Source organism: Gallinula chloropus, assembly GCF_964237585.1.
Source record: "Gallinula chloropus genome assembly, chromosome: 2".
NCBI classification, from domain to species: Eukaryota; Metazoa; Chordata; class Aves; order Gruiformes; family Rallidae; genus Gallinula; species Gallinula chloropus.
The window spans coordinates 26728466-26800554 of record NC_140086.1 but is presented as its reverse complement, the minus strand read 5'-3'; the positions used below and the strand labels follow the sequence as shown (position 1 = coordinate 26800554).

Sequence of the window (72089 nt, the reverse complement as noted above, 5' to 3'; positions counted from 1 at the left end):
TCCAAATTAAAACCATTCCCCCTCATCCTATTACTTCCAGCGCTTCTAAAAAGTCCCTCCCCAGCTTTCCTATAGGGCATCCTGCAGGTACTGGAAGGCCACTATAAGACTCCCTGGAGCCTTCTCTTCTCCAGCCTGAGCAACCTCAACTCTCTTGGCCTGATTTCACAGGAGAGATGCTCCAGTCCTCTAATCATCTTCGTGGCCCTTCTCTGGACCCATTCCAAGAGTACCATGTCCTTCTTATGTTGGGGACCCCAGACCCAAAGTGGCAATATCAATGGTCCCTATTCCAAGAAGCCACTCTGAAACAAAGCTGCTAATGGTCTTTCCAGATCTCTCTGAAGTGCAAGCCTGCTAAGCTGCTTCGGTTTAATTTTACTCCTTTGCCAGGAAGCTCCTGTTCCATCACCATCCTCCTCTTCCTTCAGAGCTAGAGGCAGGGTACCAGGTATAGCTTGGCTCTACCTCCTCTAGGACCCACTTCTATACCACTAGTGGTGAAAAAACAAGACTCAGTCACAACGATGCTGCACTACTTTAGGTAGATTGGTCTGATACGTATCAAGACCGAATCACTTGCTCCCTGCATCCCAGAGATCACTTCCACATCCCTGCTACAGAACACAGAAGTTAAATTGTCAGAGTGCTGCCATTTCTCAAGGTGTAGTTTGTAATCCCTAGTGCAGCAGGAACAGAGCTCATGCTCCTTGCACAACTTTAGGTGACCTGCAGAAAGGGATTGCACATCCCTCATGAACAGCTACAAGGGTTCATAGGCTTTGTGGTCTGAAATGGGTCAGATGTTCACACAGAACACTTCCAGAGGTCAGAGACAAGGGTGCCAAGTGTTCTCTTACACTGGTTATGTGCATTGGCTGGCCTTATATTAGATGTAACACCCACCTACAAATGTGATGTCTATCTACAAGAGGGGCTGCAAGGAGGATCCAGGTAACTACAGGCCTGTCAGGCTGACCTCAGTGCCAGGGAAAGATATGGAGTGGATCATCTCAAGTGACATCACAGGGCATGTACAGGACAAGCACATGATCAAGCCCTGTCAGCATGGGTTTATGAAAGCCAGGTCTTCCTTGATTAACCTGATCTTCTATGACAAGGTGGATAAAGGAAAGGCTGTGGATGTTACCTACACTTTAGTAAAGCCTTTGACACCATTTCCCACAGCATTCTCCTAGAGAAACCGTCTGCTCATGGCTGGGATGGGTGTATGCTGCCCTGTATAAAAAACTGACTGAATGGAGTTGAACCCAGTTGGTGGCGAGTCACAGGTGGTGTTGCCCAGGGCTCAGTACTGGAGCCAGTTGTCTTTCATATCTCCATCAATGATCTAGATAAGAAGATTGACTGCACTCTTAGTAAGTTTGCAAACAACAAATTTAGTGGAAATGTTATCTGCTTGAAGGTAGGAAGGCTCTACAGAAGCATCTGAACAGGATCAACAGGCCAAGTCCAATTGTATGAGGTTCAACAAGGCTTAGTGCTGGGTCCTGAACTTCAGTCAGAACAACCTCCCCCCCACCCCAGTGCTACAGGTTTCTGGAAGAGTGGCTGGAAAGCTATTTGGTGAAAAAGAACCTGGGGGTGTTAATCAACAGCCAGTAATGTGCCTAGGTGGCCAAGAAGGCCAATAGCATCCTGGCCTGTATGAGAAATTCTGTGGCCAGCAGGATCGAGGAAGTCATCATCCCTCTGTATGTGGCTCTGGTGAGGCCACACCTCAAGTACTATGCTCAGTTTTGGGCCCCTCACTACAAGAAGGACATTGAGATGTTGGAGTGTGTCCAAAGAAGGACAACAAAGCTGATGAAGATTCTAGAGCACAAGTTTTATGAGGAGCATCTGGGATTGTTTAGCCTTGAGGAAAGGAGGTTGAAGAGACACCTTATCTACCAAAAAAGGAGCTTGTAGCCAAGTGGAAGTTGGTCTCGTCTCCAAAGTAACAAGCAATAGGACAAGAGGAAATGGCCTCAAGTTGTGTCAGGATATAAGGAAAAATTTCTTCACCGAAAGGGTTGTCAAACACTGGAACAGGCTGTCCAGGGAAGTGGTTGAGTCACCATCCTGGGAGGTACTTAAAATCACAGCCATATAGATATGGTTATTAGGGATATGGTTTAGTGGTAGACTAGGCAGTTAACGGCTGGACCAGATGATCTTAATGGTCTTTTCCAACCTAAATGATTCTGTGACTCTAAGATTGTCTTTAAAAGGCATGTACAAAAACAGATCCCTTTGCCATCCTGCCTCGTTTGACAGCCTGTGGAGTGCAAGTTACTCTCCCTGATGTGGTTTATCGAGTGTTTCCTGCTCAAAACCAATAAGCTGTGAGAGTGTTATTTGTTCCCCCACCTCTCACTTTTTTAATTTTCACTGCAAACACAGCTTATTTACACTCTGTCTCTTTTAAAAATCAAGTGTCAACGGAGTGCTAAACTGCTGCTATTTGCCAATGTTTCATTAACACCTTATTAGCTTCCAACAGCTGAAGGTGACTGGACCCTCACCTCTGTTTATTTCCTCAAAGTAACAGTTAACTGAAGCATCAGGATAGAGGCACCCCTGTAAATATGACTGAAAACAAATACGCGTGCAGAATATAATCATGCACAACTTCAGCCAGATCTGCTAACAGACACATCTACTTAATTTTATGCACAGTCACATACTATCAAGTTTGGAGCTCAGATTCTTATTGGAGATGATAATAAAGATCTCTCTGAGGTTTTTCCCCCTTATTCATATCAGAAATTGGCTAACCTGGAAATACAAACCCTGTACAAATGATGCCGCTAGTAGTCTGCAATTTCAGTTTAAATTCCTGTTAGGAAGGTGTGATCCTCTTGGAGTACAGTTCCACTGATTCCCACAAAGCTAAACCACCACCATGTATGTACACATTCTTCTATACCGAATCCCAGTCCATATAACTGCAAAGGAAAGAAGGAATATCTCATCTAATTTGAAAGGAAAGGAACAGGACAGCTTAGATATAGATGTTTCCTATCCCTCTCTATTCCTCTGGTTTTCATTTTATGAAAAATTTTTCCTGACTTCTTGGGGGTTTTTCCCCACACTTCCAGATGAGCATTTCCACGCACCTGGAAAAAGGAGTCAGCTTGGTGGAAAGCAATTTATAATGGTTTCTGCTATCCTGTCCCAGTGGGTAGGGCATTTTGAACTACAGATTTTGCTAATACTAGAGGAGCTGGAACTGTTCTGGTTGTTATCCAGTTCATACTTCTATTTTCAGTGGCCTATCGGTTTCTACAATTGCATTGCACTTCTACTGGGAGCATGGTCATGAGTGACAGTTACCACTTTTCATCATCCAAATAGGAAGAATTCAGATGTTTCCAATGAGGTAAAAGAATGTCAAGCATAAGCCATGTCAAGAAGAACACAAACCAATCTTTTTTGTACTGATTTTGGTAATCACTGACGTATTAAGTATAAAATTTTCATAGTGTTCTTCATAGATATAACAAAAATAATGTTTGCTTTCTAACATATTCTCTGAAAAAATTGACAAACCACAAAGAATCTGAGGTGGAAAGAATGAAAAGAAAGGAATTGGTAGGTATTTGGGAATAGAAGTACAAAGAATCAAATGGGTTATTAAAAACCCCATGAATAAAGTAAATGGGATATTGGTAGCACTAACAAAAATAGTATACCCCAATCTTTTCAAGGCTGGAACCTTGAATTATTCTTCTAATCTCAAAATACTGTGTTAAACTAGAACATTTAAAAAATAATTGCTAACTTGTAAGTTGAGCACTCATGTAGCTTATCTGATATGATCGATATTTTTTTGTATCTACCCAGGAGCACTCCCAGGTTTGACTAGTTTTGGTATGGGTTAGTAAATAAAAGTAAATCTGTTATTCTGTTAGTGTCTACTCTGTTTATTCTTATTGTTGGACACAGACTTGTGTTGAATGATTTTTAAATGTCTGCAGGGCAGTATATTTTGCTCAAGGAATGGAGTGAATGCTTTACTCTCTGTTCTATCTCTGCAAGAACATTGGACCAGATTTTGGTCTCATTAGCACCAATATAAATCTGGAATAGTTCCACTAGTCTCTGTAATGTTACTCCCAATACATGCTGATTTAACTGAGATCACAAGCTGGTCCATTGACCTAAGTGGTGTCAGTGGGGAGGTACTGAGAAGAAAATTTGATCTACTAAATTCAAATCCTTGAGGTGTTGTTCTAGCAGCCAAGTTATTTAGAAAGAAAACACTGAACTTGAATGTTGACCCTCCATCCCAGCTGGATCTCCACGTAAAATGTGCTCCTGCTGTAGCCTTTTAAATAGATCAGCAATTTACATTTTAAATAGATCAGCAATTCAAATTAGTGAAATGCCAGAATGTAGGCAGCATGGAGTGGGCAGAACTTAGCACTACCTGAATTTTCATCAGCATTCAACAGTGTAACTCTCCTTATATTTTCTGAGAGCAGGGACTGGATGGGCTGTAAAGATTCAACTACTGCACAGCTATGCCCAGAGACAGCAGAAGGTAAGCTGTTAGGTAAAGGATGGACAGATATGGACATGAGAGCCCAGATCTTGACCAGACCTTGACTGACCAGAGCAGGTGGGCTTAGGCTGAATCTCACTGAGGAGAAACCTGACAAGGAAACAGTCCAGACAACCATGAGACTGTGTTCTGGTCTGGTGTGATTTGCTAGTACAGATGTGGTCCACAGGTCTCATCCAGAAAGTGGGATAACCAGGGCAGGAGCAAAGCATATGGAGCAGGGATGCAACAACCATGTTGCTGAGGCTGGACCCCGAGTCAACTCCCCAAGGCTCACAAGTCAGAGCACCCTACCATGCTTCAGTTGTCTCTTGGCTGTCACAGATGACAAGAATATGATGGCTTATGCTCCTATTCTTACTCCCTTTTACACCTAAAAGTTTCTGAGAATAGGAGGTGGTAGCTCTGGGTTCTAAACTGGATGTAGGCACCTTTAGGGTGAAGCTGTGATGGACTGTAGGTTTTTAAATCGCATTCTTGGATTTTTAGCACCAAAGTAGGTAGCCTGTATCTCACCAAAGATAAATCACTGGCAGCGAGAGCAATGCATGAACATAGGGAAATGTAAATGGGAAGGCTGGTGTAAAGCTGTACTTCTGTGTGGTATTTTCTTCTGAAGGCCCCGGCCTCAGTCAGTCTGCATTACAGTTCAGCTCATCAGCCCGCATCAGGCAGAGGTGTGTCCTTAATGTCTTCCTATGAAGCCACACACCACAGAACCACTTGCCCTTGAGGGCCCACCCTGTGCTCCTTAAGGCAGGTTTGCGGGATTGGATTACTTGGGAGCTGGGAGCAGCCAGCTCTGAACTAGTTGTGGGGAAACATATGACTGACAGTGAGATTTTAATGAGATATTTTGTTTGTTTGCTGCTTTTTGTTTTGTTTTCTCTTATAATTATGCCTCCCTTTGGGTATTTATTGCTGCTGGGCACTGAAAGGACCTCGAGTCACATAATTTGCACCTTTGACCTTCAGCGCTGATCCTCCTCTGAACTCACTGCTGCTGCTGCTCTCAGGGCAGGGATCATTTCCCTCTCAAGAAATGGTGAAGCCTCAGTGCTTATGTTTATCTACATCACTTGCTTCACACACACAAACAGCTTTTAATTGCTGCCGCCAATTAAAGGTGTGTAATGCAGGCATATGCACCTTGTCCCCACGGTACTGGGTCTGGCTTTCCTATTCCTGGCTGAAGGAATACCATTGCATTTTATCTGCCCGCTTCACACCCTGACACACAGCATACAACAGCGTCATGCGCTTCAGTGTCTGCCTTAAAAAGCATCTGCACCGATCACAACACAATTATTCTTAATCCCTCCAGCTCTGATATTTGTTCACCTCATGCCAGGAGGAAGAATAGGGGGCACTTGCTTCGGATAAACATGAACGACTGTGGGAGATCCCCTCAGGAGCAGCTCTGTCACCGAGGACGCTTGCCTCATTGACAGCCCTGCACAGCCTGTCGGCTTGGCTGCTGCTCTCCGTAAGAGAAATGGCAGCATTTCAGGCTGCTAAAGGTGTGATTGATGGGTGCTGTCTGTCCCTACCTGTCAGCCCATCGCATTGACAGGAGTGAGATCCCCCAAGGGAGACAGCCTTACACAATACAGCCCACCCACCCTCTTCAGCGAGACCCTAATATCCTGCTGCAGCGCTCCAGGCAGCTGGTGGTCTGCTCAGTGGGGCTGGGGAAGGGCAGGGGCAGTGACATCTCTCTCAGAAGTACCTGGAGATGCCGGGGCAGGCTTGTGAGCATAGCCGAGGCAGGCTGGCTACTGCAGAGGGCTGGTTCAGCCCGGGGTTAGGATTGATCCTGCTGCTGCAGCTGCAGCTGCCGGAGCCGTCAGTGGGAGAAACTTGTGGGATGCTGGCACGACTCCACGACTTTGCATGTGCAACATTAAACACGTGCAGAGGGTTTGCAGTATCTGCCCAAGGGATGACAGAGGCGATACAACCATTTACCCCTACTTGGAGGAATCCCCCACGGATGCGCACAGCGGTGCTGGCACAAGTAGGTGTGAATTCCTCACCCCACAGGAGTGAGGCTCTGCAGTCTCCTGACTGTTCCTCTGGTTTTGCATCAACCTAAATAACAGTATCTGGTCAGAATAACAAATCACCCTAGGAAACGGGGATGTTTTTTCTATTTTGTGTTTACTAACAGCAGATTTAGGGCTGTTTTTCAACACAGCACTTTAAAGAGGATCATTTCATCCAGGAGAGCATCTAAATCAAACCTGAAGCCATTCAGCCAGTGTTAACATGGGAAAGCAACCTCAAGAAAATCCAGTTGCCTCTCAGCAGCCCCTTCCCTTTCTCACTGTCCCCTTCTCCTCCCTACCTGCTGCCCCTCCAGACTGGCAGTGGTTAACCTTTGCACAGCTTGACCCTCCTCTCCCTGCACCTGGCTTGCCACAGCCCCAGGGCTCATGGGCCAGGAAAGCCCAGCAGGCCTATCCAAAGCTGACTGACGTCAGTGGAAAGTCTCCCACTGTCTTCAGGGGAGGCTACATCAGGCCCAAGTTGAAGCAGAGCCATCTTTCCTTCAAAACTTCTACTTGACAGTTCATAGGTTGGCGCGGGCTGTGCATGAAGACTTTTGGGGACTTGCTACAGTGCCTGCAAGACGCCACTGCTGGATCGCTCCTTTCATCTGATGCCTCAGATAAGAGTGCGTCTCACAGCTTCTCTTTCCCCTCCAAATCAAAGGCAGCGACTGCAGCTGCACAGACCGGCGAGTCTGTTTAGTTTCTGTGGGCCAACAGCCACCAGCTGTAGAGGCTGCTGTGCTTTTTTTGCTGGATGGGAGCTTTTAATTCCGATAGACAATGTGTACAAATATTTCCCATATCAAAATTGTTCCATATCTTCCTAAGTTAATTAAATGCTAATTTTCTAATGAGGTGACAACAATAGCAACAACCTGTTATCAGCATGCTAGCTAGTGCCCGTAACCAATGGGTGAACACAGAACCCTTGTGCTGTTATTAAAGCACATTCCTATATTAATTAATTACTTTTGCAGATGTATTATTCTGAGGCTGGACAGAAATGCGGATAGTAATTAAATGGAAAAAAAATTACATTATTTGGAGATTGCAGAGTTGCTTTGTGGTATTTATTATTTAATAACATTGTTACAGAAACTCCTCATGCGTTTTCATGCCCACTGCACGGTAGTTTAGCTAAAATTGGTGGAAAGAAAAGTCAGGATAAAAGGTGCTGTTCAATATACAGTGAGCATAAATTAAGGTATAAAAGTTTTCTGGGTTATGCAATAAGAATGAAAAAGCCACTCAGAGTCCAGACTGAAGGGTGGCCATACATCTGACACATCTTTTTACTTCAGAGAAGGACTTAGATGCTTAAAACCTGCAGAGGTGGAATTTATGTGCTTACATCCAAAACTGAGATTCTGCTGTCTACTCCAGGAAGTTTCCAAACTCTCCCTGACTTCGGCTGCCAGTACAAAATCTTCCCAGACATCATGAACTCTGGTGATATTCCAGAGCTGTTCAGTCTTAAAAAGCTCAAGTTGCCCAACATACAGTTCAGGTGCCAGTTTAGTTGGGAACCAAAAACTATGTTCCTCTGGTTATCTCCCCTCAGGGCCAATTTGAGCACTCTGAAAATTCCTACCAAACAGCTCTGAAATTCTGAAACTGCATTTTATATAAAAGACTTCAGCATCTATTAATTTCTCCTCTTTTCTAAACTACTGCAGTATTTGAACAGGATATGGAGATGCAGTTCAATGCCTCTACTCTGCCCAGTGAGAGCTCTCAGTGTGATATTTTTGCATACCTTCTCACAGAAAAGGAGTGGTAATTTCCATCAGGATCAGGAAACCTGCTTACTCAGGTTATGGAGAAGGCTGAGGTGCTCAGTGAAGTTTTTGACTCAATCTTCAACAGCAAGGCCTCTAGCCACACTGCCTACATCACAGAAGGCAAAGGCATAGACTCAGAGAATGAAGAACCACCCACTGTGGGAGAAGATCAGGTTTAAGACCATCTAAGGAACCTGAAGGTCCGTAAGTCCATGCAACTTGACAAGATGCATCCATGGGTCCTGAAGGAATTGGCAGATGGATTGGATAAGCCACTTCCCATCATATTTGAGAAGTTGTGTCAGTCTGGTGAAATTCCCACTGACTGGAAAAAGGGAAACATAACCCCCATTCTTAAAAAGAGGAAAAAGGAAGACCCAGTGAACTGCAAGATTGTCAGGCTTACCTTTGTGCCTCGCAAGATCACGGAACAGGCTTTCCTGAAAACTATGCTCAGGCACATGGAGAATAAGGCGGTGATCAATGACAGTCAATATTGGCTTCACTAAAGGCAAATTATGCTTACTCACTTGATGGCATTCTACAATGGCATTACAGTGCTAGTGAATGAGGGAAGAGTGACAGATGTCATCTACCTGGACTTGTACAAAGCATTTGACACTGCCCTGCATCACATCCTTGTCTCTAAATTGGAGAGACATGGATTCAATGGATGGATCGCTTGGTCAATAAGGAATTGTCTGGACAGTCACACTCAAAGAGTTGTGGTCAACAGCTCAGTGTTCACATGGACACCAGTGACATAAGGTGTTCTTCAGGGGTTGGGACTGGTACTGTTTAACATCTTCATCAGTGACGTGAATCATGGGACTGAGTGCACCCTTAGCAAGTTTGCCAATGACACCAAGCTGCGTGTTGCGGTTGACACACTGGAGGGGAGGGATACCATCCAGAGGTACCTTGGAAAGGTTGAGAGATGGACCTGCGTGAACCACATGAAATTCAACAAGGCCAAGTGCAAGGTCCTGCATATGGGTCAGGTTAATCCCAAGCACAACTACAGGCTGGCTGGAGAATGGATTGAGAGCAGTCCTAAGGAGAAGGACTCGGGTATTTTAGTGAATGGAAGCTCAACATCAGCAGGCTAGTGGCCCATAAAGCCAATTATATCCTTGGCTGCATCAAAAGCAGTGTGGTCAGCAGGGCAAGGGAGGTGATTCTGCCCCTCTACTCCAATTTCATGAGACACCCACCTGGCATACTGCATCCAGCTCTGGGGTCTTCAGTACGAGACAGACATGTACCTAGTGAGTGAGTCCAGAGGAGGGCATGAAGTTGATCAGAGGACTGGAACGCCTCTGCTATGAAGGCAGGCTGAGAGAGTTGGGCTTGTTCAGTCTGCAGAAGAAAAGGGTCTCTTGAGAAGAACTGATAGCAGCCTTCCAGTACCTAAAGGGTCCTATAGGAAAGCTGGAGGGGGACTGTTTGCAAGGGCATGTGGTGACAGGACATGGGGTAATGGCTGAAAGAGGGTAGATTTATACTAGATATAAGGAAGAAACTTTTCACTGCAGTGGTGGTGAGACAGTGTTGCAGGTTTCCCAGAGAAGCTGTGGCTGCCCCCTCCCTGGCAGTGTCCAAGGCCAGGCTGGATGGGGCTTTGGGCAACCTGGTCTAGTGGAGGGTGTCATTGCCCATGACAGGGGGTTGGAACCAGATTATCTTTGAGGTCCTTTCCAACCTAAATCATTCTGTGATTCTATGATTCTGTGACTGATTTAGAGGTGTGACAGCTGCTCCGCTTCTGACAGAGAGGGTTTAGGCATCTATCATTGAGACAATATTCAGGTGGTGGGAAAGTGAGAGCTCTTTTTGATGGCACAGAAATTCAAAAGCCTATTAAAAAGCCATTCAAAATTAGGAAAGGACAGGGCATTTCAGACAGCTTTCTTGCTTCCACATCTCTATGTCCTGTGATCAAGAATCAGCATGCTCTGCCCTCAGGCACCTCCATGTGCTGTTCACAGACCCTGGGCCCCTAACTGAGTATCAGGGTCTGAGAAACTCCATACTGTAATGGTAGACTCTTGTGAAAGGTAAGACCTTCATTGGTCTTGAATCCTCTTAACCCCTGGGGTTTGTATCTGAGATCCTCCAAATATTTTTCTGCCATCAGCCAGCATTTTTCTGACATACAAAGGACAGATTTTCCCACTGTTGGAGAACAGGCTATGTTAACAAAGCCTGATCCAGCTTTTACTAGGAATTAATTACATGCACTGTGTTTAGATAATAAAGTAGCAGATTTCCATACAGAATATTTTGCAGCCATTCTCTTAATGGTATGTATCTTGTCACAATGAGCAACAGGAGAGATGCACCTGTAAGCTCTTTCTCTGAGTACTTCACATAGAACGTGTAACAATGTCCTGCAATGGAATAATGGCTTCCAGGAAAATGAACAGGAATGGGAAATTCACGTTCAAAACTTTTACAGACCATTTGTTTACCGAATTCAGACAAACACCTTGCAACTGTTTTCATTACATATACTGATAGCTGAGTCAAGACAAGAAACACAAGGCTGGTAATAAACTCAGGGAAAAGTCCTTTCAGAGAAAGCAAGAGAGAGACAAACATCTTTGCTGCATTCCTCTGTGTGCTTCTTTTTACTCCAAATGTGGATAAATAAATTCTTATTATTAACTCCTAGTGGCTGACAATGGTGATAATGATAATAGTAAAATAATTTACATCTAAATCGAATATTTCCTCTCAAATCATTCTACAGACTTCGCAAAATGATGCAGTAGGACCACTTTACCCAGTTACTGAAACTCAGCCACCTTTGGAGCGAATTACAACATCTGCTTAAACATGGATAACATCACGCTGTGTGACAGATTAGGATCAGGAGAAGGGAGAAGTATTATAACTATGTCATAAAGAAAGGGAAATTGTTTGAGTCGAGGTTTGCAGGAAAACCACAGCTAAAACCCCTTAGCTTTAGAATTATTTAGTAATTATTAGGGTTTTGAGATTTCCTAACGGCAAAATCTTAAGCTGTAAAGCTGTCCCAACACCATGCTGGAGGAGGGAAAAAGCTGCTGGTGATGGACCAGCACTGCAGCTTCCCAGTGGCCGTGGGATGAAGCCTGCCGGCACCAGGCAATGAGCGCAGTGAACTGCTTTTTAAGATGCCTATACTCATCCCAACCTATCATTTTTATCTTAATGAATTTAGTGTTATTTGGTGTGGTGGATTTAATTGAAGTATTTTAGAGCACTTAAATTATTAATGACTTAATAATTAGAAATAAGTATTTTAACCCATGACTGAATAATGTATACAACCCTTCCGTTTATTTTTTGGAAATGGGGGTCTAGGTGTATTCTTTTTGTTTATTCTCTGCATTTTAAACTCAGAAAAGTTGTCACTCTGCCATACTGGCTTCCTGCAAAGTACAGTGAGTGCAAAACATCCTATTTAATGCAGCCCAAGAAAAAGCGTGTGTATGTGAGACAAAAAGTGATAGTCAGGATCCCAAATTCTGGTAAAATCTCAGTGGTGGTTAGAGATAGAGGGGTGTAAAAAACATCACAAAAAAACCCCAAGTCACACCTCATAAACAAAAAGGATGTCATTACACCAAAGCAAATTTAGAACCTTTACACCTAAAGTTAAATTACTTTGGATGTGCCCGAAGAGTCTCTCCTGATGCAATAGTCAAGCCTGTTTGTGCATATTCAGCTTTCATCCAGGTGACAAACATGGATGCAGCTGGGAAAAGCCCTTCAGCCGTCATGGGCCCCCAACCCGAGCTCACCCAGAAGTACATTTGAAGTTGCCATGACGTGAAGCAGGTCACAGTGTCAGCAGACAGATTGTTGTTAGAGTTACCTGTGGTCCTTTGTGGACAGGGAGCTGGCAGCCTTGGGGGCAGCAGCCCTCAGAGGCATGTTCATGCATCTACAACTCCAGAGTGGTTTCTGCTCCCCAGGGACTTCTGATGTGGACAGTTGCTGAGAAACAGCCCTACACCACCCCCCCCTCTAAATTCCCGTTATTTCTGACTGCAGTTGGATTTAGACACCACATAGGTTCTTGTGTCCCTTGAGGCTTCTGCTCATCCTCCCTCGTGCATTCCAGTCCTTGTTTTTTCCCTCCAGGGTATTGTTTACTCAGGTCTAATGCACAGATAAGACCTGTCAATACTTAAACTGCTCAGAGGGTGGATGAGGAACACGGCCAGCCATCCCAGCATTTTGGGGCTGAGGGCTCCCAGAGAAGTGTGTAACCTGAACAGAGTCCTGCCTTCTCCAGCACCAGCTGCCAGGCTGAAGGCGCTGCACCCATCTTTGTGAGCAGGGGCCATCTGTGCCAGCCACAGTGAATCGAGCCACTATCTGCGTGGGCTTTTACATTTTTTTTCTTTCTTGCAGCTGCCATATATCCAAAAAACAAGTCATTAGGAACATTACAGCATTAGTCAAATCAACTTTGTTTTTCTGAGGGATGAAAGCCAGTGAAATAATTCTCAAGTAGTGGGTGTTGGTGGGTGGTAGTATTACACAGAGGTTTTCAAGCTCTTTCTCCTGTGTGAGCAAATTTTCATTCTTGGAGAGAAATCCTGTGCAGTTGCTGTTGAAGGGTCACACAGAGTTTGTTTTTCCCAAGCTCCCAGGCAGAGTGATTTGACTGAAGACTTGGGCTTCAGTGCTGCTCCTCTGGGCCACTGCATCGCTGTAGATTTGAGGCTCTGGAAGAAGGGGCTGCTCTGCTTGCTGGTTGCTGCCCTCATTTCAGTACCATCTATTCAGCCTTCCACATCACTGATTATTCCTCCCCTGGGGCATAGACAGCCCAGAGCTTTTTATACTGGGCTTTCCAAAAAGGCAGCAGTGTCTTTCCTGGAATATCTTTTCCCAGTTTCACCTCCAAGGACAGCTGTAAGGTCTACCTCTAAATGATTAAAACTAGCATATAGCAGAGGTTTCACAGAATATCCTCTTTTTCCTCCTCATTAGGCAGCTAACTTCAGGTCTCAGCCCATGCTAAGGTCAAGGAACACCTTGTGAGAGGAGCAACATAAGACAAAATCTCTCAACGCATGTGACAGTCTCTGTATTCCTCAAGACTTCTGAGACAGGAGAACCCACTGCCTGAACATGGTGGTGGTGGATCTGTTTTTGATATTTGGCTGTGAGGCATGTAATAGTGAGGTACTATGTAAGTTATAATTTAATGAACTGAGAGCTTTATTTCTGTAGCTCTCTAAACTGGGGCAGTTAGGTAGCCTGGTGTTTTGTAATCCTGATTTACTTAATTAAAGTATTCCTGTTGGCTGGGTGGAAAGATGTGTTACCCTGTTACTAGCACATGATGAAAGGAGGCAGACATCATTAGTGTACATGACTCATTCCTCAGACCCCATCAGAGTTAGGGCCTCTGTAGTTTCTCTGGAATGGAATTAGCATATTTCTCATTGAATTTTTTTTCCTCCCCACATTCAGCTGCATAGATTTCCCTATTATTAAGTATTAAACTGCTTGGTTATCTGTAGTGTGCCTAGGATTTTGCCAAGGTTCATTTACAAATGAACCCCTGCTGTTAGGTTAAGGAAGGTTTATTTTAGCCCTCGCCACTCCTATAATCCTGAGCTGTTAATGAACTGACCAACTTTTCAGCATCCTTACCATGAGAGATACTTCTCATGATCGCGACTCTTATTCCTGAAGAGCAAGAGTGTACTGGGGTCCTCTCATAAGTTGTCTTGGGTTTGAAGAGGGCGTGCATAAGAAGCATCTGGCAGTACATCTGCATCCTGTCCCTGCTGACATCCTGAGATGTCTCCCAGGCTCACAGCCCCCTTTGTATGGAGCTGGACTTATCTGGTACCCCACTGCCAGACAACCTCAGCAAATACTTCTCTCTCCAAGGGCAGGAGAATCACTTTTTCAGTGTCTTCATCTTGTGTTATCTCATTGCTAATCTGACGGAAGAGTATGCAGTCTCTTTGCAAATTGCTCACGGCTTTCTGGAAGGAATCTGCCAAAGAGCCTTGATCTGAGGAAGCTTGACGGCCTGATCTAGGTACAAAGATCAAAGCCAGCCTCCTCCAGACCAATGAGCCTGAAGTTTAAATTCTCTATAAAGGGCACAAAAATTAAGACTGTAACTGAGATCAATGTTGATGAGTGGATGTGACAGATCTGTTCCTCAAGACTTTGCCAGGAAGCAGCAAGGAAGCACTGAAGTCCCCCAGGCCAGCTCCATGGTTATGATGGGTTGAAGTCAGTTATAATTTTTTTCTGTTATTCGGCATCACTTTGTGTTAATACATTATCATACATTCCCTCTGGTAGACCCTTTCAAAGCAACTGAATAACTCAATGCTTAATAATGATACTTTAATTTTCTTGTTTAAGTTCTGTGAAATACAAGATCACCTTTCATTCTGAGTTGGCAATGATGATCCCCAAAGTAGTGATGGAATAGAGGGAATTACAGCATTGTGGAAACGACCATAGACATCGGTGCTGTAAGGAACAATGAATGTGGCAGAATGAGGCACCTACTTTTATCCTTCATAAATGTGCACTGCTATGAAAATTTCCTTTCTGTATTTGAATTATCTTCCAAATTAAACATGTTTGATGCCTATGCACAACTCATATGCCACAGGAATGATTCTTGTTTCCAAATGCCCTTGCTAACAGGGAGCATTTTTTCTCTCTTATATCTGTATACTTTACAAGAAGACATACAGAACAGAACTTATCTTCTGTACGCAGCAGCTCATTCAGTAAGAGACATCTCTTCTGTGCGTATGAGCATAACGTAGTGTAGCAGAAACACTTGGCCCCGTGAGTTTGAAGGTGCAACAATCACAAGCAGATCGTCTCAGATGTTTTGCCTCTCCATCACCCCGTAGCACTGACACAGTCTAATCACAGCAGCATGTGTACGAGAGTGTGAATAATGTATGTGAAGAGTCTCTTAAGCATTTATTTTGTTCTTTTCAATCACCCTTCAGGCATTGCCCACTCCATCATGATATCAACTCGAAAATTTCCTTATTCAGAAGGTAAAGCTCATTGACAAGGAAAAATTTCAAACCCTTGTTAAAGTCAAAGGTCTCATATTTCTGTGGAGACATTATCAAATATTAACATCACAATCTTCGGAAAAAAGTCATATGTATTACAAGTAATTCCTATTTTGAGGTAACCCTTAACCAAAGGGAGGTAATTATTGTTCTGTAACATTTCAGGCAAATAGATACATTGGACAAAACTCTATCACCCACACACAAAGCCATTTTTCTATTAATTAAAACCACCTGATGACTGGTTTATGAGAAAAAAAATATTCTGATGTATGTGCATGAATAACATGGTTGTATTTATAACTTGTCTTATTTTAACGTGAACTCACAGGCCTTCATGCGGAAGGGCAAGCTCTATCAAATGCCATTCACAAGAACAGAGCAGATTTTAAAGGACTGCTCTTCAGAATAAAAACCTATGCAGCACACTGAGGAAAATTTCCCCCCACACATTGCCTAACTTTGAATGAGTTTCTGTCTTGGGTAATGATCTGAAAAAGCTGCTCTACTCTCTTCTCTGTTCTGCAGATTCTTAGAGCAGCAGAGACACGGTGGCACAAAGGTAAGTACTGCCTGTGAGGAGCAGCTCAGGAACAGCTACACTTAATGAACAGGTAAACACAAAAATGATTTTTAAGAGCCTTTTAAGAAGGAACAGTTCCGAGCTCACTGGGGCAATGAGAACCCATGATACCACTATTAAAACAGCCTTGCTTTAAGCAGACAACCATAGCACCTGAGCTCTTCTAAGTGAGAGGCTGAAGGAAGCCGTTGAAAGGGGAACAGGCAAAAACTGTGTCTGCAGGCTGCTCAGGCAGGAAAGGTTAAATAAAGCACAACTACAGGCTAGAAGAGGAGAATGGCTTGAGAGCAGTCCTGAGGAGAAGGATTTGGGGGTGTCTGTTGATGGGAAACTCAACATGAGCCAGCAATGAGCACTTGTGGCCCAAAATGCCAGCAGGATTCTGGGCTGCATTAAAAGAAGCATGACCAGCAGGTTGAGGGAGGTGATTCTGTCCCTCTACTCTGCTTTTGTGAGACCCCTCCTGGAATACTGCATCCAGATCTGGGGCACCCAGTAGAAAACAGACATGGAGCTATCAGAGCAGGTCCAGAGGAGGGCCACAAAGAGGATGAGAGGGCTGAAGCACCTCCCCTAAGAGGGCAGGTTGAAAGAGTTGGGCTTGTTCAGCCTAGAGAAGAGATGTCTCTGGGGTGACGTTATACTGGCCTTCCAATACATAAAGGGGCTACAGGAAAGCTGGGGAGGAACTTTTTAGAAGGGCATGTAGTGATAGGATGAGGGGGGATGGCTATAAACTGGGAAAGGGTATATTTAAACTAGATATTAGGAAGAAATTGTTTACTGTGAGGGTGGTGAGGCCCTGGCACAGGCTGCCCAGAGAAGCTGTGGCTGCCCCCTCCCTGGCAGTGTTCAAGGCCAGATTGGATGGGGCTTTGAGCAACCTGGTCTAGTGGAGGGTGACCCTGCCCATGGCAGGGGTTTGAAACCAAATGAGCTTTGACGTCCCTTCCAACCCAAACTGTTCTGTGATTCTGTGAGTCTGTGAAAGCTGCCCTGAGTTCAGAATTTACTATCCTTCCCAAACCAGAGCAAGTCATACTATACTACAGAGGAATAGCTACTTGAGGCCTCTTCAGCTTCAGCCAGGTGACAGCAGGGTGATGGCAGGTCATGCCCACAGCCCCTCCTTGCAAAAGGAAAATGTCTGCAGTTTTCTGACCAAAAGCAGTAGGCCTGAGCCTGGCATTCTTTAACAGGAAAGTAGTCCCACAGCCACTAAGGGAAACAACTCTGCCGACACTGGTTTCTAAAGGACAACAAAAGACAAATTTTCTGGCACCTCCCTGAGAACCTAATAAAGTAAAAAGCCTGACCATCTCAGCTTCTATTTATTTGTGATAACAAATCAGGCACCAGTGATGGTAGGAGACTCACCCTGCGGGTTAAGCTTTGCTCTATTCTTTTTTGTAGCCTGTCCAAAGCAACCCAGGACCACAGTTCTACTCTAAACACCAGCAGCTCCCTGCTGAGCAGGGGTGATGCTTTAGGAGTGCAGAGTCAGCAAAAGGGCTCCCCTGCCATTTCACTCCCTGTGCATCCTCTCTGCTGATAGCATCACAGGAGAAGATGTCTTTAGAGAAATGGGGACATCACCATTATCTGTACATTCACATTTAACTCACAGGCTACTACTAGCTTGGCAAAACGTGACTTTTTTTATACATGAAAGCAATAGCAGGTAGCCTGACTTACACTTTGTGTAAATCCCTTGAACCCCATTTATTCCTTAAATAAACAAACCATTGATCCAATGAGAACCTGCTTCATTTCAGTCATCTTTATCTCCTCCTGGCCATTTTCTTTTGCCCTGTGGAAAAAAAAAGAAGCTGAGGTAGCTCTAATTTGGTATCAGAATTAGTTTTTCTTTCACTCTCTTCTTCTTGAGCTACACAGCGAGTTGTGAGGTGGTTCTCTCCTGGAAGAACTGGCCATTTTATTTCAATTTTCTTTCCCTGGAGGAACAGCAATAGGAGTATGCCATCATTTTGTGACCAAACTCCATGCTCACCTCCAGGGACTTCATTCTTTAAAATTCCAACAGTCTCTTTGTGAAACGGCAAACTCCTAAAGATCTACAAGCTGCTCAGTTTTTCCAAGGTTCAACACAATGAAGGTCTCCTTAGCTCACGTTTACAACTAACCTGATGAAACACCTTTTCGGGAGAATTTGGGCAAGGCATTAATTGTGCTGCAGGACTGATGGCTTTTATCTGCTTTTTCTTTTTGTGATTCAGAATAAGACAACGGAATCGAGCCTATTGTTCGACTACCATGAATTTATTTGTGGTTTTAACATGCAAAACCAGTATAACAATTATAGAAGTTAGAAAAAAATATAGCACTGAAAAAAAGTATTCATGCAGAATGATGCTTCCACTTGAACTATCCTCCACAATCACCAGTTAGTTGATTTGTCCCAATATTTATAGTTCATCATTACAACTGCCAAAACTGGCAACCACCAGGATTGTTGTCTTAATTAAGGACAGTAAACAGATTGTCCCATTTTTTTTTTAATGAAAAAAATCTAAAACGTAATACTTCACAGTTTAACATGTTTATTCATTTAAGTGAGCTAAAAAATAGTGGTGTGACATCTGCTTGAGAGACACTAGTACCTAACATTTTGGCTGTCTCCCCACCCATTTGGTTCTGATTAAGGGGGGAGATAAAAGGAAGAGTAGAGGATTCTGTCAATTAAATGCATTGATGAACTACAAAAAAATATCTTTTCATCCTTGGAAAAGTGTAGCAATACATCTACAAAAAGAATGTATTACAGTAAACTTAAGAGGATGGTGGGCAAAAGCATTGCACAATATCTCCATCGTCTCTTTCACGGGAAAATATTGTTAAGCACAAGATCACAGACAATCTTTGCCAGTTTATTCATCTCATGGACTCATTTTCCCAAGCACAGGCATAATCCACTACAGAATCTTTTAAGAAGCAGTTCCAACATCACATTTCTTGTGCCATATTGTTATTTTCTTAAGTCATAAGCACCACTAATTATTGTGCTACTGTAAGTAAAACTTGAAATGCGATCAAGATCTGTAGTAAGTATCCTGTTTGTTGGCTCTCTAGTGTGCCTAGTCTGCATTTCAAGCACAGTCCTTTACTAAGCATCGCCCTGAATGCATTTGACCTTCACCAACTGGCTCAGTTGTGCCTTAAAGGCACAATCCCCTTTCGGAGCAAAGCGGATCATTACTCTATCGGGAGCCGCTAGCAACATTTTCCTCCCTGAAAGGGCAGCGTTCAAAACTTGGACTTAAGTCAGCAGATAAGCCTCTTCCATGGTAGCAATTTGCTTGGAAATGGGACGAGCATTTTGCAGGGCTTTCATCGTGCCATCACTTAGTAGGGTTGTTCGAAAACCGTTTGTTTTTAAACACAACTTGTTAGGTCACTACTCTAGATGACACCTAAACAGATGAGTTTGCTCGCGGTGCGTATGTTCACAGTTACGTGTTGTGGCATAATCTCACAGTCTACGTGTCATCCCTGCTACAGCTGGTCTGATGCATGGAAGGAGCTATGACAGATCCCCAATCACATGATGTCTATATGATATGCAACAGTGAACTTTAAATAAAGCGTTCTTCACGAAAAGTTTAAATAGATCTCTAGGGTCCATTAGGGAAATGCTTAACATGCCTCCTAAGCTTCCAGTAAAATGTATTTATGGACTCTAGGAAATAGAGTTAAAGCCTTTCCTTGGCAATGTTCACCAGCAGCACTAGCAAAACTAGGCTTCTGTCCTGAGATGGTCTACATGCTGGTTCTGCTTTTGTAGGATCAAAGAGAAAAGGAAAACTGCTGAGGAAAGATCTACTGAGCGGTCGCTGCTGGAAGACTGTCGTGCCTGCCTAGACAGGGACTCTTTCAGATGGGATATCTACTCCCACCCGCAGCACAAGGACTTGATACAGGCATCTCCTTCACAACCTCTGCTGGAAAGAAATTCACTTTACTCCACAAGCAGAAGGTGTCAATACTGACATCCACCCTTTGCCCAGAGGTGAATGCGCTTGAAAAGACCTGTCCCATTAAGCCAGGGCTGCCATGCACACGGTTTGATCAGCAATCTTTCTTCGAAACAGGCATATAAAAGTATTACTTCCATAATAAAGTCAATCTGCCTGAAGTTGATGGGAGCTGCACAGCAGAACTTTGTCTGCAAAAAGAGATCTGCTCTGCTGGTACTGGGTTGGATGACAAGGGAAGGTCTCTTTACTGTCTTTTAAGTATTCATAGGCTATGCTTTGTTCTAATGTGAGTTTAGGGACTAGAACTTCCCCAAATAATCCAAATATTCTAAAACTATTGAGTATCACTGCTTACATTTGAATGTTGAGCTGTTCAGAATGCTTTAATGTCCTTTTATATGTACATATAATTCAGTGTGACACATCCAACATTAAAATAGTAAAAATACATTTATTATTAAAATAGACACTGAGCAACTCATACAAAGATAGGTGGTCCAAAAACCAAGAGGCATATTTCAATCTCAGATATAATTATGGGCAAAATAAGCCACATGTTTGCAAGATTAAAATCAGTTCAACTTCAAAATATCAAGCATGGACAATGTAGCCCTACAGAAAGTGGAAATAATCTCAAGTCAGATTCTGATTTTCCCTTGGAGTAAAGCAGTTGTCATTTCAGTGAACTCAGAGGAGTAAGCTCGGAATCAGACCTCACTGCCAATGTCATTGTGCTTCTGCCTTTAAGGAAACCAAGGACGAATAGTTTCATGAAAAAATGGGAGCTTTTAGGTGGGAAAAATTATTGTCATAATTCCATTAGAAATTATTTTACTGACAGATACAAGGATACTTGCTGCAGTATTTGCCACATATTTCTATGTACACTGAACAGGAGTCTATCCAGTTTATCTTGCAAAAGGAAATTTTCTTGTTACATGTGAGTATCTTTCACATGTAACAAGAACCCCAACAAAGCCAACAGACAAACCATGGCACTTGTGGGCAATCTGGACTGATACACCACAAATAGGGGAAGTTGTTTCAATCACACATGTAGGTGCTTTGGATTTTGTCTCTGAGTCATAATTATGGGAAACGTAATCTTCCTGTTCTAGGAACTTCATGTTCATAAATCTGACAGTAAGAATAGCCTGCCTTTTCACGGAACTGATTCAGAAAGCACGTAATGAGACAACCTGCATGACGGGGATAACAACACATCATTCTCAGGCCACACATCACCCAGAGAGCTACATGCAGACATTAAGAAAGCAATCCTTCCAGCATTTTATGAAACAAGAAAATTGCTCATGCAAAGTTAACAGGAGAGGTCTGCGGCTTCTGTGACATGTGGTGCAGCACTGGTGAAGTGAAAGGCATGTCACATCCAAGGAGACAGCTTGTGATATGCTTCTTCCTCGGCTGAAAGTCGGGCCATGTGTCAGATAATGCTTCACCATAGATGCAACATGTTGCTAAGCGTTTGGTCATGTGTGCAAGTATTAGCAGACTAGAAGTCATACAAATGCATAAATGTTTTGTGTCTGTAGCAGTCATAATTAGAAAATGAGAAATATTTGCACATATATGTTTTTGCTTCTCTTTCAAGTTTTTCTCGGAAGACTGTTGAACTCTGAATTTCTACAGGAGTCGTTTTGCATTGCATAAAGTCAAAGAGCAACATGACAGATAAGAAGCGGCTCCTTAGAGACTCATAATGTATATGGTCATAGTTACTGTATGGTTTAAAAATTAACTGCATTGATCTAGGTTCCTTAAGTGGTGATAATGGGACTGTGTCACTTTAAAATAAATATATTTTCCATTATAATATTTGCTATGATTTGTATCCCTTTGTCTTCAAGGTCAGTATAAGAAATCTTAGTTGGGCATTCTGGAACAGGTCGATAAATGTCTCAGTTGCAACTCAAACTAACATTCATCCCTAAAACTGGTATCCAAGAATTTCAGAATTATGATAACTTTCCTGGAAGCCAATCTGCCTAACTCCCTTGCCACATTCAGCACCAATGGCTCCATGCTTGTCCTGGTATCAAAGTGAATCTGAACTAGAGAAAGACTGACCACAGTTCTGAAAGGATCAAAACGGAACCTTTACAACCACAAGCTCAGTTGTATGCCAAAGCCGAAGCAGAAGAGGATAAAGCCAGAATATCACAGCTCCCTGCAGCTGCTTTGACAGACTGACTTCTTCAAGTGGCTTGTGGTTATCAAAGGGATCAGACATGTTATCTGCAGTGCATATTCGAAAAGGTACTTTGCAAGAACTGAAGGATGTCATGGGGCCAAGATTTTCCCAATTACTAGTATGCACGAAAAAAAAAAGGTTTCTTGATACTTACAACTTCTCACATTAGTTTGATGATTAAAATGACTGCAATTTTTTCGCAACATCCCCTTAACAGGTAGAGCAAGTCGATACCACAACCAGCAGGAAGAGTATAATTAAAATAAGATTTGGACTTTATATTAATAGAGCAATACACTAATTAAAACCAACATCGACTGAACTTTCTATTTACACTAGTTCAGACAGCACAGGAGGCAAAGAACTGTGTTTCAGAGGCATATGCGAATGTTAGAGCTTCTGTCATCCAGGTGCCATTTCTGACAGAACACATGTGTGCTGAACAGTTGGCAAAAGAATGAAAAAAGATTACTGCAGATATATGGGCACACAGAATCTGGGATGACATAAAATTAAGTCCATATAGGAGGTGACAGACTGCTACAAAAAAAGATATTTTTTTCCCCTACAATTCCTTCCATCTCCGTACACTCGCATGTGCCCACATGCACAAGAAAGATTAAAAGGAAGAGAAAGGATGAGGGGGTTTTAATATATTTTAAATACAAATTAAGGAAAGACTTTTTATTTGGTATTTCTCCTTCCTTTTGGGAAAGGAAAAGGAACCTAATTTGGCTATTAGGAAGCTTTGATACCTAAATTTAGTCAAGGCAGACTCTCCTCCTGTGAAGTCAGCATCAATACCCATGATAATAATAGCACCTGTCTTTTCACATCAAAGTTCTCTGCCTGAGAAAAAAATAATGTAAACAATAAACTTCATGTATTGAACTGCTGCTCCTGGCTTTGGTGTTAACCAAATACACTCGCCAGGGACGAGTGTTCTCTTGTTTCGCAGATCTGGAATGTAAAAGCGACTGACGTATTGCAAAACTTTCTTATGAATTTGGACTGTGAGGAATGGCATCATTTACTGTCTCACAGTGAAGGTACTGTGTGTTCCTACGTAGTCTTGTTCAAGTTGAAAAAAAATCTTGATGATAGATTCATTGCATCTGCTAGTTTTCATCTGGATCCAGATCAAGGTCAACTTCATTGGAAATGTTAAGATAAAAGAAAGCGTAGAAAGCCAACAAAAATACCAGTATAGCTGCAAGGACGAGGGCAACTTCCTGTAGAAATGAGAAAAAAGAGAAAACAAGATCTGTTAGCACTGTATTTTCAGATAAATCGGGAATAAATACTAATTCCATTTTATACTGCATGTGAAAATAACATCAGACATATATAATTGGACGAGGCATTGATACTTTAATGATTTCTTCTCTGTGATTACTATTTCAGAATGTTATAAAAGCTGTTAACTTCAAGATTTTACTGAGTCTGATATACTGCCAGAAATAAGATGTTTGGCTTAAAGGTCTTTGGTCTGACCCAGAAATAGGAGCTTTACATCCTTTTGTTATGCTATTTATTCCTTTAAAAAAGAAAAGACAGAATTCACAAACCACAGTTTTGAACACAAATTTAAGTTATGAATTTACACTGTGAATTTTGATGTTTTCTAGCAATATGTTACTGCTTTTTGCCAACAAATTTGTAATTTTTTAATGAAGCAAACACAGTATGGTGGAAGTCAATGAAAATTGCTACCTCTACCTCCCAACCTCCTGGCAGGCATTACAATATGGAACTACAAAATCTTTCAGAATTGGACGAAACTTTTCTTCCTTCCCCTCTGCAATAAGGCAAAAAGCACAACAATTTGCACTTACACTTGCCTCTCTTCCCATAAAATATTGCAACTTGCTGCATCTTTCTTAATTAACATAAAAGAGTCTTCCAAAATATACATGATTTATAGCAGCTTTCAGAAGCAGAATAATGTTTTTGTACTACTCGTCATACTCATTATGTGACTGCCTATCATCATCTTCTATCTTAAGGCTGGACTCTGTTAAGCTCCAACTTTAGATCTCAAATATAAGAAATCATAGTATGATCATCCTCTTTATAACACTGCTTCTTTCAAAGGCAAGGTATTTCACATTTTAACGTTTTTATTTTCTTGGAAAGCACAGTACGCTTCCTATAGTGCTGAGTGTCATTTTGCTAGACAATGAAAAGAAGAAATATAAATTTTGAGAAAAATCCTTATGTCCCTTCAGCTTGCAGAAAGTACCACTTCCACTGATGAAATCATGCCCTGCTGCATTCCTTATCATCATGATGCATTGTTAGAGTCACGCACTGAGGTGATCAAGAGGAACAGGTTAGTTTGTTACCCCCAAAAGTGTTTTCTCTCTGCAAAATGAAGCAATGACCAGCCCACCAAATCTCAGCTTCATGTTACCCTACAAACCATCTGCATCAGAACAATCCAGCTGCATACTTAGAAGGAGAGAAGAAAAACTGTTTGGTGACTTTGTAACAACTAATATGAATTGGTACAAAAGATGCCACATCAAAACTACTCTGCCAGTGGGACTGAAAGGAGATGCCCGTACTGTACTTTTAGACAGTCAGACAGCCTTTACCATCCAAGGAGAGAATTTGACCCTCTTTGGTGCAAGATTCACTGTGCCAGCTAAAAAAAGATCATGTGAATTCTTCCTAAAAATACCTGTTTATCCCCTCTGACTATAAAGGGAGCAGAGATGATCTCTCTGGTGTGGAGAGCTGCACAGATACGAATTCCATCCAGTATCTCTAGACTGATGGTGGCTTTCTGACCAACTTTGTGTGTCCGCTGCCATGAAGGAGTTAACCATGTTAGCTTCTTTTTTTAAAGCCCAGCCCATAATCTGGCATTCTTCTATAGAACAGCATTTCATTTGCATTTACATGAATGCATTATATAGTTTATCAGAATGTTGGATCAATAATTCAACATATGCCATCTAATAAACTTTGAAATACTACTGCCTAGTTGGCGTATGCTCTATAGGAGCCTTTGTTCCATAGAAACCTTTGCTTTACATTTTATATGGATGATTAATCGAGATGTACTTTAAATTTATTTTACCACATTAAAATTGCTCCTGTAAATTTGCTGCGGCTGTTTGCTACAGATTTCTACTACATCTCCCTCTTAGAATTATATCATCCTCTGAACCTCATCCTCCTGATTTCATATGATTTGATTAAAAAAAAAAAAGTACATCTAATTCACTAATATATTAAAGGAAAGTGATTTTTGCTTTGTTGCAGTTGCAACACGTCAGTATCTCACAAAAGGGCATGGCAGCATCAGACAGGTTTCATTTATTTCCTTGTATCCACAGCTGTGCTCCCAGACCCATCTGGCCACACAGCTACTAATCTTAAGAGGATGTAATAAACAAGTGACATACAACTGCAAGCTCCATCTGCTCAGGAGAGTGGACAACAAAACCGTACAATGCAGGCACCGTTCACACTTGACACAGAGAGCAAATTCATTCTGGTATTAAAAAGTTTTTTTCCCCCCTTGTTTGGATGCCATGCTTTCTGCTTTACAATAGGTTCACCTTTCCTCTCCCTTCTCCCCATCCTCCCTTCTGAAACACTGTGGTAGCAGGAGCAAAATTTTGGGGAATGTTTGCGTTAAACGTTTGTTTTCTAGGAGGTGGAACCAGGAAAAGCTTGATTTTTATTCTCAGGCTGCCCATAACTCCTTTGATAGGAGCAGTTCTTTAAGTCCCCAGCCTAAGCTTTACAGTGAATAACACTGAAATAACAATACCCCTTTCCTCACACAGGCTTTAGGGACTGGGTGGCTGGAGCAGTATTTATTAACCTTGGGAAAGAAAAGCCTTATTGAAATTCCAAGTTTAAGAATTATGCAAGAACCTTAATTTTGAGTTACTGAGGAAAGCAGAGTTACAAAAATCTAAAATAAACAGCCCAACAAAGGACACCTGGCTCTCAGCTAGGAACATGCAGTCGCTTAAGAATTGCATCCAGTTTATCAACTTTTATAAACATGAATTTTGCAATGTAAATAGCAAATGAGATGCCACACCACTATACTGTCTTTGCAAGAACAGTATATATTGTCATTTTAATTTGTTTTATACTTAGCAGGCTTTGCTATTTGTATTTTAAGCCATGCATAGAAATGAAATGTTAAAATACTCCCCGCTCAGCATATATAGCTCTCTTTCTCTTGCACTTCATGGATCATCCTCATCATCCCTCTGAGAAATCCATTTACTCAGAGGATTTCACCATGAATAATTAACCAATATAGAAAAAGTCCTATAGAAATAAACTTAAAGTGATCACAAGGTTTTTTCTCTCTTTTTTTTCCCCTTTTATAAGATGGTACAGAATGCTCAGAAATAACATCCCTGCTCTCAAATCCCAAAGTACAGTCAAAGAAGCCTTTAAAAGGAAGAGAATTTTCTATTATATTCTCTTTAGAACCATACTGATTTCAGTTTAGTTGAGTTGTTCAGAAACTTTTCCATAAAGGAAACACATGCCATTACAGCAAAACATAGATTTAATCCTCCTATCAGTTTTTGTCAGTTCTACGTCTCATGCCAAAATACTTGGATAATGTCCTCAGATTCATCCTGATGGAGCAAGTTACAGAGTTGGGATCTAAACAACATTAATCGGGAGACAAAAAAAATAGGGTGAGGAAAAAATGTTGGCTGTAATACCACAAATCTGGACACTGTATATGGCAGCATCATATCCTACACATACAGAAAATATCAAACTTTCAGGAAATTTCAAATTTTTCACATATATTTATTGTCCTCCAAAGAGAACAGTACCTTTTTTTTAATCTGAAACTACCTTAAAACTAGGTGAAAGAGTACCACCAACTGCTGTCTTTGAAATGCTAAAGTGTCCCTAGCTATTTCTGAACAGGGATGAAAAGAAAATCATGCTGACCACGGATACCTGTAGAAATAAAACAAATATATACGGTCTTGGCAATCAACCTTTTTATCCCACATAATTTCTAACTAGAAGACTTTATCTGGACATTCATTGTGGCCATTTATTTACAGCTGTAAATACAATTGTACTTAAAAATTTATGTTTACTTCCTCAGTGTCAGACATTCTACATCTAATACAAGGTAACAGAAGTAATTTATTAACTTTTATCAGTAATTTTTAATCTATACATTTTTTATTGCAAAAATTTCAGAGGGAACAAAGATTATTATTGTCTCAAGTAAGAAGTTACTATGACAGAGTCCTCTAAAAGGCCTGGCTATATGATGAAAAAGCAACGGGATTCATTTTAATAAAGCTAAATGCAAGATAATATATACAGGTATCAAAGATGTAGTCAGTACTTAAAAAGTGGAGGACTCTGCCTTGAAAAATTATAACTATAAAAAGGTCAGTGTGATCTGCAAAAAGACTTCCAGTAGGGAGATGACTGGCATTTATCTTAGAGAAGAATGAGAGGTTGTTTGGTTACAGCATATAACTATATATGCCATACACCTGTATTTAAGTAAGGCACTTCACAGTGTGGGGTCCTTCTATCTTGTTTACAAGAAGCTCTCAAGGTCCAGCTGTGGTTAGATAAGCTCAGTCTTGAAATAAGATGCCATTTCCTAGGAGCAAGAATGACTGAACATTCCGGTTACCTCTTGGGAAAAATACAGACTTCCATGGCTGAGAGTCTTTTATGGTCAGATCTCTCAAAAAACAGTACATCTTTATTCAGCTATTAGGAACAATACTTCAACTTGGGCTTGTGGGAAAAGGGGGTCCCGGCTGCCAGCCTCAGAGTGGGTGAAATCAGCCCTCCATATTGCTCCCATCTTTCGGGGCCCTGGGAAGACTGGGATTACTTACATGGAGGGCTAGGGTGCTCAAGCCCCTGTGTGGCAGCCACACATGCGGCGGGGTGCTCAGTTTTTGCTGGTACAAGATGCAGACTAATGGTTCATCGCAGCAGCCAGCTTCATGCTCAAGCCTTTTCGACATGGCGTGGGACAGGGAGAGGAGCACCAGGCTTTTTTAACCCCACGTTCACTCCTCCACTGTAAATAACACATCATTTCGGTGCCGTGCAGTTTCTCTTTCCCCTTTTCCATACCGAGCTTGACTGAGTTCAAGAAGCATCTGGACGAGGCACTCATTCTCATGCTCTGACTTGTCTGATCCTGTGTGGAGCCAGGAGTTGGATTTGGTGATCCTTACGGGTCCCTTTCCAACTCAGGGTGTTCTACAGTTCTATGGTCAGTGCTGCATTCTGATCCTCCAAAGTACCAGACTGTTAAACGCGCTGGCACCTCATATTTCAGACATTCTATTTAGGATCAAAAGAAGTTTCCTTCTTTTTGGGAAATTTTCCCTCCAATTGTATGGATATAATTTCTGGGATTTGAGGTTTTGTTGTTGACAACTATCCTCTGAAATATTAGAGATGGTGATAAGGAGACACCGAAGCCTAAGAAAGAGGGACTACTGCTTGGAGACGGTACAGAAAATCCTCCTAAGCCCCTGCTTGGTGCATCGTTTTCACATGCTGAAAGCAACCAGCATTCCTGTACTTAAGTGTACAGGTCAGACCAAGGTCAGATGGGAGCAATTTGATATTTTTTTTCTCTTTCTAGGTTTTCTTCCCCCCTCCTTTCTAATTCAAGGTCAGGGATCAAAATCTGACTACTGATCACTGGGCAGATCACACTTTGTCCACTGGTGGCAGATTACGCAGCCCCACTCTTTATGTGAGGCACATAAACTGGTTTGAAGACACAGTATTTTGGCTACGATAAAGTTCCTGGACTTCCTAGAAAGTATTTGGAGGAAATTTTGTGATCTGTAACATATAGAAGGCCAGATCAAATGATCTAATAGTCCCTTGCGGCCCTAATTTCTGCAAAACTATGAAACTATATTCCCAATTTATCTTGGCGATGTAGTTCACTAACTTAGCAGATTATGAACAGCATGAGATCAGAGGATACCCTTTGCCAAAATACACTAGGAATGTCTTCTTATCTATTCATACATAACTTGTTCCAGATGAGATAAATGCTTAATAGTGAGCTAGCAAGCTACACAATAGATTAAGTAGATACTCAGAAGAATGACAGACAGTAAGCTCTCACTTTTTTAGGAAACATGCTTTGCTTAGCTCAATCGATGTACTCCATTGCTAATAATTCTCTATGGAGTGGTATTCTGCAGTCAATTATGTCTTTGCAAGTGGCTGTAAAATGCTACTGTTCAGATTTGTGTCTACCTTTCAATAAGAGAGAAAACTTCATCATCTATCCCACAGACCACTGATCCATTCTTGCAGCCTGTGGAAAAAAATCTCTCCCCAAGAACTTGCATTGCTTTCAGCCTCTGCATGCCAAACCTCAGCTATCTGGGGCCGATCTTCCACATTCCTCAAAGCATTTTCTGCTTGCCACCCTTCTGCTGGCACTTCTTCCTCGCCCACTGAGAGCAGAGTCATCAACGATGGTGCAGACCCCTTGTGCTCCACCGGGTAAGGGAGCAGGTGGGCTTTCAGCAGGACAAGCCTCCCACGAGGGCAACAACAAAACAACCATGCAGAGAAGGTTCAGAGGCTCCCCTTTTGGTCCTGTTACAAACAATTTTGTCTTATTCAAACACTAGGAGACACACAGCATATTGCTTTCCACCCAAGTTGTTTCTTGAGACAGGGGTCCTGCTTTTCCAAGAGACATCATATATTTTGGCACTCTCTGTATCAGTGACACATATACAAACAGGGCCAGCACAATAGCTCTGCTGCAGTATTTAAACATGTTTAAAGAGCAAATATTACACACCAAATACTAGCATGGTCACCCTGCTTGAACTAACTTTTGATAGTTATTAGTGCTTAGCTGCTTCTCTGACATTATCAACACAGATAAAATCTCTCATTGGGGAAATTAAAAAGTACTAAATGCCAGTGACTGAAAGAAACTTTGTTACTTTAAACCCTGCATTAAAATGACAAGGCAATCACAGTTTGACAAGACAAGCTAATTAGTATGCCAGCGATGAAATGTGAAGGATCTCCAGGGGATTGGTTCTGAAAAGTTTTATGTCATTTATAGGGCTTTTTCTTTTAAGCGAATGTTGTCAGCTCTCACGGAGAGATACACAACAGTTGAATTTCATTATCTTCATAGAAATTAAGGACTAAAATCCCTTCACTACTTTCCAGTCCTCTTTTTCCTGCCTCCTAAATACTACACCAAGTCTTAGTTTACAGCCAGGAAAGTAAGTTCTTTGGGAACTAGTGCAAAACAAGTCTAGAGGTATCAGCGAGCACTAAATCCTATCGTGTTAAGTGGCAGTACAGTACTTACTGCGTTAGGTATTTCACAGAATTATAAACCTATTCCTCCTTCCCAGACAGCTTGTAGTTTTACATCTATGATAATGATATCCTTCCTCTACAATATTTTTATTAACTGCAACTTAGCTTTTTATAGGAAATTCTTAATATATTTTGAAATTCTGCGTACTGCAGCATGTCCTGAAACCTGCAAAACCAAATAAAATCCATGGTAAATACACATATGCATGTGTTTTCTCAGAGATTTACAAGAACTTCTATTTCAAATGCTGCCTACTCATTTCATTGCTCTGTAGTTACACTTCCTTTTTTTTCTCCCTCAACACAGACCAAAGTTAATCAACTGTCACAGCACAGAACTGGGTCCTGCATCATCTACAAGGCTAAAGTCTCAGCCTTTGGAAGGTGAATCATGTTGCTTATCACCATCAGAGAACTTTGTCAATATGAAATGACAACTGTGACGATACCTTCCCAAAGGAAGAGCTCAGGCACACTCAAAAGCTCTGAATATTAGGAAACAATTAAAGGACTGCATGCTCAAGGATCCAAATGGTTTCATGAATGTACATAACCTGATGGCTCCTCAACTCTGCTGACTCTTCTCACAGCCACAGACATGAGGTGCAGTTGGTTTAACACTCTGCTGTCACACGAAGCAGGAGACTTCAAGAAAGTCTTATTTCAGAATTTATCCAGATGACAGCAGAGGAGTATCTGGGGTAGGTGTGGAGGCTGAATGGAAAAAGACGGCTCTTGGACAGCTAGAGGAACTTAATAATGGACTGAGCAATACAAGGCCTGTCTGAGAGAGAGGGGTAGAAGTTACAGGGCCTCTCCTGGGGTAGGAAGGCCGATCCGCTGCCCATGGTGACACTGATGAACTGGAGGGATACAGTAGGGTGAAGAGTTGCCACTGCAGGATGTGAAGAGGTGCAAGTTTACCCCGAGACATTAAATATACCTCGCTTTCGCGCTGAGAGCTGCAGGGTCTGTCAGGAGAGTGCAGAGTTCTATTCTGCAGGGATTGCCCATATTCTCGTAGAAGTACTGTAACATTTAGGAAGCCTGAGGTTGTTGGCATTAAGCAGGCTCAGTGTGAAGGACGCATAAAGAGGCCCTGCTTTCTTTCCCTCACAAGTGTATCCCTGGAGGGAAAGGTGCCCAACTTACCTTCCCTTTTGCTTCAGCTCTGTCAGCTTTTCTCAGCAATTAGGAAGCAAAGCAAATGACTGTTATCTGTTTGGGGATGATCCCAAGTCATATATTAAAGGTCCAGGTGTGCAAAACTTAATACAGCTGGAAGACAATATTTTAAAGGATTTCTTTTTCAGGTTTTTTCTTTTCTTTCTTAAAGACAGAGGCAGAATTGCAAACCTGAGACGCTGCACACCGCAACTAGCAGAACATCCCGTGACCTGGAGAGCTCGTGTGTGCCTCGATGGCAAAACTCACAAATGTATTTGTACAAAATTAATTGTTCTTGATTTCTTTACTCACTAATACTTGATTCTTCACTATACATATGATCTCTCTCATTTTAAAGTAAGAATTAAGAAAATAAGGAAGCAAACCAGGTTTTGAAGGAGCAGGGTTCGTATTTTTCTCACTTGTGAAAAACATGCAAAAATCGTGTACTTTTTAAAAGAACTAAGCTGTACAGCAGAAGTCTCCAAGTAGAACATCACTTTTAAAAGGTCATGTCATTGAAAGTAAAATGAAAAGAAAAAGTAAAATTTAAGAAGAAACAAAGGAAAAAGCATTGCACTCAAAAGGTTAATAATCTATCCTTTAAACAAAAAAGGCAATCTACTTTTTCTCATTAAAACCTGACACACAGCACTAACTGAGGAGATTATGTTGTGAAAACATACTGCATCGCATGGTAATGCTTGATCGAGATCAGCAATCAGGAGCAAAAAGAAAGCACTGTTTCGTGATTATAATAGCAAATTCTGGAAGACAACCAAATACATCATCTGGCAGCTCAACAGCTGTTACAGCTTGGTAGTAATACCTTGGCATTTGCTATAAGCTATAACTTGAAAAAATTGATTTCTCATCTGCCAGAAACAAGAAAATGTTCTCCTTTTAACATTTCTGAAGTTTCTTTCACTAGAATACTCAGGTATTTGATCTACATTTTTTCATTTTCCCTGCTTTTCTCCTTTACTCCTACACTAATATCAATTTGATTTGAAAATAAGTGTGAGGGAAAACTACTGGTTGCAACTTAAATAAACAATGTGTGTTCAGATAAATCCTCTTCTGATGTCACACTGGCTAGTAGATAGCACACAACATTCCTAATTCTCTGCCTTGCTCACATTCACAGCCATGATAAAATAGTCACCACGATACTTCAACCTGCTGAAAAAGGGACAATTCCAAAAATGAAGTTCAGCACCTTTCCATGTGTTTTTCTGTTAGTTAAGCCTTCTTTTGCCAAGTCAGAGGCAGTACACAAAGATGTAGACTGAGATAATAATGCTGAGAATTTACAACACTTAACAAATCCGGTCATTAAATTACTGTTGGGCATAGGATAGTTAAGTGGAAGATGTTTATTGTAATTTTTATAACTATATGAAATCATTAAAGCACTTGTTCTGTGTGTAGACAGGCTCCCTGAAAAGATCAGTTTTCTAAGTATACAGTACTTCACTGAACTTAACGTTAGTATGCGTCATAACAGGGACATGGACTACTTTAAATATTTTAGCATTTCAACTATTCTAGTTATTTTAGGGTTAAGTAAAAGCATCCCATCATAAATATTTTAGATTCTGGCATTCTACTTAGATTTTGAAGTGTCATAAACAATATCTCTCAGAAATCAATATTCACAGAGTACATCTATGGGGAAAAGAAACAACATATACACATAGGTGGTATAAGCTATCAAATAGATCTCTACCTTTACACCTAGTGCAGTTTTCTTGGCTTCTGCTTTTAATCTTGTAGCTCTTAACATAGGCCTGGTTTTCTTATAATCTTGTTTTCCTAGAGCAGAAAAGCACAATTAATGAAAAAGATGCAAAAAAAGATACAGAATTTCAGCAATTATTTCAGTTGTAAAGCCAAAATGCACATACGGATACCCGTCCACTCGTACAATGGTGTTTAAAACTGTTCAACAAATTGGACAACAAATAAGTAAAAATAGATTAAAAGTGGATGACCTTTTTCCCTCACATTTCAATAAAAACAAAATTTCCATTATAATTTTTGCTGATTAGTCATCTCTAGTGCAGACAGGGATCTGCAATACAGGACGTTATGGAGAGCGCAAATGTTTCATTATGCTGAACCGGAACATGATTCACACCTATCAGAAGAACTCAGACACACAGGTCAGTCCAAGTAAGTGCTAATAAAACCATTGCTTCACACCATCTGCTTGTAGAAACACATTGCACAGAATCTTGTAGAAGTGTCTTAGATGGACGTTAGAAAACTTAGAAAGACTTCTGGCAGCCACAAGGAGTGCAGCCAAGTGCTTGGTTACCATGAGGCCATATGAACGGAGTTCAGAGGAGGACATGCAAGTACATAGAAGTGGCATAAATCATTTATCTCAACTTAATAATAAAGCATAAACCACTTGATAACTCTCAGGGATATTTCTGCTGTCTATGTACTATTAACCATAATTTATGTCAACACAAGTCAAGGTAGGAGAAGTAAAAGAGGAATCTGTGAGAAAACTTCTCAGAGGGGTAGAGCCTCAGGGCAACTGCTTCGGCTTTTTCAAAAATGTCCTTTCCCTTTGACACCCTCCCCCCCTTTTTTGTCCAGCTGAGCTACAAGGCTTAAAGCAGAAATGTTTGGCCATTTTTCAAACACTAATTTCACCTCCTTGCACACTACCTTTCGTTATTGTTACTTTCAAATAATTTAACCTTTCCTCTAAAACTGTGTCGAGTAGTTTTGTGTATGCAATGCTCCCATTTGCTCAACCAGATGTGATCTTACATTTATAATCAATAGTATGATCTCATTTTATGGTCACTTTTAAAAATGGGATATTATGATGAGGTGAAATTCTGAAACATGAATTTGAGAAGAAAGATATACTGGATTCATGGAAACACCACCCTGCCTTACTGCAGTCTTTCTACCACTGCTCACATTCAATACAGAGCTGTGTAGCATATTGTGGATGCTGAACTCGCATTACAAATTTGCTTTCATTGTATAATCTCTCCTCAAACCCTAGGGATTATATATTGCAAAGGTCTCTGTATTATCCTTTGGTCAGATATTATTCATAAAAGACCTGAAATAACTTAGAAGATAATAAAAAAAGCAAAAATGACTGAAACCATGTCTATTGGGAAAAAATAAAAGAACAAAAACATAGAGCCAAGGAATCTTCTTAGAGGACAGAGTGAAGAAAAGATGACAGCATGACTATTTATCAATGATACCAACATTGATACCAGGAGAACCATTATTTTTTTTGATAATTAATGAAAGAATGGAAGGAACCACTAAAGTGGCTAAGCCATGAGATGAAGCCAGCCAGAAAGAGAAAATGTTTCTTCTCCCTAAAGTGCTGCAGCTGTACTTTTGCTATGAAACAGTTAAAGAGCTGTCAGAATTTCCATTATAAATTGCAGTTTATAACTCATAAAAATTCACTGCAGGCTGAAATTTGGCATAGATATACCCCAGCCTTAAATTTTTTTGTTTGTTTGTTGGGAGCCAACTTTCAATAAAGTGATGCAGCTGTTCTTACTTACTTGCGAACAAACTACAAAAATTTATCCATATGAGATGTTTTAAGCATGAAAAATACCTTCGTTTAGACTTATAGAACTGACAAGGACTAAGTTCAATTTCAGTTCTCATAATTCAGGTTTGCTGCTCTCCCATCAGGGGTAAATAAAGGAGGATAGTCAGAGGTTTCCCTTCAAGTGATGTAATGTCAATAGATAATGAAAACTAGAAAAGCTTTGTAAAGCTCATTTAGAACAGGAAACAAGTCAGCTACCGAACCCACCTCCCCTTCCTCCCATTGCCCGTCCTCCTTCCTCATCTCCAGGGCTCAACAGTGAAGGTGACACGAGCAGTAGTAAATAGTGCACAAGAGATCCAGTTTGTGAACCACATCTATCAGCAGGACCAAAACTATTCCTAGTAAAGGGAAAGATTATTGGTGTTCTTTCCCTTGGTTTCAGGCACTCTGCTACTGTTTATTCCAGTGTTGCAGCTACGGCTAAGAATGGATTCTACTTATGGAGAGAATACTTCCAGATTTATATTAAATCTGATCTGAACAACTAACCCCCCCATATAACAAATAGGCTACCTTAACAATGACTCTAGAGCTGGTAGTTCTCCAAATCTATGCACCTGCCAGTAATTTACCACTCTCCTTGCTAAACACGATAGCCAAAAGGAAAATAAAAATGGTAGGGAAACAGTCTGAGTCCACCAAGAGCAAAAGTTTAAAAAGGGCATCTGTGGAGTTCTTTGTAATGAAAACCAGATTCAGCAATTGTACTGAAAGACTCTTAAAACATCTGAACTTTCTGAGGCCTTGCGAAAGACATCTGCACTGCAGGACTATAAAGCACTATGAAATGCAAAGCCCCGACCACGTGAGTACTGATCATTGCCACCTGGAAAACAGGCAGAAATAAATAACACAGGCTCCCCATGCGCTAGTGGGCCTGCTAAGTCAACCAGTTGGAATACGTATATTCACACTCCGCATGTCTTCTAGTTTTATCTCACTTATCCCGCAAGCCTTCTTGTACATTTATCTGTCAGAGTCATCAGCCTAAGCTGTTTCTCCTTCCCAGGAAGTGACCGTCAAAGCCAGTTAAGACAGACTCATCAGAAAAAGCCCCATTTGTCTGCTTTACCCAACATCTATCCAAGACATTGAGTTTTCCCGGGAGAATGTATAAAGTCAAGAAGAAGCCAAAAAAGATAGAACTGGAAACTTTCCAGACCAAATCTTGCTTTTTGTATTACTTAAACAAAATCCTTTCCTCTTCTACTTCTCATTATTGTTATCAATTCATCATCTCATCCCTCCCCCCCCTTTATTTTTTTAACAGATTTGCCACATCTTTCTTCATGGCTTTTCCAAAGTCCACCACTTTCCATTTTTAAGGCAAAGAACTAGTCCATGTTTCCTAGTGACTACAGCCATCATCTCTCCGCTTGTATTGCTTCCCAAGACCAGCTGCAAACATCATCTACCTTTCCACTTCAGTGCCTGACGATGCCTTCACCCTTCAGGAGCTCTCCAGAGCTCAGCCCTCATCTCATCCCTTCCTTCCATCCTTCTTGCACAGTTTTTTTGACTCCTTTGGTGGCAATGTGACCTCAATATGAGCTTAAGTGAGCTGTGCCCTGTTTACAGATCCTGCTTGGAAAATTTTCCGCTGGTAGAAATGAAGACCATTCCACTAACTGTAGGATTACAAAAGGGTGAAGATAAGGGTGAAATATATGAAGTTTTTGAGCTACTAAGCACAGCTGCATTGAGAAAAATGCCAAAGTGTTTCCCTCATAGTGAGTATTAGGGATTCATACAATATGCAATGAGTTGTATGTAACTCGGGTTAAAATACTATAGATTTCACAATATTTTTTGTGATTTATCTCTATTCACAAGGGGAATGGAGATCCCATATATCTCCTATTCAATAATTTTAATAACAGATTAGAGATGACCTGATCTTGTATATTCAGTGTTCTTTTTAACGAAACCTCCAATGACACCATGATTAATGCAAAAATTAAACTACATAATACATATGAGCTAGACAAGTTCATTATGTTCTGGGTGATCATTATTCTTTTTAGTCTACAAAAATACTGTGCCATTACCAGGTAGTATGTGTAACATCATGCTTGTGCTCACATACCAAGCTCCGTTATACATGTAACTGAGAACGCAACATGCTGGGCACTATATTTAAGAAAACTGACTACATTTACATTGTGTTGAAAGATGCTGCTGTTTAAGATACAACCTGAACAAATCTATAGAATAACTTCATGAGAAGAAAAAAAGAATTAAGATTCCCAACCCTTCCAGATATTTACTCTTTCATTCTAACAATAGCTCATTACTGGAATTGAATAACAGACTAAAGACTGCCTCTCTGCTTTTCAATTCATCAGGCTTAAGCAGAAACAGGACTGCATCTTTGGCCTTTGTTGATGCTTCTGTCCAAGCTTATTATCATATGAATATCTAGTTATTGTTTTATAAATGTTCACATTTCGGGAGCTCCCTGCTTTCTTTTCTCTCAGTAGACTTTACAATATCCACCTTCATTATCATCATGTGGCAGCGTTGCTCTTCGCCTGCATTTGCTACTTTAAAAATTAATGCACTGCTATTTTCTGAATACTGTACTGCGTAAGCTGCTTATGAGTACATTATGCTATCAAGCAAGCACATGCAGAAAAGCTTCCTAAACTGTTATTCTTTCAATGAAAATACAGCTGGTTCTGCTTCAAAGGCACTTCTTTTCACCTGCAAATGGACTTGCTCCTACACTTATTCCTCAATTCATTGTCTTTTATTTGTGTCTGCAAATCTTTAATTGCCTTTAATTAGAAAAAAGTAAATTCAGTGCTTTAATCTTGCAAATACATTCAATCATATTTCTGTCTGGGATGAATACCAAGTTCTATTCACTGACTGATCTTTATAACAAAGGTATATAAATTTATTGTCCGTTTATATAGACCACACCAATTAAGCCACAATGGAAAAGCAAATAGATAAGAGTCAAAATATTTGAAATGAGAAATGTGCAATCTAAATTTAATTACTCAGACAAATTATTTGAAGATGAGTTATTTACAGCATGCCAAAAAAACCTGACAGATAGTAAAATTTGCTTATCAACATTACAGATTTAAAATTCCTTTCAACACTTTCACTATAATTTGTAACAACCAACAAACTGCTGTCCTCAATATTTCTGTGCTGGGATTACAGTCATAACCAAAACATTAGTAAGACATTTTCCATACAGTAGCAATCCATTTCATATGATAAAGTATTAAGGTGTAATAAAACGACAACTACTGGGTAAAATTTAGTTACCCCTAGTAGTTTAACTAAAGTACATTAATGTAACTGATGCTGAAACCCGTATTAAAATGTATACATAGCTAATTAGGAACTAAAGACAAACTGTGGCAGGCTTTACTGCCAAACTGGCAGTGTGAAATCACACACCTTGTTAAGCTGGACTCACTATTGCTGTTATGATTATTGACTGGAATTAGCGAAGGTTCCAGGAACCCTCCATAAAACCCCACAGAACAAACCAAGAACTAGAAAATGGTCCTCTGGTCTTTTCAGGGTTTCCACAATCTGTTGTTGAGCATTCCCTCCTTTTTCCCGTTGTAACAGAGGGAAGGGAAAGGTTAGGTCTTGCTGGCAGGGGTGAAGGTCCAAGATGGAACAAGGCTCAGTCAAGTTACTCTGCACATCCTCCTTACATGCAAGACATGTAATCTTCAGTATTACTAGTGCTATAGAGAGCATCACAGAGCCACGAAGGGACTGTAAAATGCATCTAATCCAACAGTTTTAGTTCCACCTTGCTCAGCTATGCTGTGGTGGTTCCCAAGCCAATTTAGGTCAGCTGTGCTACAGAGCCACTGCTGTGAAGATATACCTTAACTATCACACTGTTTCTTCAGAACTGTTCCTGTGACTGGCTGCAGTCCCTGGGGCTTTAAACTGGAGTCTGATAGGACAAGTTATAGAATTATAGGATTGTCTTGGTTGGAAGGGGCCCTTTAGATCATCAAGTCCAACCATCATCCTAACCTGCCAAACACCACTAAACCATGTCCCTCAGCATTACATCTAACTGTCTTTTAAATACCTCCTGGGATGGAGACTCCACCACTTCCCTGGGCAGCCCATTGCAATGCCTAACAACCCCCTCATGTCACGTTATGTAATATTATGTTATGTTATTTTGTGTTGTTACATGTTTATGTTAAAAGGCATTTCTGGAGGTCATCTGGTCCAACCCTCTACTCAGAACAGAGCCAACTTCTAAACTGGATCCAACCTCAAAGTTAGCTCCAGTTGCTTAGGGAGCTAGTCCAGCTGAGCTTGTCTAGCTGGGCTTTGAGTATCTCCAAAAGTGGAGATTTCACTACCTCTTTAAGCAACCTTTTCCCAACAGTGTACCATCCTTCTGGTAAAAACATTTTTCTGCTACGTAATTGGAATTTCCCTGTGCAAACTTGCTTCTTGTCCTACCGTTGTGTACCTTTGAGAAGAGTTAGGCTCCACTCTGTCTGTAACCTTCTATTAAATATCTGTTGGCAGAAAGATCATCTCAGGTGAGCCTTCTCAGAGCTGAAGAAACCACCTCTCTCAAGCTGTGTTCCAGATTGTCATTTAGGCTTTTCACTGGGTTCACTCTAGTATGTCCATGTCCTAGTTTTCTTGAAGATGGGCACAGCATTTGCCTTTTCCCATGCATCAGGGAACACTTCCCTGCAACCAGCTAACTGGCTGACAACTTGGAAAGAATTTGGCCATAAAAGCATCGTCTGAAATGCCTTAATGCAACTACAGTAACGTAACTAAAGTGCACCACAATGATTCAGTAGGGTCTGTAAACAGCAAGTCAAGGGACGAGAGAGTTCCAATCAGTTTGTACTTTCAAAAATTCCATAATTTACAGTACTTTGTTTTTTAGTAGGGGGAATATAAGGTAGTTGGGTTTTTTCCCCCTACATACCCTGGGACTCCTCTAAACCAGGCTCTATCACCTCAGACACAGTAGCAGGATTCTTCCTTAAGTGTCTTCATTAATGTTGGCAAGTTAGGTGTCTGGCATGGGGAAAGAATTGTTTTCTCCAGTGCTTTGTAACATCACCCAGGTCCATAAAGGCACCTAGGCACCTAGCTCTAAGGTGCACGTAGGGAAATGTATGACTAAATACCTTCCAGAGATTTTACACCTGTCACTTTATATTCCTCAAGTAGCAGAATTCCAATCCTGTGAAACTCTGTGAAACTCTGCTGTGAAACTCTACTCACACACGGCACATCCTAAACACACAAGCCTCTTCCATAAAACTGTAACTCTGAAAGTGTAACAACTATTTATTTAGGATGTTAGAGGAATCCCTGAAAACCAAAATTCCATGGGAATTTCAGGCGTAACCTCAGACAAAATCACACAGAAAGTAACATACCAGTAACAGTGCTATATTCTATGTTTGAGAATCACAGGCAGAACTCTAGTTCACATCTGTGGACCACAAGACTAAGCTCTCACGTATTTATTATTGGGTTTTGTGCCCTTAGTGTCAGACAGACACATTTGATGACCGTTCTTTTCCCCAGGACCAAGAGCGATATTTCCTTATTTTTAATTGCTGGGATTCCAAATGGAGTTTTTGGAGTCAGGTTAACTGAAACATTTTGATATGTCTTACACCTACTCGAGACTATGTCTGTACTCAGAAAAGGCATGAAAACCCCCCACAGCCTCTCTCTATTTTATTCAGGTTTAATGGCAGCTCAAATCACTGACCATTTTTCAATCTTGAGAGACGGAACAGCTTGACACTAATAATACATTTGCAAAGGACACATCATCATTTAACACAACATTAAGTGCTCAGGGACAACTTTTTACCGTAGACACAATGTGCTCCGAGCTCAGGGTTGACATTTAATGCTACAAAGATAATCCAACCAGTCATTCATGAGGGGTAAATTAATTTTCAAGCAACTATATTTCAGCTTTAAGCCAACAAGAAGGATGCATTAAAATGAATAAGTTCCTTTTATGCTGCATGCAAGATTGAAAAAAAACCCCAAATATAAAGTAATCTTAAGTATACCAAAATATACCCATTTAATTATTGCTATCTTTCCCTGATTCGTAAACAAAAATCTTGTAATATTTGTTAAATATAATAATCTGACTGGAAACAGAATCCCTTAGAAAGTCCCTCAGAATTTGCTATGAGTTGCCATGAAAAGCGGCATCTAATTAAAGAAATGCTTTGTATTTAAAATCTTTATTAGACATACATTGATTGTAATGCATAATTTAGAATGTATTTAAATTAGCACCTTTTCTGATAGTTCTTTTCGGGAATATTAAAAAAACCTACATAAGCAATCAAGAAAAGAAATTCAGAAAACTGGTTATCAATAATGTACCAACCAAAAGAATAACATCAATACTTTTAATCAGCTTATTAGTCAGGTAATTACATTGTTTTTCAGTATCTGTAGAATATACACAACTAACTGCAAGACCATTCTAAAGTCTCTGAAGAACAGCACTAAAAACATTGATGCTTACCAGATACTGTTTGACGGGAGGTCCTTTTTCAAGTCTTTCAATGCTAAATCATCTTTTACAACCTTTTGCTGAAGCCCAACAGGTGTATGCCTAGCTCCATGTAAAAGGAGTATCCTCAACACACAATGGCAGTTCTTCAAATAACCTATCCAACAATCTCAACATCTCCTTCTCAAATAGACAGCTATGAAAACACTGAATACCTTTCTTTAAAAATAAATTAACACAACTAATTTTTGAAACAGATCACTGGGTGGGTGTTTCACTTCTCCACCTACATGATATAAATGTGCAGGGATGTGCACATGAAGTTTTGAGCACATTTTTATTACTTTGCTATGGAATGACTACTAGCAGTTTCAATTTCGTATTAAAAAAAAACCCAAACAAACATGTTTCAGTATAAATTCTGAAAATGGGAAAAGCAAAACAAAAATACTATTAGTTAGGAGTGAAGTATCCATCTTTCATGCAATTAAAAGCCCTGTTTTTATCAAGCATTTGATTAGGTGATTACTGGACAATGGCAACTGTGGTACTATTTCTTTGATGATGAGAGGTGTGAAAAAGGCAGCATGTAAAGCACTGTGAGAGGGACACACAGCACACAAAGAGTCTTCCTGCCTTTCTGAGACAGACTGTGCCCAGCTCCAATTTGGCTTACACTGATTTTATTAACTTTGTTGGCCGCAAAGAGAAGGAATACGTGATATACCCTGAAATAAGTGGAAACAGACTTATGGTCGGAGCTTTCTAGGAAGATGGAGTTGGCATGCAGCACCACTGTTTCAGAGCTGTGAAGTCCTGAGCGTGCTCTCCTGGCCTTTGCCATCCCCGTCCCTAGGGCATCAGACACATACCCCGTTTGAAGGTGTACTCCTAGCTCACCTATCAGGGGAAAAAGCTGAACAGGAGGGGATCTGCCAGATAGAAGCCAAGCAGCAAAGGTAAGAGAAAGAGAGACAACTAACTGTTGTCACAGATACCCACCTGGAGGACACATCCAGCAACCACATTCCACACACAGACTACAGAGCCACAGAAAAGCAGGTCTTTAAATTCAGAGATGGCACACCCTCATGAGCTTTTCCCCGTGATTCAATAGGTTTATCATGAAAAGTTTCCACATGTCCAACATCCAACTCAAATCTCCTGTGTTGAACTCTTAGCACATTACTTGTTGACATACCCACCCCAAGATTGGAGGACATTCCCTTCTTTCTTGCATAAGGCTTTTATGTATTTAACAACTGCCATTAAGTCTCTCAAGTGTTCTCCAGATTAAGCCAGTGCTTCAGTCCCTTTGTTTTCTGGGCTCCTCTTGCTCTCCCCTGGACTTTTTTCCTCATGTTTGTACAAAGCTGAAGACAGCACTGCCTTACTGGTATCTTTTATGTATATACTCTAACACATTCAATCACAGTTTGCCTGTGACTCCTCACTGTTATAAATCCTTTCTCCAAAATTATTGCCTAAGCATCTCTTACCCATATTCAGTCTATAGGTCAATTATTTATACCAAAGTTAACAAAATCTTGTCCTTTTCCTTGTTGGCTTGTATTCCGTCTTTTCAAGCAATTTCATTGAGTTTTCAAATTCAGTTTAAATTTTAATCTTCAACTCTTACCTCTTTACTGCATCTCATGCTGGTAGAATCTGCAAACTAAATTCACCTTCCTGCTTGCAATTAAAATACTGGGTTCAGGGCAGATCACTACAGATCCCTTTATTACACCTTTACAAACAGACAATAAACTATTAAGTAGTGAGAACAGCTTTGAAACCAGTTTGGTACCCATCTTGCAATAGCTTCATATTCACACATCTCTAGTCTGTTTATTGTCAATAAACCTTGATAAGGTCAAGACATATGTCACCTCTTCCTCTTCCCCATTGATAAAGTTTGCTACTCTGTCAGAGAATGAAAATTGAATGGATCTAACAAATCACATTGGCTGTTGCTTACTTCCTAGTTGTAACTGTAGGTGCTCACAAGACACTGCCTGGCCCTGTCCTGAAGAGCTTACTGTGAAGGATGAGGAAGCTGAGTTCAATAATTTATGAATATTATATGCCCCATCTGTTTGCTTGTTACTATGATGTTGGCTTTATAATTATGAGAGGTTAGCTCCAATAAAAGCTAGCCTGTGCTTAGGCAGGAGGGTAGGAAAATACTACTAATAGTTCTCCACTGAGAGCACTTCAAGACAATAAAGGAAAATACAGAGACTGATGACCAGGTCATCCAATTCAGTTGCCCACAATAAAGCACATCCAACCTAACAGATGTTCACCAAAACATCTACTCTGTTGTTCTTATCCTTGCAACTACATAGCCAGAAATTTCTCCCACTGTCTTCCATAAATGACTTTATTTTGACCTTAAACAGAACAGGAGTAACTGAAGTCACAGGAGAAGTCAAAGATTCCCTGTTAGGGTATTTTTTTTGAGGGAAAAAGCCCAACACACATGTAAATTATTCTAAGACCATGATCAAAAGGAAAGCAATAGCCCTTTCTGTCTCTTCCTATTGAAGAAAACCCCTTTAACAGCCTTAGCCTATCTGAACCAGCAACAAACCCTTCCAGACTACATATCTGGCAACAAGTTTAACCTCTTGAGTACATGAAGGGGACCAAACCAAGCACTGCCTGAAAAATGTTTTCAATATCAGTAATTTGTAATTTATTCCCCATTACTCTGGTGTATATCATACCACTGTACTGCAGCCAGACAACATCACCGAGTCATTCACAGCAGTGGTTGCTGAACAAGCACCACAAAATCAAGTACTGTCACAATAATATTAAACTTTCTGGATAAAGGGTCAGTGATGTTTCAGGAGAGGATCTCTCTCCCTGTGCTATAGTTAACTCCAGACTACCTGATCTGTCCAGTCTTATTAGGTTACCAGTGCACACCACAGTTGGACTGTAGCACCACATAGATCTGGAGTCATCCCTTATCCTTATCCCTGTGCCTCTGTTCCTTCACGGGCACCCTCCCAGGAGTCACAGACTCCCCAGACAAACCCAACCAGCCATTCTGATGTGGGACTTTGCTTAAAGGAGTAATGGGGGCAGTTAGTCCAGAAAGGGAAGGACACAACCTGTCACCCACAGCTTCCTCTACCTTAGCTGGAACAGCGAGGTCCTGGAGGCGCCCCAGAAAACCTGAACAACTCAGGGAACAGATGAGGCTGTACTGAACAGAGTACAGGACTTCTACTTCAGATACCACATCACATTCATTTCTAACAGTTTCAGTTTTCTGTTCTCACATACAACAGGATGGTGGTATTTGAATGGTATCAATATGTCACCCAGCATTAAATCATAGATCTGATTTTATGAAAAACAAAAAAAGCCTTGTGGCAAACAAAGGACATTTTCAAAGTCACATGATGAGCCAGGTACAGAGCCTCAGAGACAGCGCAGCTCAGCAGAAGCTAGGGTCGCTTCTCCCTAACACGTCTTGTTCTGCTGAAACCCCTAACATTAATGTAAGCCAGCATCCTTGTTGCCAAGCTCTCTATCATCTTCAACAGGTCTTGGAGAATGGGAGAATTGCGTGAAGACTGGAGGATAGCCAATGTCACTCCGGTCTTCAAAAAGGTCCAGAAGGAGGATCTGGGCAACTATAGGCCAGTCAGCCTCACTTCTATCCCTGGAAAGGTGATGGAACAGCTTGTTCTGGATGCCATCTCCAAGCAACTGGAAGAGAAGAAGGTCATGAGGAGTACTCAGCATGGATTCACCAAGGGAAGATTGTGCTTGACCAATCTCACAGCCTTCTATGATGTCATCACCAGCTAAGTAGACGGAGGGAGAGCAGGGGATGTCATCTACCTTGACTTCAGCAAGGCTTTTGATACTCTCTCCCATGACATCCTGATAGAAAAGCTGAGAGTATGGGATAGATGAGTGGCCAGTGAGGTGGGTTGAGAACTGGCTGTCGGACCGGGCTCAAAGGGTGGTGATCAGTGGAGCAGAGTCTGACTGGAGACCTGTGACTAGTGGTGTTCCCCAGGGCTCGGTGTTGGGTCCAGTCCTGTTTAATATCTTCATCGACAACCTTGATGAGGGAATAACATCCACCCTCAGCAAGTGCCGATGATACAAAGCTGGGAGGAGTGGCTGACACGCAGGAACACTGTGCTGCCATCCAGAGAGACCTGGACAGGCTGGAGAGCTGGGCAGGGAGACACCGGATGAGATTCAACAAAAGCAAGTGTAGAGTCTTGCACCTGGGAAGGAATAACCGCTTGAATCAGTACAGGCTGGGGGATGACCTGCTGGAGAGGAGCTCTGTGGAGAAGGACCTGGGGGTCCTGGTTAATGACAGGTTGGCCATGAGCCAGCAGTGTGCCCTGGTGGCTAAGAGAGCCAATGGGATCCTGGGGTGCATCAGGAGGAGTGTGGCCAGCAGGTCGAAGGAGGTGGTCCTTCCCCTCTACTCTGCCCTGGTCAGGCCCCACCTGGAGTATTGTGTTCAGTTCTGGGCTCCCCGGTATAAAAAGGACAAGGATCTCCTGGAGAGAGCCCAGAGAAGGGCTATGAGGATGATTAAGGGCCTGGAGCATCTCCCCTATGAGGAAAGGCTGAGTGAGCTGGGACTGTTCAGCCTTGAGAAAAGAAGACTAAGGGGGGACCTTACTAATGTTTATAAATATCTTAAGTATGGGATGCAGGGGGAAATGGCCAGCCCCTTTTCAGTGGTCTGTGGAGACAGGACAAGGGGCAATGGCTGCAAGTTAGAGTATAGGAAATTCGTCACCAACATGCAGAAGAACTTTTTCACAGTGAGGGTGACAGAGCCCTGGCACAGGCTGCCCAGGGGGGTTGTGGAGTCTCCATCTCTGGAGATATTCAAGACTCGTCTGGATGCCTATCTATCTGTGTGATCTGTCCTAGGGAGCCTGCTTTGGCAGGGGGGTTGGACCTGATAATCTCTTGAGGTCCCTTCCAACCCTTATGATTCTGTGATTCTGCTTCAGATTGACTCGCTGCTAATTTGCCACAGGTCACAACTTGCTAAAGAAAGGTTTCCCAACTCTGAACCAAACAAAGCCTGCACTGGAGTTAGAACTTGCGGGTAATGGACTAAATTTACAGATTTAGTTCAAGCAGGCAATTCACAGCATTCAGCTAGGAATACAGAAGCTGCAGGAGCTGAGGTGACACTACATACAGCCACATCACACACCAACGACAATGAGACAGATTAAAAAAGGAAAAGAGTGGGAGAAAGAAAAAAAACATCTGGGTGAAGAGACCTGTGTGAGGTCAAGCACCAAAAGAATGGCACGATCACGATCCTGAATGGCACAACCAGGATCCTGAATTCCCTAACTCCTGATCCAGTGTCTTATCCAGCGGATAATGCTGTTCTCAGAATTGAAAATAAATTGGATGCTGTCTGCCAAGATGCAGTAATTCCTTACTAGTAAGTCATATCATTCTGGACCAGCTGTATATTACAAGACCATCCCAAAATACAAGTTGTAATTTATTAATTCTGCCTAAGTAAAAGATTTTCAGTAATACTGTCAGCATTTGCCGTTCTCACTTCAATGAAGCATACTGCGAAGGATGCTTTGTCAGGCCTATATATCACTGTCACTCCAGGAGTCAATGCACTGACAGTCTTAGCAGAGGTGGATGTTACAGGATGCCGTGAAAGTGATTATGTAAGATGGAAAAGCAGGTTTTTGGAGTCTCACTCCAGTAATACAGAAATCAGAGGCTTTTAATGGAATTAGCGGAGAAAGCAACATCTCTTGTACACATCACTATTATCCCTTGGGATCCTAAAATTACTCGTGAGGAATAATCTCTCCAACTCACTCATAATTTTAGCACTCCTTAGAACTACGTATCTTCAGTTCACTCGTAATTTAAACTTCTTTCCTTCAAAAGAAACACCACCTGACAGGTCTTAACTAAAAGTGAATGACAGCAATAGCAGCTTACTTGAAAGTGTAAAGAAAATGCATATTTATGAGCATCCAGAGCATTGGTTTTTGGACCTCAGAACTAAACGTGTAGTAATGTCTTGAAGGCATATTAGGAGACAAAGTTTTGCCTTCAAAAGCCGAACTGGGCTACAGCCAGTGATGAGGTTCATATTTGTCTTAAGATAATAGGATAGAGAAGTCTGGCTAGCTTTAAAGCTTATCTTTATTTTTCCAGATATGCTACCCTAGCCTCTACTTCCTTTCTGAAGGCTCATTAGATGTGTATGCACGTAGTGTATTAAAGCATGCAAAATAATGACATCTTACTCCTGACTTCAGGACTGGACTTGCTGCAGTACAGGTGAATGCCTGGGACCACTCACAAATACTGCAGTCTTCAATATATAATGAAGAATAGCTAGGTTTTACTTCACATCTTCTCTTCAGGTGTATGCATTTGTCAGGTAACTTAAATGCTGTATTTTTCCAATCTCTTTGCCATAAGAGTGATGGGAATGAGTTTATCTGAGACCTTTTGATTTTATTTCATCGTTCACACAAGCAGCGGGGCTCTGCTGACGTTTTAATGAATAAAGTCAGTTGGTTCCAGTAATAGCCCTATTTTGAACATGACTGTATTATAAAACAATTGAAATAGTGAAAGATGTGTATTAGGGCAATTTACTCAACAAAAAAAGGATTGCTCCCAGCATCATTTTTTTCCAAACCTTTATCCCACAAGCTGATCTTTTAAGTATGCCACCTCTTGTGGAAAACACACAAAAGCTGGAGAAACTATTGAGGAAAATAGTCTACCATCTGGAAAACTATTTGATTAGAGCAGATAAAGCATGGAGTTATTTTCTGTTCCTGAATCTTCCATAGAATTGCTGTATGACCTTGGGAAATCTCTTTTTCTTGCAAGACTTTGTTACTCATCAAAAACTCTGAGATCGTGGTCTAATGGTGCAATAGAAGTGAAAAACACTCATGAGTGTTATCTAATAGAGATGATTCTCTGATGGCCTATATTAATTTATTTTTAAAGATTTTAAGATTACATTTACAAATATAATGAGAAACAATTAAAAAAAAGTACCTGAAAAAGTAACCGAATGTGCAACTGACCCTTAAAGTCAATTTCTTATTCATTAAAAATGTGTGTTAAATATTTATAAACCCATGCACAAAGCAATTTCAGTTTCTGGAATTAAAAGCATACGAAATTAAACAGAATTAAACAGAAAAGTAACATTTAGCTATGCTGCTTCCTCACAAACTGTTTATATGGGCACTGCTCTGACCACAAAGGTCCTACATAACCCCGCTCCCCACTCAGTCTTCCCTTGCTGAAGAAGTCCCTTGCTGTAGAGCCATTTAGTGTGGTGTAGCATGCAATACAGGGCTCTGAACTTCAGCCATGCACCATTAGGTGACCAGTGATTTGGTCTGCAGGAAAGTCCTGATGTGCAGCATCAGCAGAGAAAATCCCCCACCTCCCATGGTGATCGTCTCCCAACAGACAGGACGGGCATCACTCAGGACAGATGAGGGAGGTTATTTGTAAGCTACCTGAACAGTTCTCTATTAACATTTCTCGCTCTGATTGATTCTGTTCTTTAAACATACCAGAAAGGCCACATTAAGCATCACATGCAGAGTGAAACACAGTCAATGCATTTCTTTTCCAGGGACATTTTTCAGTTCCTCACAACCTAGAGGTTTGTCTCATATTCAGAGTGTATCATTTTTCTGCATGTCTCCTTTTGTGGATAGATGCAGAAACACAGAACAGAACAAAGCCACGCTCCCTCCCTCCCTCTGGCCTGTTTTTTCAAAGTTCATTTCCTCAGAAGAAGAGACACAACTCCACTTGCAATAGCAACACAGTCCTTGCGACAGACATACTTTTCCTAGATCCAAGAAAAAGCCAGTGGATCTGATTATGTCAGGTTGTAAGAATTTAGCAAAGGGACTTTGCATATGCAGAATAGAGAACACTAAATTATTAAAACAAAATTACTGCAACTACCATTTGAGTGAAACATGCATGAAACAAAGATTTACACCAAGTTACTTCCTAATTCTTTTGGTGCAAAATCCAAAGATGTGGCAGAAATACAATAATAATTTAATGCTCGTGTACTAATCAATATTTTTTTTCTTACAATAAAAGGGCTACAGGGTATGGAAAAACTCACGGAAAATTCACTCTGGGATGCTAGTGCTTTATTTTTAATTGTTTTTCTCTATAGGAATATCATAGGAAAAATCTTTATAGGCACCCAACTGTATTTTTCATACAGACACATCTACTAGCAAGTTCAAAGGCAGGCACTGAAAAATCAAGAAAATATAAAGAAGTCTGCTCCTAACTTATATTCCAAAATACAGAATTTTATGATTTGTTAATGATTTTATAATCTATGCTGCTCAGAAGCCTCTTCCTCCTTCAGTAGGTAAGTAAATATGGATGGTAAGACTCATTGATCAAGTGGTGTGAGGTGTGCTAAATGAGGCAAGGGACCAATGGAAGATGGAAAGCGGATTTGTGGCTGGGGTGAAAGACGAGAACCAGAGTATCTTTTCCTCCCTCAGCCACAAGCTTTGGGTATGACCCTGGACAAGACATTCATATTTTGATTCATCAAATATGCAAGCTGACCTAGATAAGAGCCTACTTATTTTTTTTTTTTTGGGGGGGGGGGGGGGGTAGGAAAAGTCCAGAGATTTGATGAGGTAAATAAAATACGGCAATAGTCTTACTTTATTCTTCTATCTGCAAATACCATGTGCTTCACTCTTCTGACCGTGGAGATGGGGTAACTGGTAGAAGTACTTAGCATGAACCACTTTTTACTTTCCCATTGACATTTTTTGATTACAAGAATGCCTGATTCACATCCTATTCCTACCAATGGGACATGCTGCAACAATAGCTAGGGCAAGGGGTGACACAGGAACGTCCTGTCAGGTGTACAATGGGGGTTCCTCCAAGAATCTGCACACCGACTACTAGACTGCTAAATAGTGCCCTTCTACAATACACAGAGCAAAAAGAGCAGCAACAACAAATGTGCACCCAGCAGTTTACTGAAAAACCCAACAAAACCAACCACCCACGACTACACACAAAAGAAGATTCAAAACAAACAGGAGAAACTATGCTGTGGAAATATTTTGGTAGTTTCACCACGTTATGTTGAAAGCACTGGCACTGAAAAACAAAGGTTAGTGTTACTATCAAAATCTGCCCCTTTTGCCTCATCTCTCTCCATTTAGCTTATATTTCGTATTCAACAGAAAGGAAAAAGCCTGTGAAATTCAAGATTATGTTTTCACTTCCCCTGAAATCTTGATTTTGGTGAAAATACTCAGTATTAATTTTTCTACAAGTAAAACTACAGTCAGAAAGTTATGATAATCCTTCCAAATGCATTTTCTAGCTATAAATATATCAGAAAGCTGCTCCACTTCACAGTGAAACTTTGTCCATATGGAACATATGACTAGGAAGGACTTGGTGAACTACTGAAATCCAGTACTCTGTTAGTGCAGACACCCATAGAATTCGGTTTTGTTCAAAACTGATTATAGAAAATGATCACTTGGAAAACAAGTTAAAGCTCTGGGCTTTTCTTTTTTTTTTTCCTTTAGCACTGTAAGTAGGACATTACTCAAGCTCAATCTCCTATTGGTAAGATACTTCCTTCTAAGTTCCAGCCATGTTTCTTTACAGACAATTTAGAAGCAGTTACAGACTGGATATATAAGGACTGCTGTCTTTTCCAATTGTTCACTCCTAAAACATTCACTAAGAGTAATCATATTTATCTTAGTTTGTGTTCAGCTGTGAAAAAACAAGGCTCTTCTCAGTCATCATAGAACCACGCACTGGTTTGGGTTGGAAAGAGCCTCAGGGATCATCTAGTTCCAACCCTCCCACCATGGGTAGGGACAGCCTTCACTAGACCACACTGCCCAAAGCCCCATCCAACCTGGCCTTGGACACTGCCAGGGATGGGGCAGCCACAGCTTCTCTGGGAAACCTGTACCAGGGCCTCACCAACCTCACAGGGAAGAATTTCTTCATAGTGTCTAACCTAAATCCACCTTCCTTAAGCTTAAAGCCACGACCCCTTCTGCTATCACCATATGCTCTTGTAAACAGTCCCTCTCCAGCTTCCCTACAGGACCCTTTAGGTACTGGAAGGCAGCTCTAAGGTCTCTCCAGAGCCTTCTCTTCTCCAGGCTGAACAACACCAACTGTCCTCTTAGGGGAGGTACTGATCCTCCTTGTGGCTCTCCTCTGGACTCACTCCAACAGGTCTATGTCTTTCTTGTACTGGAGACCCCAGATCTGGACACAGTACTCCATGTAGGTTCTCTGCTCTCTTCAGAATGAGAGCAGAGGGGCAGAATCACCTCCCTTGACCCACTGGTCATGCTGTTTTTGATGCAGCCAAGGATACAGTTGGCTTTCTGGGCTGTAAGAGCACATGGACAGTTTAGTTGAGGTTTTCTTTTCATTCACCACCACAAAGTCTTTCTTCTCAGGGCTGCTCTCAATCCATCCTCCAGCCAGCCTGTAGTTGTGCTTGAAATTGCCCTGACCCATATACAGGACCTTGCACTTGGCCTTGTTGAACTTCATGCAGTTCACACAGGCCCATCTCGCAAGCCTGTCAAGGTCCCTCTGGATGGCATTCCCTCCCTCCAGCATGTCAATCACAACACACAGCTCAGTGTCATCAGCAAACCTGCAGAGCATGCACTCACTCTCCTGCCCTTATGCTGACAAACACGTTCAACAGCATCAGTTCCAATACTGACCCCTGAGGAATGCCACTTGTAACTAGTCTCCACTCGGACATCAGTTGACTGCAAATCTTTGAGTATGACCATCCAGTCAAGATACTGCCAGAATATATTCACAGCATTTCAGAAACAAATGTGAATAATGACAGAGAATATCAGAATAATTCAGGATGGAAGGGACCTCTGGAGATTACCTAGTCTAACCAGAGGCTACCTTCGAATTTAGATCACATGGCTCTGGTCTTTGTACAGAGAGCCAAAACTTCTCTGGGCAACTTGTACTGGTGTTCAGCCCCCTTCCTTGCAGGACTTCTCCAAAATTTTTACTGAGTTAGCAACGTGCATGGTTCTTTGATAGTATTTTGACAACAGAGAATAAACAAATCATGAAGAAACATAACAAGCCTTTCCAGTATCTAAATGTTATTCGTTTTATCTTCACACTTATGGATTGGATTTTGGTCCCAGGTAAAAGGATGAGCATCTGAAATAACTCTGTGAAATTCAGTAGTGTGATACCTGTCCCAAATTTCCACCGCTATAAAATCCAACCTTCCTACTCACGGTCTCTTGACTGTAGGAAGTGTTTCTCTTAGGATGAAAAATTACCTGAAATATAGCTGGTTAAAGTAAAAAAGCTGACACTGTACTGTGCTTTTTAGTTTATTTATTTATTTTTAAGCAGTGATAGAAGTAAGATGGGGAAGACAGTCCTCTGTGGACTACATTTTTCTGCTTTTGCCACAGCCAAAATACTTTATTCTCCCTCTCTGAAGAGTACATCAAAGCACTTCTCTCTCTGTCTTTTTCATGACAATTACTTATTAGAATTTGATAGTTTTCTCTACACAAACACAACAGGTCGTATTTGCTTTTTCCATTAAGCCATTTGGACAGCAACTCTTCCATGGAATATATACTATGGGGCCTGTGGTTTTCCAAGCCGCCTATCAAGATACACGGAGCCTCCCGCGTTGCAGACATGAGTCTGACTTTCTTGTAACTCTACCAATCGTTTCCATCTGGTATTGTACTTCACAGGTTGATTTTCTGAGACACTTCACACTACCAAGTATGTTAAGGATTGTACCTTCAGTTCTATTTGATTTGCAATTTATTCAATGTTGCCTCCTGTGCAATTCATTCTAGTTTGCACAGCCCCCATCTACTCCAGAAAGGACAGAGGATCACAGCCTATCTTTTCTAGTCACCCCACTTCCTTCTAATGTTTGGTAGGCAAAATACACTGTACCATACCTGAACATTCACAGAAAAGTCTGTGCCAAAAGAACTGCATTCAGGGCTTGCTCTGCCTTCCACACATATGGAAGACAACATCCTTGTTCACTGCAGACAGTGTAAAACACCTCTACAAATACACGTGTTTAAACTGCTGTAGTTATTATTCACAAAGTAATTTAGCCAGTAAGACTGATCTGACCTTCAGAGGCCATTGGACTGAAATCAAAAGCGATTCTAAGAAGTTGAGGGAAGCCTGCATAGGAAGCAAATCCTTCTTATGCTTCCTAATCTGTTTAATTTGCATATTATACAGAAAAAAGCCTCTTTCTAGATTCACTCGAGGTGTGGCTTGGCTCTGCCATATGTTCGACTGCAATACTGGCTTATGGTGCACGTTGGCCTGAGTTTTGCCACACACTTCAGTCCTTGCAGCGTGTCATGCTGCTCTTTAATGCATATTAGCTCAGTTTCTGCACACAGTCAGGCGATGGAGCAGACCAGGGAACTGACCCAACTGAAAAGCTGCCCATCTTTTTCTTCAAGGTGGATCAAAAAGGTAGACAACCAACCATACCATTCCACTGGATGGTATACACTGGGACATGGGGAGAGAACAAGTAGAGAGAGGTAGGTGTTGTGAAAGGTCACTGCAATGTCAAACTGCACCCTCTGGCTACCTGTTTGCAGGTGTGCCAGTATATTATACAACACCAACAGGAACGGGAATTCAGTGGTCTGCATGCTCCAATTGTTACAACAGTCCCTGGTACACTTTGTGCCCAACACAGCCCTCTCCCAAGTAATTCCTACTCGTGACTCAAGACTCAGCATAGTCCCAGAACAATCTTCAATAAGCAGTTTGCAAGCAGCCACTCTGTTTTAGGGATAAAAGAACTTAACAGTATGGTCATGGTCATTCAATGCCCTCTGGCCCCTGTGCCAGAAAGCAGTACCAGGCTTGTGTAACCTACAAGTGCAGACATCTCAGCCCAAACTGAGACAAAGCCTGCAGAAGTGATTCTCACACATCCCCATTCAACACCTGCAGAATTCCTAGGAGGTCCCACCTGTATTCTACTTTAACTTAAAACTTCTTCCAGCTCTTCAGGGACAGTGAATGAAGGTCCCTCAGGACAGGTCTGCACAAGCAACTGCACACTCATTGTACCTGTGCTGTGAACTGGTTAGGTGCAAGCCAAATTTAATACAGGAGATGCACTGCCATAATACACAGCATCGTGGCCAGCCAGCACTACTAAAAGGCAGGTCAACACGAGCACTATGCTCAAGAAGTCCGGAGCTCAGGGATTCAACGCACCCTCCAAGTTCAGGCTTATTCACAACAGCTTCAGTGAATCTAGGCCACGCTCTCATCAGTATGCCGTAACCTTGAGCTGAAGGGACCATGTCTAATGCTGAGACACTGTTTCACTCCATATGCTAGTTCATTATCCAGCTCCTGTCTGTTTTGACTGCCAACAAATAATGATGTTTTTCAACACTTCTCCACTAGGAACTGAATGCACAAACATCGCATCATAAATGCCACCCAACATCTGCCAGGCAGTTACCATCTTCCCATGACTATCACCTAGGCTGAACCTGAGCAAGTGATTTAGTGACGAGCTCTGTCAAATCCTATTACCTATCACACCCTAGATCATCCAAACCCCAATTCTTATGAGCAAGAAAGCCCACAGGTATTCAGTTAAAATGCTATAGGAAAATTAATTCTAACAAAAAAAAACCCCAACCCATGCATTCTAACATTACTGTTACTTTATTAATGATAAACTAAATATCAGAATCAAGGATAACAGTATTGTTACAATTCTTACAGCACCAATGTAGGTATGGTGATAATGATAAGATATTCACAAAAATAAACCACGGAAAAGGCAGGCTTTTTCCACGCCTTTCCTATTTAACAGGCAGACAAAACTCTTGAAAATATTATTTAATATATGGATTATTTTAAAACAGTACCAATAGCTCAGCACAGCAAAACTCACTCAGGTGGTCCCATGGTAAATAGAGTTATCTATGTAGCTGGGATGATAAGAAGGAGCAAATTTCAAGAAAAACATTTCAGAGATTAAACAACATATTTGTGACTTGCTTTCCACTATCTGTAAATTTATTAACTGCGCCCAGTACACTCAATCAGGGTAGAGTATTCAATTTCCCACATTCTACTTCTTATTGTGGAGCTCTCTGTTCACTTCACCGTGCTTTGCCATACCGATCCAACTGCTACACAAATGAAACATCTCAAAATAACTTCAAGTGTGTGAATACTTCCAATTGTGCTTATTTTTAATCAGCCTTTACCATTGAGTAAAAGCAAAAGCTACCCACATGATGCTTGCAATTGCTGTAACTGTAATTCAAAATAAGCAACTGCCTTTTTATATTTTCATTCTAGCAGTTTGAGCTTACTAAGATCCTTCTCCCACTGCCTTGTTACTTCATTTTCCATCCAACACTCAAAGCCTGCAAGTAATACATAGGGCCTAGCAGACAATCCCATAAATAGTTCAAGACCTTGAAAACCACAATGTAGCCAGTTCCTAACTTTCTTCCAAAATAAGGCATAATAGACACAAAAGCTTCCACTGGAAAAAAATATATTAAATACAAATCAGTTACAGAAATCCCTGAAATCATGCAATTAATGGACTGCATGTTAGCAATTTCCAATGTGAATAAATTCATTTACAAAAGCCAGATGACTGTGCTGTGATCATGCTTACCCTGATCACAGACACCTAACACATTTTTTAAGGTCATAAATAGGTGCAATACCTGCTGAACTACATAATGCACTTGGTCACATCCTGACACATGACATACAAAACTACTTTCAGTTAAGTCTCTAATTGAGCCAAGGGGCCTCTATGACTTAGACCAGTACCCCCTGCAATGCTTTCCAGACTCCCTGCTGCCTTCATTTCTGCTAGTCCAGGCAGTGGAGATGCAGCGGCCCTTTAACAGACTGCCCTCTTCCACTGCAGGAGAACGGCTGGACAAAGCTTACTGCATTTGTTGGAACTGAAGAAACACAGTCACATCATGTCCACCTTAAACATCTACCAAGCACATGTTGATAGATGCATGTGCACTGGGCATTCCATTCTTATGCCTTCTGTATTCCTGCCCTGTGATGAAGTAAGAGGAAATCACATTTGCAGTTCACTGCCCCACATTTATATTGACATAACACAGAAACATAAGCCCATGTACCACATGCACATATATGAAGACTGTATACACAGAAAAATTGTGTCTGAGATTTTACAGAAATGGGTGTCTAAAGTTAGATTTACACATTCACGTTGAGATGTGACTACTTTGAAGGCCACCCTTCACACATATGAGCTAAGATTTTTAAAGCCTGGTGAAAGAATTTCCAAAAATGTTAAACTGCTGTGCCTCTGAATGTAATACATACATACTTATGTGTCTATTATGTATTTATGTATTTTGGAGAGGATGCAAAGAGGTTGTTTTACATTGATTTTTTTGACTGCAGAAATGAACCCATTGAAAAAAGGATCAGAAGCTTGAGGCCAAGTAGAAGCACAAATATGCATCACTGCAAGATGCCCTGTAGACACCAGATACACTACAAGAACTGCAAGTGCTTGAAGTAACACCATGCTGAAACGCAGTTCAGCAACTGGAAACAGTGTGTCAAATTTCACTCTCATTTACACCTACAAAAAGATTCGTAGCGACTCCACCAAGTGAAATGGTGATATTGTTGATGAGATTAAAATAAGAGCAGACTATGAGTCTCCATCTGTATATAAGTACTACTCAAATGTAGTATAAACGTACAGTAAAAGTAGTATAATCAAATAAGTTCAAAGAAACTGTAGGCTCTTGCTCTGGTGAGGGAAGGATGGGAGCCAGGGGTTAGACACACCACCTTCCTCCGTAGCATCTCTGCATGGTGTGTGTACACAGTCCCATAGCTCCCCCACCCCTGTCTCTGCAGGCCCTCCCTCCTGTCTCTGCTCAGGCTGGGGCTGTGTCTGCCAGGCAAATGAAAACTAAATAATATCCACACAAACATAAGTACATATCCAGATCGACCATCACCTTTTATGCTCTAAGCCAAGGCAGTAAAATATAGCTTTACTGCTTTGGACTTTAAAAAATAAGTAATCGCATGCTGTATGTGCTTAAAATCCATCATCAGCCTTCACAGAACATATTTTAAAACATCCCAATCGTCACAAATGTGGATTAAATTAGTACAGCCAGACTAGGCTTCACTTCACCACAGTGTTTTTTCTTCAGCTGTTCCTGCTTTAGTTTCCAAAAAGTGATGCCACTGGCACAAACCTGAAATCAAAACAGCAACCACTGACCAAAACATCTAGTTCAATTTTTGTGACAAAGAAAGTAATTCTTCATAAAACCTCCCCCCCCTCAAACAAAAGAAAAGGGATTACACACGGTATCCATTGCGTATCACTGTGAAGTATGAGACTCAGCATAGGAAAAGATTCCCAAACTTGCCAACAGTCACACATAATAGCAAAAGAAGGGTTTCCCTCCCACCCCCCTTCTCTTTATTACGTGCTTAATAGTACAGTTTTATTAGAAAAGTTCAAGAGAGTAAATGTAATCTTCCATATGCAAGGAAAAGAAAAGGGGCACACCGTGCACTGGAACTGCCTATTTCTTCAGTTGCTTTTACACTTTAAATAAATACCAGCAGAGATCTCTCTTCTTTTTGTCTCAACTTAAAATAGCAAGTATTTGTTTCTGTACTTTTCCCTTTCCTACCATTCCTTCTATAAATAGGTGACTGACATCAAATATAGGGGAAAAAAAAAGATGACTAATTAAAAAATAGATTGGAGAGTTTTCATTCCATTGACATCAGTTCTGCTACATCCTTGCTTGTGACAGTGGAGAGCAATCCTGATGATGCAAATGCTGCCTTCTGGTCCTGTTCCATTTCTTAACAGAGAAAAGACACAGGGATTCCTCTTTTGCGACAAATGGTGCAATTTTGAAACTTCCAGCACAAATTTAGTCAAAACATTTTTTTGTGCTGTTAGTGCTGTTGTTTCAGAAATGAAATCTAAAGTTTTTATGCTGATAAACATTCCCTGATCCAAAACAAAATAAAACAATCACATTTCACTTCAAAGTATATAATATATTTCAGAAGAAAGTAACAAAATGTAACATTTTTCCCTTCTTTGAGCTGAAAAGGAATACTGTGAGTGGCCAATTTGATGTGAGTATGTAATGGCACTACTCAGGATAAGGAAGGTGGAAGGACATTAACTCTTAAAAAAGATAGAGAACAGTAATGGGAAACAGAGAAAAAAGTGAGGTAGTAGAGAGTACAGACACTTATTTTAGCCGTAGGGAGATGGAGATCGCAGTCTGCCACAATAAGGACTTCCCTCTGGAGACAGGGAGGCAACGAGTCTGTGCTTATGACTGAGCTGGTAGCCAGAGGTGGGAACACCTGAGATGTTCTTGCTGCCACTAGTCTCCATCCATCCATCCATCCATCCATCCATCCATCCATCCATCCATCCATCCATCCATCCATCCCACCAAGGTCTATTCCTCCTATCATCAGTGCAAGCATATTACCAGAAATGACTCCTGGTTTGTGAGACTGCCACTGCTTTCCTTTGCCATCGCCCAGCTGACAGCTGAGCTACTCCGCGCAGGAGGCTGGGGTGCAACAGAGCCTGAGGTCTCAGGATGCCCATCTTGTCCCCTTCACCACTCCATTGCTTTGTGTCTGCTATGCCAACAAGCACCACCTCCAACACCTAGCCACAGTGCTCAGCCTGGCTACCTTGTGCTTTCCAAAACAAAAATACAATTTATTTTCATTCATAATTTTTACTCCTTTCCAGGGAATGTGAGGAGCTTTGTTTACTCCAGAGATCCCCAGGCTATGCCTATATAAACTCCAGCCCCTAAAGGATCAAGCTGGCAAGTCAGAAGATACAGAGCAGACAATAAGCAGACCTTTGAGTCTACAAATTGGAGGTTGAACGATTGGCAAACAACCTCTTCTCATGAAAAATTATGCTACAGCAACACAATAGTAATGGGAGCCAAAAGTATGTCTATTCCTGATTTGTAGACCAGGTTTTAGTTATGCTATAATCCTCTCAGTATGCCTGCTTAGGATCCCAGAATCACACGAGTCATGAACACTACCCACAAATCCTACGGCTTCTATGCCGAGTAAGCGACACACCAGATGAAGAAGGATGGAAAATATACATGTGGAATTGTTCTGGGAACTTAAAGCACACATAACAGTAAACAAAGCAAATATGGTGCAAAACCTGTTGCTATTTACACAGCATTTGCAGAGCAAAGCTGCATAAATGCAGAAAGATGCATACTGCTCACACCTTTCCTCCGATCCCAGCAAATTAGGCACAGCAGCACAAACAGCAGCAGTGAGAAGGAAATGCTATGCCGAGGAGTCACCCCATTTTTGCTGCTACAGGTATATGTTCGGGTATGTGAGAGAGAGCTAAATAAAGAGCTTTAAAATTACTTTCCCTCATGCCTACCCCAGAGCCTCAGCTGCTCACGGGGAACTGAACAGGGAGTGCCATCCGCTCTCCTCCAGGCACAGCCTAAGCCAGTTTGAAAAGGTTGCTGCTGTTGTTCCCTGTCCCACTTGGGGACAGTCTTCATGAAGCCAGTGCCAGTTTGGTCTGGTAACTGGAAGGCTGCCTCTGCTCCCCACGGAAAAGGCAGCGCCGCTGTCAGATACCGGAGCACTTGCTGAACAAGAGACACTACAGACAAATTTTGGCTGGTGGCAGGAGAGATGGCTGAAAGCCAGCTGACAGAGAAGAGCAATATCAATCTCTATGCCGGGGGAATCCTCTGAAAATGCTACTGAAGCAAACAGCAACTGCTAACGGCACAGCGGCACACACGGCACGAGCAATCCCGAGCTCAGGGAAGAGAGGAAAAGGCAAATGGCTGAACTGAAGTGATCAACATGAACTTGAACCGTGGCACAGGGCAAACATGTGGTGTGCCGTATGGGAACTCAGAACAAAACAGAAAGCTTGGAACAAAACGAAATTAGAAATCTGCTTTTATTTCAAATTACTCCACTAAACATCTAACTGAAAATTGTGTTGAAGTTGACGTGACTTTGTGACATGTTGTTCCTTGAAGACTGCCATTTTCCATCAAACAAAAAAGGTATTAAAAATGTTTCAATCTGGTTACCTTCTAACCAGCACGGCTAGAAAACATTAAATTGTGAGCTAAAAAAATAACACCGCACCATCAGTCAGCAAGAGATAGCTGTTCAGCCAGCACCCATCATAACGTTTTCAAGAATCCATAGATACCAAACACTTGGAAAGGAAGGACCACATCCAGTCCAAGCATGCATTTAAAACTTTAAATGGTTTTGAGAAATTAATTGTTTTAAAGACAGGCCCCATGCAGTTTTCCCTTCACCTACTGGTTCTAGAATATAACCTGCTTGGGAAAGGGTGATCAAACATCTATCTCCCTAACAGATGAGCCTCTTCTCTCTCTTCTACAAACAAGAACAACCCTCCCATAAACTACACAGTCCTAGAGCATGACTGTGATCTGTATTCCGGGAGGTCTTCTCCTGAACAGTCTCATATTAAACCATCTCTGCCAAAGAATTAAGCTGCCAAATATAGGACTTATTTGATTAATGCATTTTAAGACAAAATTGAAATTCTTCCTGTATAATTTTCAATAAGTACTTGAATGAAATCAAATGATGAAAAATTAGATCAAGAGGAGATGAAACTAAGTATCTGGAGCATCTCTCCTACGAGGGAAGGCTGAGAGTTTACTCAGAGGAAGAGACAGTCCAGGAGAGACCTCACCAATATATTTAAATACCTGAAGGGAAGGTGCAGAGAACAGAACCAGGCTCTTTTCACTGGTGCCCAGTGACAGGACCAGAGGCAATGATCAGACACTGAAACATAGGACATTCCATTAAAATATATTTTAAAAAAACTTTTTACTTTGAGGGTGGTCAAACAGAGAAGCAGGTTGCCCAGAGAGGTTGTGGAGGAGTCTCCCTCCTTGAAGACATCCAAAAGGTCCTGAGCAACTGACTGTAGGTGGCCATCCTTGAACAGCATGGTTGGACCAGGTGACCTCTAGAGTCCCTGCCAACCTCAACCATCCCATGATAAACAGCTGAATTATCATCACTTATTCAAAACTATGTAAGAAAAAATATTAAGATGTAATGGCAAAGAACAGAAAGATTTCCATATTCGTTACCTCAAGTAAAGAGCTTTATTGGACAATATTTGTCAACACTCACCTATTTGTTCTATAATACACCTGAAAGCACGAGACTAGAGGCATAGCTCCACTGAGCTCAGTTACCAGGCCTACAGTTAGCCCGAAATGCTTATACGTAAAAATCAAACATGCCAACAACATTAAAGTGTAAAACAGTATCCATAAATTTTCAACTCCTCCCTCTCACATTCATTAAGATCACTGGTGAGATGAGGGAAATAATTTCCATTGACAAACTCTTTGGCTATGTCAGTGAATGACCAGAGTGGGAGCTGAAACAACCATCACCAGAGCAAAAGGCAGTGGATAGTCTATTTTAGCTATTGCTCTGTCCTCTAAGGAATACTACAATCACAGAAACACCTCCTAGGTTACAAAGTTTATTTGCCTGCCAGTGTGAGATTCTTCCCTGCGATAATTTTGAAGGTTTGCTCTTGCCAAGTTCAGAGCGACCCATCGCATCTCAGGAAAACGAGCCTCTTAGGAGCCCCCTCAGACACTGTACTTTGCAGTACCCAATGGATCACGGTGCTGCATCGTATAACAGGTAAGGTGCCAAACCCTTCAGACAACATGCTAGCCCAAAAACAGAGAGTCAGCTACATAACAGCATCCCTCTGAGTGCGGGGCCCTGATACAAATCCTCCCACCCCATTGCTACAGCACCGGTTTCCTCCCCCTTTCCAGGCATAGTTGATCAACCCTGGCATCTTATAGGTGTGAGACGTGCAACTGTGCTGCCATGGGGCAGTAACGTGCAAGAAAAAGCCTAAACTATGGAAGAGCAGGAGGTAATTTTGTGAGTCTCGTACTTAGATGCAGCTTCACCCTGCTCTGGTCCTCCAGCAACCCAGCCTGCTCTCCAGGGATCCCACTGAAGATTAGCAGTCTCTATCACCCTGCAGAAGACTTCCAAAAAATACTCCAACCATGGTCACCTGAAGGTGCTCACAAAAGGATGAAAAGCAACCCTAAAGGAGGTGGCTGAAAAAGAAGTGGCCCCAGTGAAAACCGCACAGAGAAAACGCAGGAAAGCTGGTGCAATCATGCTCTCTCTGCACACACAGTTACACGGGACGAGTTGTCCCGAAGATGAGCTGCAGGGCTCCCACTTCTCACCAAACCCATTAGAGTGAAGTATTTGTGGTGTCATCTTCTGCTGGATAATATTTTTCTGGCAAGGTTTTCTACGCAAAACCTAAACTGCACAAAAGCAGAGAGCCCATCTATTTAAACATTTTTCCAGTACAGCTGCTTTGTTTTTCAGCCATGGTGCTATCTCAGAGAACGAACCAAGGAAACCAGCTACACAAAGCACCCAAGAGTAGGAAATGCAGAGCATTTCACAGCTATCTAAAACAAATAAACTACAAAATAGTCCCTTACTGTATAAAAGACCATTAAAAGTTATATTAAAATAATAAGTCAGCACTAAAAAAATTAAGACATGATAAAAATAAGATTGTTCACGTACCCCCAGCTCTTTTACTATGAGAATATATATTACAAACAGCCTTTTTTTTTCCCAAACACTTGGTATTTTTATGCATATTTAAGCACAGATGTGGGTGCTTAGCAACTGAAAAACAAAGCCATTTACTTAAATAACTTAGTATAGATTAAGGTACTGCATTTTATATACATACTTTTAAAATATTGTGTCAGTTTTAGAATATTATTTAATACCTAGAGGGACAGAATCCTCATATATGGATTCCAAATCACTTACCTTTGCATTTAAGCAAAGAAATAGGGATTTGAGTCTGCTATATAGGTATCTGTGTGAATGTACACGTGCATTTATGTGTATTCAAGCGCATGCTTTGTATACATGTTACCTATAAATACATACAATGGGTAAGAACAGGAAAAGACCTTGGAAAATAAGCAATTAACAGGTTAAAAGTATTCCATTAGTGTGAGAATAAATGCAGTTATCCAATGTTAAGGTCTGTAATTGTTACAAAGTGGGAAGAATATTTTGTTAGAAATGTCTATATTTTAAGCTGGAGACAACCAGGAAAATCAGGAAACTTCCATGAGTTCAGAAACATCACAGAGCTGCTACGCAGCAGCATTTCCCCAGTATTTCTAAACTGAGAACATGGACTTTTTCAAGTTACTCAAAACACTGTCTTCAAAAAAGGTTTTGCTGAATGAATTAGTCCAGAGCACATAAAAAGTTTCCCTGGAGTGTGCATTATTTTGAAGTGCTTGCAAGGAAAACAAAGGGTTTTGAAGAGGAATAATATATTTTGCTACAGTAACTGCTCTAGCTGAAGAAAACCAGATTTGTTTGGGGGTTTTTTTAGCATACAAACTTTTCTTCATATCTCTTACCTATTTGTTTCCTGTACTGATCAACAGGAGTCCTTGCTGTAGAGGCATCCTTTCTACCCATCGTTTCCAATCCAAAAATCACTGTATCAGAAAAAAAAAAGAAAAAGAAAAAAAGCTTTATTCCTAAATAAGTTACTAAGGAAATCAATGACTTATAACATCAGAAAAAAACTGTAACAAGCAACATTTATGTGATTTTACACAAAGACATAAGCCTTCCCAGAGTACAATGAGACACTAGAGCTAATCATCACTATTCTGAAGACTATTAGATAAATTCTAAACATACCTTTTTCCCCATTGCATGGGTTATTAGCATTACAGAATGCCTCTTAGTTTGAATAAAAAAATAAGAAAAAAAAAAGGATTTAAACTGATTACACTGTAATTCAGCATTTAGTACTATTGAATTACATTCCTATATAATTTTTTTCTTTAGTAAACCAGGGTCTGAATGGAGTATTGAGAGCTGCTTCTATTGTTGGGAACCACATTTACAGGACAGCCGGGAGCCTGCAGCAGTGCTAGGCATGTGTGAATCTGCAGGTGTAACTGCTGAGGAAGCCCACCTGCAGAAACAGCCCTCCAGCAACAAATAACTAAAACATGGGGTTCCCGTACTCTCATACCTTCCCCTCATGGACTTTAGAGGTCTGTCGATGAAAAGAAAGCAGACAATGAAGGTGAGAGCTGGGCTTGTGCCCGTTTTGCACCTCTCAGCCAGAATACCAAGAGTTAAATCATCTTCAATGTGCTTAGGTAACAACCATCCTGAGCCTTGAACGGGCTTCTCACGTTGCACAGCGCAAGCAGGTGCCACTGGATCTGCACAGGGAACTGCACTATCATTCATCCAGAGATGCTCTCCTCCGTACTGTGGTGCTCCCACATCATCCATGTAACTGAACAAGTATCACCTGAGTAATGTTCCAGCAAACCCCTGGTATACCCATTCAATGTGCAAAACCTTATGGTCTCTTACCTATCCCCTCACAGGGCTCTACTCAAAAGATACTGTAAGTTGCTACAAACATGCTCATTTCACTTCCTTTTCCATAGCAAAAGAACACCTAGCTTTTACAGTCACAATTCTTGCTCAAAACACTGCTTTTCACACGTTTTGATTGGGCTAAAGACATCACTCATCACAGCAACACCAAGACCCACTGTTTGATCATCTTTATTACACAAGCATCCCAACATAAATGCTGGCGGTTGTGAGAGCAGACATCTTCCTCAAGCATCAGATTTGCCTTTCAAGGGCAGAAGACACACAACAGCCAACACCTGCCTTTTCCCAACTGGCCTCAGTAAGCACAGTGCCAAGGGCACTGGGATAATTGAACCATCCCAGGTAGCCACAAACTGCCTGCAGACTGAGCCTTGGAGTATCTGCAAGTTTTACATTTCTCTTGGGCATAACCAGCTGTGCTAGAGCACGACAAACTTCCCCAGGCTCTGCCAAGGCATGCTGTCTGAGATATTCAGCCCTTGAAGGCACTGCAATGCCAACCACGAGCCAAAACACATGCCAAGGCGCTGCCGAATGGACTGCTGTCTGCATCACAACCTTCAACATCTACCATTATTTCCTTTAGAGCTTCAAACAAGGTTTGAAGTATAGCTGCAGGAATGATCCCACCAGTTATACGTACATTTTAAAGTTTCTTCTTATCTACCCTGTAAGAATTATTGGCATTTAATGTCAAGTGACAAATCTAGAACAACAGAGATGGAACCAGGCTCCTTAAACTAAACAGTGGGACATGGGCTATAAAATGAACTCCAGTACTCAAAAATCAGCAACCTTTTCAAAAGATATTCAGGAATAATAACAAGGTATAAAATACTGCCATTGTTTTTTAATCTGAACTGGAAACTCAATTACAGTGTTGTAATGTTTCCATACATTACTTCAGTTTAATTCAGAAAATACCCCCATTTTACGTAAAACACATAAGCAGTGAACTGTTATCCACTGGGATTTTTTCCCCCTCTATTATATTTCCCAGCCATTCTCTCGACTGAGTTGTATTTCTCACATAAGGTTCACATCAGAATAATGAGAGTGGAAAATATAAGTACCATCTGAACTTTCAGCTACTTGAGGAGATAACAGATACATTTTACACTGCAAAACTAGTTCTTGGCTTTTTTATGCCACTGTTAGAAACTGTTTTGTCTTGCCTTTTGCAATTTCAATAGCCTACTAATGTTTTGCAACAAAATGTCAGCTGTGAAAGATGTTTGCAGTTTTAGCAGTGCCAATAAAACACAAGAAGAAAATGCAGGCAAAAATTATTTCCCGACTTAATACGCGCCACTGAGATGCCTGCGCTTGCCCGCATGGCTCGGTGTCACCGACACCCGCATCTAGAACCTCGACTCCCCTTTGTTCTTCAAAGGGATGCAGTAATCATCATTCATTTCCAGCGCTTTGATGGTTAGCTAGCAAACGCCCGGGAAACCCACGGAGACATTAGCACATACAGCCGCGATGTCTAATAAGACAGCTATTTGCATAAAAGATCAGCCACAATTTAAAATGTGTTGTGATAGATGTGGAAAGGGAATAACAGATCTATATTAGCATGTACGAAACTGAGATTGTTTTCACAATTTAATTCCTCGGGGACTGCGGCTCATCACCTTCTATTGTAAAGAATCCTGCACTCCCTGAGGAAGCAACTTGCCACAAGCCAGAGTTAAGCTAAAATATGGATTAATAAGAGATAATATTTATTATTTATGAACCTTGCTGTAAGAGTGGTTTTCAACATAACTTTCTGATCAGATTTACACAAAGGAAAAGCCTGGAACCTTTATGAGTGACAAAACAATCTGAACAGTGCCATTTCCCTGTTTAAATTAGCAATGGTCATCCTAGAGTAATTGGTCGTCTTAACTTTACCATAAATGATTTGCACTGAAGTTTTTCACAGCTGCCTCTGGCTGCTCTGATGTCAGAGCAGGCTAAGGATCTGACGTTTCCTCTATTCCTTTGCCAAACCAAAGGGATATGCAGAGCACCATGCTACGCACACCCCAAGCAGCCTTCAGGTCCCTGGAATTTTAATGACTACTACATAACCATTTAAAAAACATGTAAAGGAGCTTGTCGCTGCTCTTACAGGCTACTAAAAATACTTCAAGAGTAATTTCAGATCATTTGAAGGCAACATGAGCCCTCCTCAACTTTCAAGCTTTGACAAAAGACGGTGTTAAGAAAATGAAGCAAGGCCTGCTGGAATGATTTTTTGTTTGTTGCTATTTCAGACATTTTGCTAGGTCAAAAGACGTTTTTGTGGTTCCTTTCACCATCTTTCACCGTCTTTCTCTTCACCTCTAGTAATTCACCCCCCAAGGCTTACACCTCATGCACGATTTTTCTGTTCCTCCTCTTTTATTCACAAGCTGTGACTGATAATAATTAATACACACAATACATTGCCTATTCTCACTTCCAATTGTCAACAGCATTTCACAAGAGAAAACCCAGATCTGAACGTCCATTCAAGGGCTGACCACAGAAGTGTTTAAATCCCAACTCACTATTCTTGATGCATACACCGCTCATATCAACTAAAACAAATTTAAAGCAATTACTTTAATGACATAGAAACATACCTTGAATGACTCCTAGAAATACTAAGTACAGGGACTGCCTAGCACAAAGATTGTGCTTTGTGCATTTACAGTGCAAGACAAATGATTAATAACAGTGATAACACCTGAAGTGCGAACCAGGGAACACACAAAGACCTACATATGCTCTTGTGTACAAACTTTCCTAGTGGTGACACGTCATACTGTGTCTACATTCGACAATAATCCACCTAAACACTAACAGAGGGTACCTTATAGAAATACTCAGTGCCATGACTGGTTTTGTAGCTGAAATGTGTCTAGTTGGTGTGACAAAAGCCAGTAAGACTTCACGACACAGAAGAACCTCAACAGAATGTAAAAGTCTTCAGCTGTAATTGAAAATGCAGGTGAATGCACACTGGATATCTGCATATATGCAGAAGTATCTTACCCATAATTGCAAATGGGTATTTAACTTAAAATTCCCTTCTTTTTTTCCTGTGTGTGATGCAACGCAGGTTGATAATTTGAACTCAAAACCCAAATAAATTTTAGTATGATTCAAAGCTTATAGATGTCAGTGTAAGAACTGATCTTTTATCAGTCGATTCCACAGCTCACTGTTTAAAAAATAATGGATATTAAAAACCTTACGAGAGAGCAAAATACCTTTTTATCCTCCTTGGGTAAAATCCAAGGACCACACCAGATCCTCTGAGGACATCAAGTTATTCTAAAGAACTGGTAGCACTGCATTTCAAGTGGGAAGCTGTCTGTGTATAGGCATTTTGGAAAGCATTGCTGTTGGCTATTTTAATTGGCATTTTTTGGTGTACTGCTGAAGTACAGTAACTAAGGTCTGTACAGCAGTAGAAGAAATGCGGTGGAGGTAACCTGCGGCCAAAATTGCAAGAATAATGCAGCTGAATATTTTAACCATAATTCAGCCAAGAAAAACAATTTAAAAACCTTTACTACTACTACTACTAGTAAAAATTATAAAAAAAAAAAATTGAAAGAAAATCGTATTTGTGTTCTATTGATAAGTCTGGCAGTAGTCTTAAGCATTCTTCTGGAGAGTCTCTCAAAGGATGAGACTATTATTCCAAAAGAAAGAGTACCTGCCAACGGTGTTTCTTGCAGAATCTAACTCTACTTTCTTTGGGGATTTTCTTTTAATAAAAAGAATTTAACATTTCTTTACTTAATTTAACCTTGAAAGCAGTAGATGTGATTTAAATTCATTTAAATTTGTGAAAATTAATCAAAAAAATGGGATCCATAACTCCAATTGAAACAAATATCACTAAAATAATCTTGACATTCTACACAAGGACAAAAAACACTGTATCAGATCCCAAGATTAACACCATCTAGAAATTACAACTTTTACTTAGACATGTATCAGGCTGTTTCATAGCTTCACGTAAGCAGTAGGAACAAAACACACATTGTTAGTTCCAGTAAGTGCCCTTTGCGCTCTAGGTAGGGGAGCTGCTCTGGTTTTTGTTACTTATGCAGTGCCTACAAACCCCATGAAATTAGCTCTAAGTTTATTTAACAAAAGTAGTACACAGGTAATAGTCCATATGAATACTCAGCATATTCTCCTGGATGTTTTAAGATCCTGAGGCAATATATTATGAAAAAATAAATTTAATCAGCAAGCCAGATTAGTTCCAGCTGATTTTAGAAAGGTAAGTGAGACATCAAGCTACGCAGGAGGCCACCTCCACTCCCTTTGCAGTGAATGAAGAAAGAGGCACAATGGTGAGGAATTCAAATCACCTCCGGCAATCTTGCGATGCTCCCAATGATACCTACAATTTGGTGGGATTCTTAAGGACCAAATATGTGCATTTGCTCCTCTAGCAAAAAGCCTACTTATTTTTTCTAGATGTAAAATGTTTTTAAGTATCTGAAGAGTTGAAAAGATTATCATTAAATATATTCATGACATCCAGGAAAAAAGAGAAAATTTCAAGGACTGAAAAACCTGACTAACGTTTTTTAAAAAGACTTCATACTTATGTAAATTTGGATTTTTAAGCAAAAAGTTGCTATTAAAAATGTCAAAGGTTCCTTCCATTCCCAGCAGAGTATAGTTTGTCACAGCTTCTATAGGCAAAAGAATCAAAAAATACCAGGCCAAAACTCACAAAACCAGCACTTATAGAGAAGATACCTGTTTAGCAATTGGTGGTGTTGTAAAAACAGTATGACATTTTGTAGAAAAATATTCCTATTTCTAATGATTTATACACCTTACTTATACTTCTCATTATTAGTGCTTGATATTTGTCTTCAGAACCAAATTCCTTACTCACTTCTGAGTCGAGTAGAGCTACGCCATCTGTGAAACATATATGCATTTTAATATGAAGCCATATCTTCATCTGAACAAATTTTAAATTCCAAACATCCAAAGATGAATTTCTTTTTCATTTTTATGAATATAGGACAGCATTGGTGTCAAGAAAACATCTTTAAAGAATTTCATGAAGGAAAAAAGAAGGATACATATGTTTTGATATTGCCATGCCAGACAGTTCAGAATGTAATCTCTGCTAGTGGGAAAATTACATGATAAATGGCACCATAATGCATATGGGTAGGGGCAATACCAAACACAACTGCAGGCTGGGCAGAGAATAGATTGAGAGCAGTCCTGAGGACTTGGAGGTGTTGGTGGATAAGAAGCTCAATGTGTACTTGCAGCCCAGAAAGCCAACTGTATCCTAAGCTGTATCAAAACCAGCATGACCAATAGGTCAAGGGAGGTGATTCTGCCTCTCTGCTCACATGAGATCCCACCTGGAGTACTGCATCCAGATCTGGGGTCCCCAGTACGAGACATGGACCTGTTGGAGCAAGTCCAGAGAAGGGCCATGAAGTTGATCAGTGAGCAGGAGCACCTCCCCTATGAAGACATTCTGAGAGAGTTGGTGTTCAAGCTTGGAGAAGAGAAGGCTCCAGTGACACCTTACTGCAGTGTTCCAGCACCTAAAGGGGCTACAGGAAACCTGGAGAGGGGCTGGTAAATAAAGGTGTGGAGAGAACAAGCACCCAGACAACTTAGCTGCTGAGAAGAACATCCACCAAGGATGGGTATGGCCTCCACGGGAGCAACCACAGATGCTGTACAACCACTTCTATAGTCTGAGGGTACAGAGAGCGCCACCACTGCACAAGACAGAAACAAAGTACGCGCTTTTCTGTCATGTGAGTTAAAAGTTCACCAAGTCCAGAGCAATGACGAGAAACAATTATCTGCTACTCATAACTGAAGCAGCAGCAGCAAACATTTTGTGGTTCAGTCAAATCCAGGCAGATTTATTTCCTTTGATCCTCGCCACACATCCCTTCAGCACTTATTTCCTTTGATGAAGTAGGGAGTAATTTAAATAACAGGTATAAAGCTAGAGGTCATGGACCTTAAATTTCAAAATTAGCTTAAGCACTTCACTTCTAACATGTCACAAAGATACAATTCCTGCATTTACTAGAGTGCCAGGTGGTTTCACCGAGGTCTTACTCCAAAATGGAAGAAACTTCACTTTACCCTACAAGGTGTTGCGGCAGGGGAAGAGCAACTTCTTTTCCTTCTCTAAATCAGAAAGCACCACCTCTACTCTCTCTTCTCTTTACTTTTGGAAGTCACAAGAATTCCATTTTTTCTTCCCCTACTCCTTTCCTGGGACTGCCACAAGCCATAGCTTGCTATATGCCTGCGCGCTTTAATCCTACACGCTTGTTAATTCCTCATTTGTAGATTTTTAAGCTTAGGCTTATTTTTGATGGAAATTAAATTCCTATTTATTCCTGAAGTGAGAAGAAATATTCATGGAGTAATTATACTTGCGTTTTATCATATCCAT

The 72089-nt window shown here is 41.0% G+C and overlaps 1 protein-coding gene across 1 annotated transcript; it reads right to left on the bottom strand.

Annotated features, from left to right (window-relative positions):
* Positions 1–23383: 23383 nt before the first annotated feature.
* Positions 23384–64684, bottom strand: TRIQK (triple QxxK/R motif containing; the record flags this gene model as incomplete). The annotated part of the gene is made up of 3 exons (XM_084280228.1): positions 23384–23497; positions 33526–33611; positions 64624–64684. 3 exons carry the CDS (start codon positions 64682–64684, stop codon positions 23384–23386), a joined length of 261 nt encoding a protein of 86 aa, XP_084136354.1.
* Between the last annotated feature and the right edge of the window lie 7405 nt (positions 64685–72089).